A 65,394-nucleotide genomic window follows, 5' to 3' on the forward strand; every position below is an offset into this window, starting at 1 on the left:
TCTTCACAGGTAGAGCCATTCTACTAGTGCTTGTGTTTCTGCTAAACTGTGATCTTTTGCTATTCAAATCCTGAAGTTCCAAGTGTGGGTTGATCGTGAGTGTTTGCTGTGGTTCCAGTACCTCTGTATAAGCATTTGTGTGTGTGTACGTACATGCGTGTGTATATGTGTGTGCATGCGTGTGCTTCCAATGCCTGTGTATTATATTGTATGTGCGTGCATGTGTGTGCTATTCAGTCGGTACTCGGCTGAATCAGGAGTTCCAGAAGCTCCCGTTAGGTCAGAGGCACAAGAGAGGGGCAGGGGTGGGTGACGGCCTGCCTTTGTGCTCTAAATCCAGGGGGAATCCACCACCCATTGTGGCTCCCCGATCGTGTGCCAGGCAGAGAGCTGAGAGGGGATTTCTAATAGAAGCACTGCACAGTAGACGAGATGACTCGCATGTTGTTTTTTTATACTCTGTTTCTGTTATTGTTTCCCTAGATGGACCCGTTGCACAGTCAGTCAGTCCCAGAGCCGAGAGCCCCAGAGCCCAGACCATGACAGGGAGGTGGGCCTGGAGAGGTGGGTCTGTAGGGCCTGGAGAACCAGGGGCTCAGGTGTGTGACTGGGGGAGCAGGTGGAAGCATCCAGTACAGGATCAATGGGCTATTAGCCTCTTCAGAAAAGACCATCACATCCTCTCTCACTTCTCTCTCTAACAAACAATTCTGTAAACTACACTGAACAAAAATATAAAAGCAATATCCACAATTTCAAAGATTTTACTGAGTTACAGTTCATATAAGGAAATCAGTCTATTGAAAAAAATGAATTCGGCCCTAATCTATGGATTTCACATGACTGGGAATCAGTGGCAGTCGGTTCCGTTTAAGACGAGGACTTATTTCTATTACAGCATATTGGATGAGTGTCATTCATATTCCATTCACCCATTTCAATGTAACATCGATAGCTTGAGGCTACTACATGATACTCAAATTTTCCCTGTACCCATCATAAGGTTGCTACAACCTAGCCTATGAAGTTTACAACGTAGGCGCACAGGTCTAAGAATTTTGAGTAATCAAGGTGACAGACAGCGAAACATGCAATATCGCCTTGCACACACTTGCCTGCATCTAGCTGATCTAGGGTGTAGTCATTAGTCCAACAGTTGCAAACAAGAATTTGTATTGGACAAATTCTGGTATGTTTATCCCCATTTCTTTCAGTTTCCTTCCATTTAAGACACGTTTTTCAACAGAATCGGTGGAATGAATACACTCCTGATCACACGCAAACAGTTCACTTTCATAGCAGCCACATAAAAACAGCATGATCATTTTGCTCGTTGTGTACTGTATATCAGTGAAGGCTCCTCAGAGGAGGAAGGGGAGGACCATCCTCCTCAGTGAATTTCATAAAAATAAAAATAGTGAAACATTTAAATAGTTATCTTTTTTAGATAAAAATATACTAAATATATTCACATTACCAAATAATTGATTAAAACACACTGTTAGGGCCAAAACATTTTTGCAATGAAGGTCAAGAGTAGCCTCAACAGCACTCTGTAGGGTAGCACCATGGTTTAGCCGGAGGACAGCTAGCTTCCAACCTCCTCTGGGTACATTGACTTCAATACAAACCTAGGAGGCTCATGGTTCTCACCCCCTTCCATAGACTTACACAGTAATTATGACAACTTCCGGAGGACGTCCTCCAACCTTTCAGAGCTCTTGCAGCATGAACTGACAAGTTGTCAACCCAATCAAAGGATCAGAGAATGAATCTGGTCCTGAAAGCATAAGCTACAGCTAGCTAGCACTTCAGTACATAAAACGTGGTGAGTAATTGACTCAAAGAGAGAGAAAGACAATAGTTGAACAGTTTTGAACAAATTAATTTCTTCAAACATGAAGGAGAAGCTGTGTAAGTCTATGGAAGGGGGTGATTATTATATTATTATAATAATAAATTATTTGGTGACGTGAATATACTGTATTTAGTGTAGTTTTATCTAAAAAGGATAACTTCTTTTATGTTTCACTATTTTTATTTTTATGAAATTCACTGAATCATGAGGTGACAACAGCGGATTAATGGCACGACAATGGGCCTCAGGATCTCGTCATTGTGTTCGCTGTCCATAGCTTATACCTGCCCATACCATAGCCCCACCGCCATCATGGGGCACTCTGTTTTCATTTATTTAACCTTTATTTAACTAGGCAAGTCAGTTAAGAACAAATTCTTATTTACAATGACTGCCTACCAAAAGGCAAAAGGCCTCCTGCGAGGACGGGGGCTGGGATTAAAAATATAAATTAATAAAATAAAAATATAGTACAAAACACACATCATGACAAGAGAGACAACACAACACTACATAAAGAGAGACATAAGACAACACCATAGCATTGCAGCAACACATGACAACACAGCATGGTAGCAGCACAACATGGTAGCAGCATAAAACAGGGTACAAACATTATTGGGCACAGACAACAGCACAAAGGTCAGGAAGGTAGAGACAACAATACATCACGCAAAGCAGCCACAACTGTCAGTAAGAGTGTCCATGATTTAGTCTTTGAATAAAGAGCTTGAGATAAAACTGTCCAGTTTGAGTGTTTGTTGCAGTTCGTTCCAGTCGCTAGCTGCAGCGAACTGAAAAGAGGAGCGACCCAGGGATGTGTGTGCTTTGGGGACCTTTAACAGAATGTGACTGGCAGAATGGGTGTTGTATGTGGAGGATGAGAGATGCAGTAGATATCTCAGATAGGGGGGAGTGAAGCCTAAGAGGGTTTTATAAATAAGCATCAACCAGTGGGTCTTGCGACAGGTATACAGAGATGACCAGTTTACAGAAGAGTATAGAGTGCAGTGATGTGTCCTATAAGGAGCATTGGTGGCAAATCTGATGGCCGAATGGTAAAGGACATCTAGCTGCTCGAGAGCACCCTTACCTGCTGATCTATAAATTATGTCTCCGTAATCTAGCATGGGTAGGATGGTCATCTGAATCAGGGTTAGTTTGGCAGCTGGGGTGAAAGAGGAGCGATTACGATAGAGGAAACCAAGTCTAGATGTAGCTTTAGTCTGCAGCCTTGATATGTGCTGAGAAAAGGACAGTGTACCGTCAAGCCATACTCCAAAGTACCTGTATGAGGTGACTACCTCAAGCTCTAAACCCTCAGAGGTAGAAATCACACCTGTGGGGAGAGGGGCATTCTTCTTACCAAACCACATGACCACATGGCACTAAGAAAGCTTTGTTGTAGAGTGTTTAACACAAAATCCGGGGAGGGGCCAGCTGAGCATAAGACTGTATCATCTGCATATAAATGGATGAGAGAGCTTCCTACTGCCTGAGCTATGTTGTTGATGTAAATTAAGAAGAGTGTGGGGCCTAGGATCAAGCCTTGGGGTACTCCCTTGGTGACAGGCAGTGGCTGAGACAGCAGATGTTCTGATTTTGTACACTACACTCTTTGAGAGAGGTAGTTAGCAAACCAGCCCAAAGACCCCTCAGAGACATCAATACTCCTTAGCCGGCCCACAAGAATGGAATGGTCTATCGTATCAAAAGCTTTGGTCAAGTCAATAAAAATAGCAGTACAACATTGCTTCGAATCAAGGGCAATGGTGACATCATTAAGGACCTTTAAGGTTGCAGTGACACATCCATAACCTGAGCGGAAACCAGATTGCATACCAGAGAGAAAACTATTGACTTCAAGAAAGCCAGTCAGTTGATTATTGACAAGTTTTTCCAACACTTTAGATAAACAGGGCAAAATAGAAATAGGCCTATAATAGTTAGGATCAGCTTGATCTCCCCCTTTAAATAAAGTACAAACCGTGGCTGCCTTCCAAGCAATGGGAACCTCCTCAGAGGGGAGAGACTGGTTAAAAAGGTCAGAGATAGGCTTGGCAATTATAGGGGCAGCAACCTTAAAGAAGAAATGGTCTAAACCATCCGACCCAGATAGTTTTTTGGGGTTCAAGTTTAAGGAGCTCCTTTAGCACCTCGGACTCAGTGACCGCCTGCAGGGAGAAACTTTGTAGCGGGGCAGGGGAAAAAGAGGGAGGAGCATAGGGGCTAGTCGCATTAGATTGGTTGGGAGATAAGGAAATGTTGGATGGGCAAGGAGACATGGCTGAGTCAAATAGGAATCCTGACTTAATGAAGTGGTGATTAAAAGGCTCAGCCATGTGCTTCTTGTCAGTAACAACCACATCATCAACTTTAAGTGACATGGGCAGCTGTGAGGAGGAGGGTTTATTCTCCAGGTCTTTAACTGTTTTCCAGAACTTCTTGGGGTTAGACCCACAGAGAGAGAACTGCTCCTTAAAGTAACTAACTTTGGCCTTCCAGATTGCCTGAGTGCACTTATTTCTCATTTGCCTGAACGAGAGCCTGAGAGCATGCGTGTGCCGAGCCTTTGGCCAAATGCAATTCTTGAGGTGGAGTAACTATGCAAGATCACGGTCAAACCAGGGGCTGAACCTGTTTTTAATTCTTATTTTCACTATGGGGGCATGTTTGTTAACAATATCACTGAAAAAATATAAAAAGAAGGTCCAAGCATCTTCGAAAGAAGGGATCAAGCTGATTCTATACCAATTTACACTGTTCACAACGTTGACATCAGCAAACCGCTCGCCCACACAACGCCATACACACTGTCTGCCGTCTGCCCAGTACAGTTGAAACTGGCATTCATCCTTGACGAGCACACTTCTCCACCATGCCAGTGGTGAACATTTGCTCACTGAAGTTGTTTTTGACGCGGAACTGCAGTCAGGTCAAGACCCTGGTGAGGACGACGAGAACGCAGATGAGCTTCCCTGAGACGGTTTCTGACAATTTGTGCAGAAATTCTTCGGTTGTGCAAACCCACAGCTTCATTAGCTGTCCGGGTGGCTGTTCTCAGATCATCACGTAGGTGAAGAAGCTGGAAGATGGTGTGGTTACACGTAGTCTGCGGTTGTGAGGCCATTGGACGTACTGCCAAATTCTCTAAAACGATGTTGGAGGCGGCTTATGGTAGAGATATTAACATTACATTTTCTGGCAACAGCTCTGGTGGACATTCCTGCTGTCAGCATGCCAATTGCACGCTCCCTCAAAACTTGATACTTTTGTGGCATTGTGTTGTGTGATCAAAATGCACATTTTAGAGTGGCCTTTTATTGTCCCCAGTACAAGGTGCACCTGTGTAATGATCATGCTGTTTTATGAGCTTCTTGATATGCCACACCTGTCAGGTGGATATATTATCTTGGCAAAGGAGAAATGCTCACTAACAGGGATGGAAACAGATTTGTGTAGAAAATTTGAGAGAAGTAAGCTTTTGTGTGTATGGAAAATGTCTGGGATATTTTATTTCAGTTCCTGAAACATGGGACCAACACTTCACATGTTGCATTTATATTTTAGTTCGGTATAGATGGTCATCCTACCAGAGCCTTTGATTCTCATTCCATGTCTATGAGGGCAGAATTATAATACAGTCTTTTGATATGAGTGAGTCTGATCAGCTTCCATGAATAACAATTACTGGCTGTTTAGAATGCCAACTGAACTGAATGTCCATGTTGGTCTTGTTTTATCAATCATTGCATATGGAATGCCTGTCTCCTAGACCCCTGTATCGATTTAGGAGACATGTATTTTTACATAATCTGTATGTCCATGATGTGCACTTATATCAGATCTCAACTATGCAGAGGCACAACATGATGGCAGTAAGTGACATCATTTGACATTTGCCTAAAATGGCCATAGTGAGCAAATGCATGAAGAAGCCTGTGTCTGGCTGCTGTCTTCCGCTTGCTTCCGGAGAAGAAGCAAGCCCCCCCCCCCCCCCTCTTGAGCACAGATCAAGGAGCAGTGTTGCTTGGAGGAACAGGGGAGCAGGGAGACATAGGAATGCAGGAGCCTCAAGGAAAGGAGGGGGCAATTAATTCTACAACATCCCTCTAAGTGTTTTTTCTCCATGTAGACATTTTGGGTTTCTTTTGTTTCCACTTTCTCCTTCAGTCTCGAGCTACAGTTCTGTTGTTAAGACAACCAGAATGAATGGCTGGCGACTTGTTGGTTTGTAATTCTTGTCTGTCCTCATGGAAGGGCTAGTGTAACAGGGCACCACCACACATCCAAACACACAAACAAACGGGGTATTACAGACACACACACACACCTCATCATGGACACACAGACACTCGCACACACATATGCTCTGCAGCCTCTGACGTTCAATACCTGACTGTCTCCGTCTGTCTCACTCTACTTTATTATATGTAGAATGAAAGTGCTTTTTGGCGGTATTTGAATGAGAGTGAAAATACCCTATTCAGCTTCTACGACCCTTTATTAACACGCGTCTCTAGAGCTGCACAAAGCCCCTCGAATGGAGGAGGTCTCGTGCTCAGGTATGATGTCCCCTTTCATTCCCCGTGCTCGCCACTCATTGGCTCCCTGGCGCTGGGGGGCTTTTGTTCTTCCCCTCCCCACTCCCTCTCTGTCTGAGCGAGTGAATGGAAATACGCACAGATGTGTTCAAACTTCTCCTGCGCTTTCGCGCAACGGCCAGGCTAGACTGTGTGTGGTATCCTCTAACTGGTGGTTAAAAAGATGCGATAGCCTATCCACCTGCGGATGCCACTCTAGCCGGCGGTCTATTGCCGTGGTTCACCGGTGACCAGTCCAAGGGTAGTAGCTGTTCTCGGGGTGCAGACGGCAGCCGGGAAAGCAGCTGTTCTTTTCAGGAGGAATGGAATGGATGATGCAGCTCAGTGAACCCACATCCCCTTCACTATCGTATCTCAACTCGTCTGCAGTCTAAAAATTACAGAGGCTGAAGGAGTTTATATTTTTAAATTAAGGTTAGGGTAGGTTAGCCTGTGCCGTTTATCACTAGGTTATATTGCACCTGCTTTCAACTGCTCGCTATGGTTATGGAAATCTCTACTGGTAGGATATTATTAATTTGTTCAGGATGAATTTTCTATTTTCATTTAGCCTACCACTTAGGCCTATGTAGCTTTTACAAATCACATGTTGATCTATAAAAGGTGAACTGATGTGTGATTTTTTTATCTAGAATAAAACATATATTTTGTCATTTGTTTCATAACAAGCATATGGCTGGAATCCAAGGACCACTGTCGATGTTTCTTGTTTTATTTAAAGACAAATATAATGATGATGCTTGGCATTATTTGATTTCATAGTCCTTGAGAGAGCTTAATTCTTGATCTGATTCAATGGTGAATATATGCCATTGCATTTTCTCTCGAGAAAGGAGGCTGAGAGCAACGGGGCCACCAGAGGCAGTCACAGACAGCGGGAGTTAAAACAATTACTACTTTCACCTGCAAACGGCCAGACATCTCGGAGAACGCGTCAACTTACGACAGGACAACAGGTGCCTCTTTGCGCACCACGACGGACACAGAACTGGCATTGTGCAGCGGGGTAGCAGTGAGACCTGGTGTGAAAACGGAAAATGTTATACATGCTTGGGCTTTTGATTTAAAAATATTAAAAGGTGTTGAATGAAGGTGTGGGGGAAACTCACAGCCCGCTCCGAAGTGGATTCATCTACACCTGTACCTTTCCTTACCACTAGGTGCAGCGCGGCACCATACCTGCTATAATAGTGTAGTTACTACACTACTCCTGTATGTGTGTGTGTGTGTGTGTGTGTGTGTGCACTGTTTGTGTAGCTGTAGCCTGTGTGTAAGTTATGAGTATGGGTAGTTTATAGTCTGCTCAGAGTGCCCACTGCACTGTATGGCTTTTTATTCCTATCTGACTGTGTTGAGGGTTCATATAGGGACGGAAGCCATGCAGTGCGCTGGGCTCATATCACGCTGGACCACAGAAGAGGACCACGGATACAATCGCCCCAGTGCTCACCCCCCTCTCCCCTCAACTTCCTCTCCCCTCCCCATGATGATCTGTCTCCTACTGCATCAAGACTGTCTGGAAATGTGTCTCTCTTATCAGTTCACAGACAGCTCCCTGAAGTGACATAATACCTCCAGGCTCCATCACCCAGATGTACATCCACAACAAGAAAACATTGTGTGTGTTTGTCCATGAGGAGGTGTGTGTATGTGTGTGTCTGTAATGTGCCACCGTATCAAATACAGAGCTATATGTTTATATATCCCCCTCTGCAGCTTGTTATGGTCTAATCTCACATGTTGATTTTGAAAGATGATTGTGGTTTGGCCAATGTACAATCACAACAATATCAGTCACTGACAAGTAAAGTGAATAGATGACATGTCTTGTGACTAGACTCAAACATGTCATAGTGAGATATATAGTGATATCGAATGGGTGAGCGGGTGGTGCATCTAGCTGTTTTATAGAACAAGTGTTAAGAGTGATGACATTTACCCCTTCCTGTGCCCTCACACACACATATCGTTGGAGTCAACCAGTTTATCCCGCCTTTGGATTTTCCTGGTGCAGACCATAAATGCAAAAACCTTTCTGCCTGTTAGCACAATACTGCCACCCCCAGTAATGCACAGTGCACTGCATTTTACACTTGTTCTTATCACATAGTTCGTCAAATCACCACTACATATTACAATCATGTGCACTGAGTGAATTTAACAAATATTATATATACCTACACAAGTCTGGAACCCAGTCTCCCCCCACCCAGTCTCTCCCCAAAATAAACTCAGATCAAAACACAACCAAAAGTAATATATGGACTATTTTACAACAATTTTACCACTAATCTGAGTTTTGATGTGAAGGGCACTGCTGCCTGCCTGTAGGCCATCTCTGTTTCTCTCTCTAGGGAGTACTGATGGCACAGCGGAAGTGGATGCGGATATGACGTTTTCTGAAACCCACCCACAACAATCGCCGCACGTTGAGGGGATTTGATTAATCTGGACCGGGAGCTCGTATAGGCATGTTTTGCACCGGGTATTTGGTATTTAATTAGGATCCCCATTAGCTCTTGCAAAAGCAGCAGCTACTCTTCCTGGGGTCCACACAAAACATGAAATATAATACAGAATGACATAATACAGGACATAATTTAGACAGGGTAAAAGTTGATTGCATTCGTTTTGGAACCTGGCTGCCTCCCAGGCGTGAGCCAGGTGCAGGTTAACGTTTATTTCCATGAGTCTTGTCCTGGAGGCAGCACTGAGCGATTTCCCATTCGATAGGCCAGCTGAAGAGTCAAAATGGCTATATTGTTAGAATTAATGCATTTAAAAATATATATATTTTTGGTCGCAATTTAAGATTAGGGTTAGGCATTAGGGTTATCAGTGTGATTAAGGTTACACGTAACGGGACATAGACTGGTGTGCTGCGGCTCGGTATAATCGAATCTGCCCACTGTATTATGAAATGCTCGGAAAAGTTGTGAAAATAATCACGGTTTCTCGCACGAATTACACCTGTGCATGGGAAACGCAGTCATTCACGAGTCTGTAATACTGTAAAAATAACACAATTAATTTTGGAACAGTGAGCCTCAGAGGAGGTTGGTGACACCTCAATTGGGGATGACGGACTCGTGGTAATGGCTGGAGCGGAATCGTGGAATGTTATCAAGTACGCCGAACACATGGTGTCCATGCCTTTTCCATGTGTTTGATGCCATTCCATTTGTTCTATCCATTATTATGAGCCGTCCTCCCCTCGGCAGCCTCCGTTACCATTGCCAAGCGTAAAGAATCTACAGACACACAATTGAAGACCGATACAAAGAAGCTGAAGCAGGTTGCAAAATACATAGGTGGCGGACTAAGAGCCAAAAAAGACCAAGGTATTGGTACATTTAGCCAACTAGTTACAACACTCGGCTAGCTAGCTAACACTGAGGAAATACTGATAGGAAACATCCATGGAAAAATATCTTGCCATTTAGCTAAGTTAGGCTACATTGTGACACTGACAACATAACATATCAAATGTTTGGCTGCCAGTTACATGTAAAATACAGACTTATAATGTTGCAATTGCATCTCTCTGAGTCTGACTGCATGACTTCAATAACTCCTGCTTCAAATGTGTCACTGATGCGTTTTAATGGGCCAGCATCTGTCAGATACATGTTTTCACAGATTGTATGCTTTATTAACTGTGTGGAAACCTATTTCTCTGCTTATTCCTGAACTATGTTTACCCTTAAAACCTGACTCATTTAATCATACCTAGCTATGTTGTTAAGTCTATGTGTTGTCTTTGTACTTTATCCTGTTTGATGTCATCCTTCTCTCCAGGTTTGGGGAAATGTTCATGCTGAACCCAGATCTTCCCTGTGAGGAGAGGCTTGGACCACAGGCCATGCTGGAGAGGAGGCTGGGCAGCCTCACTGCTAAAGACCACCAGGAAGTGACATGTATCCTGCACACTGAAGGCACTTTGCAGAAACTTTTGTGCATGTTCGTCTGTTGCATTTCTTTTTCTCACTGCGAATGGAGTATGTTTGTGAGGGAGGACCATATTATTTTGAACAACTTGGGCTCTTATGGTATGACTTGTTCTCTCTAGACATAAATCAGGCCCAAATTAGTTTGGCTTGATGGTACTCAACTGAAGCCTGTTTCCTTTGTCTTACCTGCATGATGTAACTTTGACCTCTGACCCCTGCGCTTGTGTCTGTTTCCTCCAGCTGTTTCTGTTGGTGCTTAGGTTGTTGCAGCTCTTGTCGACTGCTGCTCTCTCTGCAGCCCCTGTCACTGAAGCCTCCCCATCAGCCAAGGGTACAGCCTGACTGAAGGCTTTTGGGTTGTTCTACGAAATGAGTGCATTTTGCATCCCTTTTGATATTTTTAAGTAGAAATTGTGCACCAATATTGGATTTTAAAAGCATTTTATATTACATGAAGTGCCCTTTAATATAGACCACATGGAGTATTCAATAAATCAGATTTTTTACATGAATAAAGACTTGCTAAAGTGCCAAAATCCCGCATTTTGATGTGTCTCCATGCACCCTCTGTGAATCTAGGAAGATTTTAACCCACTTAATCCCAACATTTCTCCAAGTTGTTGCCATTATTGTAAAGCCATTGTTATTTTGTTGCTTTGACAGTCATTTCTCAAGATCAATATTTATTTAATGTGATTAGTGATTAATTTACATCTGTCCCTCATTTTAAGGTCAACCCTGTTACGTGAACTGAACTCTCATTTTAATGTGGTGAAGCTATTCCTTTTAAAATATTTTTTAAACATCTAATAGTCAAATCATAGTGTAAAAGCAGGTGAGCTGGTTCTACTCTTTTTTTTTTGACCATGTTCTGATGTTTTGTGGGAAAATGAGCAGGTCGAACATAATAACCCTGTGTTACCCATAGATAGACAGGCTAGAAATGTTTTAACGATTCAATTTTTGGGGTGAAACTTACTTTCAATTTCCCCTCCCTGTTGCACACAACAATCTTCCATTCCCCCTGTCCCAATGGGATTTATGTCTGTTTTATCGTTAAATAGTCAACTCGTTAATTTATTTGGTACTTAATAGGCACATACTATAGATTTTTTAAATTTAACCTCTTGAGATGGGAAAACATTTATTTATGAAGTTGAATATGTGCTCTTAATGATAAAATTAGGTGTAATCAAAAGTTACTACTCAAAAGGCACCCAATTTGTGGAACAAACCTTTTATTTATTAGTGTGCATGTGTTCATTGCGGTTGTATGTTACCCTTGTTATAGTTCACAGGCTCTGTGTGTATCCTTATCTGATCCAAATATCTTCCTCATAGCAAGGCAGCCTCAGGTAGCCTGCCTGGAAAGAGTCCCTTACAGAATAAACCTCCCAAAGAGATCCCCTCAGAGCCCGAGGTCTCCCCAGGGACCAAGAGACCTTAGGGGGGAAGGGCAAGAGAGGAGGGAAGAAGGCAAAAAAGAAAGTCAGGGGAGACTGAGACAGGTTTGTCAGTGGGACAGAAACCCAGTAACTCCCAAGTGCCGCAGCATAGCCTTGAAGGTGAGTTAGAAAGAGAGCAGTGAAAAGGAGGGACCCAGTGACCGGGAGGAGTTACAGCTGACCAATGAGGAGGACAGCGAGGCATCTGAGGAACCAAAGCCAACAGGGCCAAGAAAGGGAAAGGAGGCAAGAGTTCAGCTCCACAGAGAAGTAGTGGAAGCAAGAAGAAAGAGAAGAGGAAGATGAGGATTGGGAGGGAGATGGGGATGAAGCCGGCCAGGCGGAAGGTGGGGAAGGGTGAAGACGAGTGGTTAAAGGTCTACCTGGAGAAGACTGGGTGCTGGTTGTGTGTGGGTGGGGCAGCCGCCACTGTTCTCCAAGCAGGCCACCTAGCCCATGACCAACATCGTAGCCGTGGACGGAGACAGTCACATGAAGGATCTGGGCAGCAAGTACGACCCCACCTGAATGACCTCCACCAGAAAGTGCTAGGTGGACAAGGAGTGGTGGGAAGTGACGAATCTGAGAGAGACATCCAGGAGGAAACAGGTGAGAATGAGACGCACATCCACACACTTTAATTTATACAGCTTGTCATATACACTCCTCTCTCTGCTCTAGCTCCAGGGGAAGTTGCTGGACAAGCCGTTACCCACATCAATAGCAGAGTTCAAAAACCACCCCCTGTACGCCCTGAAGAGACTACTGAGATATGAAGCTCTTTAACACCCCCAGCAGCAATCCTGGGGTACTCCAGGGGAGACCCCGTCTACTCCAGGTAAGCAGCACACATAACAGGGATTTTTTCATAACTGATTTTGAATGCAAAGAATTAGATAGAGGGCTGTTTAAAATGATAAAGTTGTTTCAAAGCAGAGTTAATGGAAATTATGTTCTTTTTTTGGAGGTAATGTAAATATATTATTGTGGTGTTTATAGAGATTGCATTTGGTATCCAAAACAAATGTATATTTTTTGATTGTGAAAAGTAATTAGAAATACAGTAGTACTTATTTGCATCTGGGTTATCCACCGGGACTGTATTCACGCACTACACTCCAAAGACACATTGCTGAAGGAGGCACGCACCCTCCGTCTAGGAGAGAAGCCCTACAAGGTGAGCAGGGTCGTATTCATTAGGGCACACCGTAGCAACCCCCCCCCCCCCCCACACACACACACACACACATAGAGAGACAGAGATGGTGATAGGTTGTTCGAATCGCTCTCGGAAGGCCAGGATGACATCAGAGCAGAAGGACAAAGATGACATGCCCCTGCTTGGTAAATGGCAGACAGAGGAGTACCAGCCACCAGTAGCTGTAGATGGCAGGGTATGATTACTCTCTAATAAAATGTTGTGTATATTACAGTGTATTAACCATTGAGTTAGGTGTATGTTTGTTTTCTCCAGGTGCCTCGTAATGACTTTGGCAACATGTTCCTGTTCAAGCCCTGCATGTTGCCAGTAGGCTGTGTCCATCTTCAACTGCCAAACCTCAAGAGTAGCTAAGAAGCTGGACATGGACTGTGCCTCTGCTGTCGCTGGCTTTGACTTCCACCATGGTGGCTACTTTCATGCTGAGTATGTTTCTCCTTGTCTGTGTGACTGTATGTGCATATGTATGGTTGTGGAATTGTTTGTTTCTGACATGTATGCTGATTTTACATAGTATGTTTCTGTGTGTTTATTTTCTAGAACGGATGGCTACATTGTGTGTGTGTGTGTGTGTGTGAGGAGCATGAGGAGATCCTGAGAGCAGCTTGGGTGGAAGACCAAGAGACCCAGAGATATAGTAGAAAAAGGTATATAGTGTGTCTGAATGTGTTTGTGAAAACACAATTAGCTCAAAGCTCACCTTTTGTAACCGCCACTCGTATTGTACAGTTGTATTTAATTAAATGCATATTTTATGCAATTAATCCTCTTTATGGAGGTGTCTTTTTTAAACATATACTACAGTGTAGTACAGACAATGTTTGTTATGTTAGTGCTGCTCATATTTTATTCACATGTATCTTGTGTGTGTTTTCCAGAAGCAGGAAAAGAGAGCCGTGTCTAACTGGACTCTGCTGGTGAAGGCCCTGCTGATCAGGGAGACACTCCAGCGGTGCTATGGGAAGAAAGGCCCAACAGCCGGGGGAGGACTGGACCAACTGAAGAGCCAGAACGGGGACAGGGTCTGTCGTCTGAAGAGGTGGGGGACGAGGAGGGTGGGCAAACACAGCTGCTGCCACACTGGCACAGACCTGGCCCCAGGACAGTGGCACAGGGGGACCAAACGGGAGAAAAGGGTCCCGTTTGAGAAAGTATGTGTTCTTCATGTTTCCAGAACGGATCAGAGCCAATATTCACTATTTGTTTCAGTGCTGATCTAGAATCTGTTTTGCCTTTTAGATCATAATGAATAAGATTACATGGACATGGAGGACCAGATCCTAAATCAGCACTCCTACTTTAAGACACTATGAATACGGGACCAGAAGTAGGTCAGACAGACAGGTGTCATAATGACATTAGTGTTCCGTGATACTCGGTTCTCGGTTCCTGATGTCTTACAGGAGATATAGGTCATTGTAATCCCTGTGGACCAAGACCTACAAAGCAGCCTGGCACAAACTCAAACCTGTACTGCTGCAGATGGTGGACCCCCCCCCCCCATTACACTCCTAAGCTGCTGATGTGTGTATGTTTGTACGGGCACGTAAATGGGGGAGCTCAGTTTTTTGTCTCTACTCTATATTGGTAGAAATAATGTTTTGGTAAAAATGTATTGGTATTAAAAGACGGGGAAATTATTTAAATGTAGATTAATTTGTAAATTCACCAGAAACTAATGTCAGACAGTCTATTTATATTTGGGTCCCGTCTTGAAGAACGGAACTGTCCAATGGTTGTCATATCTGGCGACACGGAAGTGGCGTAAACTGAATATTCGTGTACTTCCTGTCTTCTGCTTAACCTGGGGTGCTGATCAAGAATTGGTTCTCTTTTGTAAAGCCAGGTTTGGCTTCAATTGCAAGGCGACCCAACGCAGTCCGCAAGGTAAGTATAGACAGCAGTACTTGGTGGGAAGGTATATGATAACGATAAAGCGGAGTAGTTTGTTAACGAGCCCCAGATGGCCTTGTTTATATGCCAATCTCCGGCCTAGAGTGTGAGGCGGTTGCGAAGGGGTTCCAGCGACTCGTTAGCTAGCTAACTAGCTAGCTATCAGGTGTGGATAATTCCAGGCTGGAACAATGGCACAGCTGTTTTTTTTTTTTTACCATGTCTAGGTCTCGCATATCGTATTTGATGGATTATTAAACTATTGAGTTGGAAAGCTGATTTTGTGTTAACCTCCAGTGTATTACTATATTGCTATCTAACGTTAACATGTAACGTTAGCACCCCAAGTGAGGGAGGGTTTAAAAAACCTCTAATATAATCTTTAAAATCAAATGGATACGAAACTATTTAAGAAATAAGGATTGCATTTAGAATATAATCCCTAATTAAATATTCCAACAGATTGGTGGTCTAGATATTTTACTCAAATGCAACGGTGATGTGGGTAAGATCCCTATTAAGCTTTCTAACTACTTCTAACTTGGAATCAACTTTCCCCCACATAGATATACAGTACCAGTCAAAAGTTTGGACACATTTTACTCATTCCAGAGTTTCTTTATTTTTACTATTTTCTACATTGTAGAATAATAGTGAAGACAAACTAGGAAATTACACATGTGGAATCATGTAGTAACCAAAAAAGTGTTAAACAAATCATTATATTTTAGGTTCTTCAAAGTAGCCACCCTTTGCCTTGACAGCTTTGCACACTCTTGGCATTCTCTCAACCAGCTTCACCTGGAATGCTTTTCCAATGGTCTTGAAGGAGTTCCCCAATATGCTGAGTACTTGTTGGCTGCTTTTCCTTCACTCTGCAGTCCAAACCATCTCAATTTGGTAGAGGTCGGTTGATCTCATGTAGCTGGGTGAGAGAATGCCAAGAGTGTGCAAAGCTGTCAAGGCAAAGGGTGGCTACTTTGAAGAATCTCAATTATAAAATATATTTAGATTTGTCTAACACTTTTTTTGGTTACTACATGATTTCATATGTGTTATTTTATAGTTTGGATGTCTTCACTATTATTTTACAATGTAGTAAATAGTAACAATAAAGAAACCCTTGACTGAGTAGGTGTGCCCAAACTTTTGACTGGTACTGTACTTTCTGGAATAATAAAGAAATAAAATACAAAAATAAGTGTGTTTCCAGAACTGGTTTGACAACAGTGTTGGGTTAAACAATTGTTGAATAATGATGGAGAACTATATGATTATCCAGAATTCATAAATACATAATGTTACATTCACTCTTGAGGAGTATCAAATAGTTGTAAGAGCTGTCCCTAATGGTGCTTTTCTTCTTTTAGGGAAATATAACAGTACTCCAAGTGCAACTGTTGAGGATTTTGAAGCCTCAATTCAGATAGATAGAATTGACATTATAAATGTAATAATATACATACATGTATGTATGTATGAAAACTCTAAGATGTTACTATTGTATGGCAGCCCCCCGCACCTCTGATTCAGAGGGGTTGGGTTAAATGCAGAAGACACATTTCAGTTGTATGCATTCCGTTAGTACAACTGACTAGGTATCCCCCTTTCCCTTATTCCCTCTGCTAGAATATACTGGAATGCAGCCCTAGGACAAGTGAACTGGGACAGTCTCGTTGTTGTCTGGCAAATATTGTATTTCTAATAAGGTGAAAGAAGTATCATACAAACTCATTCATAGAATCTACCCTGTAAAGACCTTTTATTATACACAGATTCACGATAGCTATTGATAACAAATGTGTATTTTGTGGTTGTGACCCAGAGACTCTTGACCATTTATTTTGGGACTGTTCTTATGTCAGAAGATATTGGAGTGAGTTTGAAGATTTTAAAAGAAACCACTATTAATGTTAATTTGAAAGACTCTGGTATTATGTTTTATTTTGATCCAAATGATATGGACCCTGATTGAAACTTTCATTTGTAATTTATTTTCATATTGTTTAACATAATTTTAAAATAATGTTTCAATTATATCAGTAATTTATATAATCTACACTCCTCTAGTTACATTTAGTTGGAAGTTTAGTATTTGGACCCATATTCCTAGAACGCAATGACTACATCAAGCTTGTGACTAGAAACTTGTTGGATGTGTTTAGTTTTGGTTGTTTAACATTATGTTGTGCCCAATAGAAATTAATGGTAGACCATGGAGGCATCCACATTAATGTAGAAATGTTCAGAAACAAGTAATATTTTTGTTTACGATAAAAGTGACACTACATTATTTGCCATTCATTTCTATTGGGCACAACATAATCCAAAACGCAACTAAACAAACTGCAAATCCATTCAACAAGTTGGTAGAAGAGTCACAAGCTTGATTTTTAGTCATTGCTTGTTAGGGATATGGGACCGAATACTAAACTTTTGACTAAATGTAGTAAATTTGTTCAAATACCTATGACACCTTAAAATCTGGGGGGGACTATTTACATGAAAGGGCATTCATTTCTAAACAGGAAAACCTCTGTTTGAAAATACCCTCAAATAAAAGGTGACATTCTGTACTGTCGCCTCATTTAAAACATTTGATCTTAAATCCAAAATCTGTAGTATAGAGCCAAATTAAGTTTAGGGAGTGTATGTAAAGTTACGAATGTCACCCTGCATAAGTGCCTATTTATAGCGTGGAGGGAATGCAAACAAGCGTCTGGCACTGACCTGGGGCCAGGTCGATTTTGCAAGTCACATATTACAACTTCTGGCTGCCCACTGTGGTGATCTTATGGCTTCATGTTAATGCTGCATACGTGCATCACAACCTGTAGGACAGGATCAGATATCTGAGAGAAACCTACAATCACAACACCGCCAACTACATCAAGGTGCTTTTGAGATTGCAAGTCATTAATTAGTTGGCTAAATAATCCTGTTTTTGATTATTATGGCTAGCTGGACTCTGTGTCACGCAGCTGCTCATGTTTACTGTCCTACCAACTTGTCTGTACTGTAAAACATTGTCATGTAGCTAATCCTTTAAACTGCTGCATTAACCTGTTACTCATGCTTTGTATCCCACACGTGTTTACTTACTGTTTGTCTAGTGTACAGTACAACTAAAAGAAAGTGCTAGGGGTAATGGAAGATCTGAAGAGTATATCTGAAGCTTTGGTTGGAGAGAAGTTTTACCAGATCTCTACTCAGTGGCTGGGTATTAGTGCAGACTGCTCTGTCTTGTGCAGAGAGAGAACTTGACTGGAGTACAAGTTACATTAATCTAAGTACAGAAGATTTAGATGAATGAACACCATGCCTGGCAAGCCATCTCTCCTCCCTGACCCAGTTCTTCTAGATCATGGAACTTGATTTCCTTATAAATCTCTTTTTAAAGTAACACTCAACCATTATCTGTTTTTTTTTGCAACAGCTAACCCATTATATTTTTCCCCTTTCATCCCTCCCTCCTTTTCTACAGTTCTTTGTGTCCTCTCAGACCATCCACCTCGTCGGTTCCTCATGAAAGACGGGGAGTGTAACTTCTTCTGCTTCTTCCGTTGCTGCTGAGTGGTGTCGGGCTAGTCTGTGGAACCTTGTTCTCTGGGAGCTGTAGTTCCCCCGGTGGAGCTGACGGCCGGAGAGTTGTCAGTCAGTCCCAGAGAGAGAGAGGCTCTGCCGGGGAATGTCTGTGGACATGAACAGCCAGGCCTCTGACAGCAATGAGGATGACTTCGGGGTCAACTCGGAGGAGGAGGACGAGGATGACGACGGGGGTGACGATGAGGACCAGGGGGACATAGTGGACTACTACGACGGCGTGGCCGGAGACATGGAGCAGCAGGGGGCTGACTCGTTTGACCCAGAGGAGTACCAGTTCACCTGCCTCACCTACAGTGAGATCCAGAAGGTGCTCTGCAAGGAGGTCAACAGTATCGCCGCCATCCTGAAGGTTGGTGTTGAGCTTGTCTGTGGGGTAGTTGTTACCATTAACCACAGATCTAGGATCAGATTACCATTCCCTCAATTGTAACCATAACAATTAGAGGTGTGAAAATATCTGACCCTAGGTTAGTGGGCATGCATGATTCATTCGCATCAGAACGGGTGTGCATTACCCCAAATTAAATGGGGAACTGAGAAATCTGCCCATATCAGTGGCAAGATATGATAGAGATGATATCTAGGTATAGGAGTTCCTTGTCGTCTCGGTATTTATCAGTTTGAAGAAGTATGTAAATGAAAATGGTTGAAGATGATGGTGTGCAGCCTGCTGGGAACAGCTGTATTGATACGTTGCCTTCTCCTGATGCTCATGCTGCTCTCTCCCTCCTCTCTGGACAGGTTTTACCTGCTGTAGCCAAACTGGTCCTTGTGCATTTTCACTGGCAAGTGTCACAAATACTGGACAGGTAAACGCACACATGCATTGTCATACTCACTCACTTATATATTCATACACATGCATAGCAAATATTGTGATATACTGGTACTAATTCTATTTCTGATGCCCTCATTTTTATTTTGCCTTTCAGATACAAGTCCAACTCATCTCAGTTGCTGTCTGAGGCCCAGGTCCAGCCCAGCAGCACCTGCAGATCAGTTCCTGTAAGAACTAAAAGTGCTCTTTTGTCTTAGTGAGTGTGTCTGTAATGTATTTGGGTAAAGTTAAAGGTGGTATCTGGAAAGGCAAGGCGACTCAATGTTCCAGTTGTGTAGGTGTTCTGAACTAAACACCAACTAAAAGGTCACTGACCAGATATGGCACTTGGGCCACTATTTGAGAATCACTGGTATGTAATATTGGTATGTTTTAATGTTTTGTGGGTCTCCAGACCCCTCAGTCCCTCCAGTGTGGGGTGTGTCTGCAGCTGGTTCGGAGGGATGCCCTGCTCGCGCTGCCCTGCCAGCACTCCTTCTGCAAAACATGCTGGGAGCAGCATTGCACTGTACTCGTCAAAGATGGGATGGGAGTGGGTAAGCAGCACTGCTAGGGATGATACGACCTGTCAAAGTGTTAAGTCAGGAGCTGGCTCTTCCTTTGAAGGGAGTGATGTGATAGGCTTTGAAGAGGACCCCTGGTGGGATATTTATTTACCAGTATTTGATAGCTTTTATGTGCAATCAGATTCAGATGTATTTTTACCTTTAGATGTTTTGGTAATAAATTAAAAAATGTTATGCATGTGTTTCTCCCAGATCATATTTTTTTAATGCTCTGTGTGTATGCATCATCTTCAAACGTTCAAATGATGTGTGTGTTTGTCTGTGTGTGCAGGTATCTCCTGTATGGCTCAGGATTGTTCCCTCCAAATGCCAGAGGACTTTGTGCTCCCGCTGCTGCCTGGTGAGGAGCTGAAGGACAAATATAGACGCTACCTCTTCAGGGACTATGTGGAGGTACAAGTCTTTGCGTGTCCCTCTGGTGGTCTGGCTGGCTGCTTGTTGGTGCTTCCCACTCAGTCTGCCCTTTTTCTATTAGTCTCTCCCAGTTTGCCTTTGTCTCTCACTGCACCTTTTGTTCTTGGACAGGAAACAGTGAACAACCACACTGTCCGCATACACTGCTTTAATCATTATTTTTTACAATCAACGTCTTCATTTCTGTCATTTAGCTAGTGTGTGCATGTTTATCAAGTGCTCTCTACCTATTGAACATGTCTGTAACAGTGAGTAAGGCCCAGTCAGTTTCTAGGCACTGCCGGTAAGGCCCAGTCTCTCCCTCCTTCAGAGCCACTTCCAGCTGCAGCTGTGTCCAGGGGCAGACTGCCCCATCGTCATCCAAGTGCAGGAGCCACGGGCCCGCAGAGTACAGTGCATCCGCTGCAATGAGGTCTTCTGGTGAGACACGCACAGATGCTCGCGCATACAACTCTTACGCACAGATGCCCGCGCATACAGCTCTTACGCAGAGATTAATGCACAAGGTGTCAAATAATATGCATCATGTCAGATGAACATATGCACTGATCATATCATTGACTCCCTGCAGATGCCCTTTTTAATGTTTCTCTCTACACCCGCCCTCAGTTTCAAATGCCGGATCATGTACCACGCCCCAACAGACTGCCCAACCATCCGAAGGTGGCTAACCAAATGTGCAGATGATTCAGAGACCGCCAACTACATCAGTGCACACACTAAAGATGTAAGACTGCACACACACACACACAATTAAAGCAATTGTGTGATTTTCCAATATTTTCCTTTGCTTTTGTACATAATGTTTAATAGTGTGTATTTTTCAGTGTCCTAAGTGCAATATCTGCATTGAGAAGAATGGAGGCTGCAATCACATGGTGAGTGAGGATGGAATCCAGCATTATCTTAAGGTTATGCCAACTATGGGCATATTGACATTTGTATTAGTGTTCTCTAAATCTCTGGCACTTTTAAAGTCATTTCAAACTATACATGTTCTTTATATTGTCTCTCTTTAATCAGGCTTTAAATGAATCAGACAACTAGCTAGACAACTGCAGGACAACCTCCATCTTATGACATCAGAATTATTCAAATACAATTTGCCCAATTAGAATTCCCCTTGAGAGAGACTGCCTACTGCTTTCTTGCCGGGCTATAAGCTGAAGATTTCAGTAATGCTTTAGCTCCTTTCTTTATTCAGACCAGACACTTTGAAATACTAATTGATTCTAAAGTCATTGAATGATATTCTATGTAATGTTAGAGCTGCTAGATGACTGATGTTGCATTTCCTCTGTCTGTTTCAGCAATGCTCCAAGTGCAAACACGGTATGTATCCAATTATACAGCTACTTACAGCTTTACACCTAATTAGCTTTTCTACCGATCATCATTTGTCAGTTCAACTGACTCCAGCCATATGTAACCCATTTTGACATTCATATCATATTGTTTTTTTCACTAATGTCAGCATCACTGTGTGTGTAGACTTCTGCTGGATGTGTCTGGGGGACTGGAAGACCCATGGCAGTGAGTACTATGAGTGCAGTCGCTACAAGGAGAACCCAGACATCGTCAACCAGAGCCAGCAGGCACAGGCCAGAGAGGCCCTCAAGAAATACCTCTTCTACTTTGAAAGGGTGAGATGCATACACACAAACATGCTACTATCACTGACAGTCAAACTTCTGCTCACACTGAGTATTATGTGGAATTAAGTTAACCTTTCTGAAGTATCAAGCTGTTTAATGTAAATAGATGACATTAACGACATCAAATAACTGCGTGGCCAGAGTAACTGTGTCAATCAGGTGGCCTGTGGTTTGTTTAGTACTTGGCGCCACCACCATCAGCACCTGTAATGTCAACCAGAGCCATATAATTTAGAATAAAATATTATATTAATACATACTGTGCACTTTCAAGGATAGTATATACATGCATGTTCCTCAGTCACACATACTTACACAGAAGTAGTCTTCACATTCTCTTGTACTTCTAGGTACTTTTAGATCATGGGAACTCAATCTCCCATACATGTGAAATACCTCATGTTAAAAACAAATCTGTGAATGTTACAAGCAATGACATCATGTCAAATTAACACTGAGATACCTCTCAGAATCACCCAGAACATGCTATAAGTATTAGAGGTCGACCGATTAATCGGGGCCGATTTCAAGTTTTCATAACAATCGGAAATCGGTATTTTTGGGCGCCGAATTATTATTATTATTATTATTATTATATATATTTTTTTTACACCTTTATTTAACTAGGCAAGTCAGTTAAGAACACATTCTTATTTTCAATGACGGCCTAGGAACGTTCTGCATCGTTCAGGGGCAGAAAGACAGATTTTTAACCTTGTCAGCTCAGGGGATTCAATCTTGCAACCTTACAGTTAACTAGTCCAATGCTCTAACACTGATTACATTGCACTCCACGAGGAGCCTGCCTGTGCCGCGAATGCAGTAAGCTAAGGTAAATTGCTAGCTAGCATTAAACTTATCTTTATAAAAAACAATCAATCAATGACTGTCATTGCTCCAATGTGTACTTAACCATAAACATCAATGCCTTTCTTAAAATCAATACACAAGTATATATTTTTAAACCTGCATATTTAGCTAAAAGAAATCCAGGTTAGCAGGCAATATTAACCAGGTGAAATTGTGTCATTTCTCTTGCGTTCATTGCACGCAGAGTCAGGGTATATGCAACAGTTTGGGCCGCCTGGCTCTTTGCGAACTAATTTGCCAGAATTTTACGTAATTATGACATTGAAGGTTGTGCAATGTAACAGGAATATTTAGACTCATGGATGCCACCCGTTAGATAAAATACGGAACGGAATAAACGTTTTGTTTTCGAGGTGATAGTTTCCGGATTAGTCAAAGGTATATGGTTTAGAGAGAAATAGTCGACGCGTTATAATTCCTGTAATAACTTGCGGCTAAACTTGACAGGGATTCCTTCGTTATTTTACCGTTCATGTCTTCCATAGAGAATGTCTTGATCTACTTCAAATAAGGTCTGTGTTTCGTGCAGGCTTAAACCGCTTCGACGTTTTGATACCCGTGTAAATCTCACTAGGATAAGGTAACGTTTGTCAACATATTTTCATAAATCCACTCTACAAAAAAAATGATCTTTGCTTATATTTAGCCGATATTGATCAGTTACCTTGTCCTATGGATATCTACACAGTTATAAAATTGGCAAGGTGGTGTAAGCCTACACGAAACACAGACCTTATTTTAAGTGAATCTAAAAATATCCTATGGAATAAATGAAGGAACCGCTTTTCAGATTTTGCTAGAAGGTGTCATGGGAATTATGACTCGCACTTTGGTCGTCAATTCTTACCATGCCCATTATTAAAATAGGATTTCCTGCATATAGAAATGACAGTTTTTGTTTTCTACATTCATCACAGGTAACTTAAACTCTATTTTTATTCAAACAGTTGAGAGTATTTGTCTCCTAAGCAGACTCTTCAGTATCATTGTCACTTCAGAGCTGTGTGTGTATTTATGTATTATATTAAGTTAAAATAAGTGTTCATTGTTCATTCAGTATTGTTGCAGTTGTCATTATTACAAAAATGTGTGTGTGTGTATGATACACTGCTCAAAAAAATAAAGGGAACACTAAAATAACACATCCTAGATCTGAATGAATGAAATATTCTTATTAAATACTTTTTTATTTACATATTTGAATGTGCTGACAACAAAATCACACAAAAATGATCAATGGAAATCAAATTTATCAACCCATGGAGGTCTGGATTTGGAGTCACACTCAAAATTAAAGTGGAAAACCACACTACAGGCTGATCCAACTTTGATGTAATGTCCTTAAAACAAGTCAAAATGAGGCTCAGTAGTGTGTGTGGCCTCCACGTGCCTGTATGACCTCCCTACAACGCCTGGGCATGCTCCTGATGAGGTGGCGGATGGTCTCCTGAGGGATCTCCTCCCAGGCCAACTCCTGGACAGTCTGTGGTGCAACGTGGCGTTGGTGGATGGAGCGAGACATGATGTCCCAGATGTGCTCAATTGGATTCAGGTCTGGGGAACGGGCGGGCCAGTCCATAGCATCAATGCCTTCCTCTTGCAGGAACTGCTGACACACTCCAGCCACATGAGGTCTAGCATTGTCTAGCATTAGGAGGAACCCAGGGCCAACCGCACCAGCATATGGTCTCACAAGGGGTCTGAGGATCTCATCTCGGTACCTAATGGCAGTCAGGCTACCTCTGGCGAGCACATGGAGGGCTGTGCGGCCCCCCAAAGAAATGCCACCCCACACCATGACTGACCCACCGCCAAACCGGTCATGCTGGAGGATGTTGCAGGCAGCAGAACGTTCTCCACGGCGTCTCCAGACTCTGTCACGTGCTCAGTGTGAACCTGCTTTCATCTGTGAAGAGCACAGGGCGCCAGTGGCGTATTTGCCAATCTTGGTGTTCTCTGGAAAATGCCAAACATCCTGCACGGTGTTGGGCTGTAAGCACAACCCCCACCTGTGGATGTCAGGCCATCATACCACCCTCATGGAGTCTGTTTCTGACCGTTTGAGCAGACACATGCACATTTGTGGCCTGCTGGAGGTAATTTTGCAGGGCTCTGGCAGTGCTCCTCCTTGCACAAAGGCGGAGGTAGCGGTCCTGCTGCTGGGTTGTTGCCCTCCTACGGCCTCCTCCACGTCTCCTGATGTACTGGCCTGTCTCCTGGTAGCGCCTCCATGCTCTGGACACTACGCTGACAGACACAGCAAACCTTCTTGCCACAGCTTGCATTGATGTGCCATCCTGGATGAGCTGCACTACCTGAGCCACTTGTGTGGGTTGTAGACTCCGTCTCATGTCGCATTCAAAAGTGACCAAAACATCAGCCAGGAAGCATAAGAACTGAGAAGTGGTCTGTGGTCACCACCTGCAGAACCACTCCTTTATTGGGGGTGTCTTGCTAATTGCCTATAATTTCCACCTGTTGTCTATTTCATTTGCACAACAGCATGTGAAATGTTTTGTCAATCAGTGTTGCTTCCTAAGTGGACAGTTTGATTTCACAGAAGTGTGATTGACTTGGAGTTACATTGTGTTGTTTAAGTGTTCCCTTTATTTTTTTGAGCAGTGTATATAACATTTTTATTTATTTTTATAAATCGGCCGATTAATCGGTATCGGCTTTTTTTGTCCTCCAATAATCGGTATCGGCGTTGAAAGAGACCCAGAGACCCAGAGACTCTGCGCCACCAGAGTCTCTGGGTTCGCGCCCAGGCTGGGCTGGGTTCGCGCCCAGGCTCTGTCGCAGCCGGCCGCAACCGGGAGGTCCGTGGGGCGACGCACAATTGGCATAGCGTCGTCCGGGTTAGGGAGGGTTTGGCCGGTAGGGATATCCTTGTCTCAGTATGTAAAATGTAATAAAATGTATGCACTCTACTGTAAGTCGCTCTGGATAAGAGCGTCTGCTAAAATGACTAAAATGTAAAAATGTATGTCGTGTTTTATTTTATTACATTTTGTCATGTTTTCTTACTGTTTCTCCAGTCCAGACTGTGACTGTGTGTTTGTGTCTCTTTAGTGGGAGAACCACAATAAGAGTCTCCAGCTGGAGGCTCAGACATACCAGCGGATCCAGGAGAAGATCCAAGAGCGGGTGATGAACAACCTGGGCACCTGGATAGACTGGCAGTACCTGCAGAACGCTGCCAAGCTGCTGGCCAAGGTATTACTGCCCCTGCCTGCCTCAGTCACACACAAAGGAAAAAACACACACATTAACACGTGAATGTATAGGGATTTTCACACTACAAATTAGTATGTAACTGAGGCAGCACAGTTTGGTTCAGATTGGCATTATGGTGTGAAAGGAGTATCTGGGTACTTATTTGACCTACTACACTGTGCTTAAACCAATAGCAAGTCTTGCTTATCTCTTATCTGTTTGTCCCACAGTGTCGCTACACACTGCAGTATACTTACCCCTACGCCTACTACATGGAGTCTGGTCCTCGCAAAAAACTGGTGAGAATCCTGTCTTGTTCTGTGTGTGTGTCAGTAGTATAAGCTAACAAAGGCTTACTAAACTATATTAAATATATCTAGTCAAATGCTAATTATCTATATTATAATACCTTATGCCACTTAACTGCGGGGGGGGATCTCCCCTTACAATTTAGCACTGATTTATAAGGGGGGGGGAAAGCACGTCGTCCTGTTACATGCTACTGGCCATTTTATATTCCGCTGTGTTTTGTATTTTTGTTTATTTTCCTGGTTTTTGTGTTTTCAGAATGTTCGTTGCTGTGGGAGATCGTGCTGTCACAATGCATATGATGTAGGCAATTGTAGGCCAATTTGGAAACTGTAGAATGACTACATTACCCATAATACTCATTGACTGAACATTCCAAATTACCATTGCAATTATGCTGCGTTCAGTTGCTAGTCGGAACTAAGAAACTCAGAAATTTGACTTGGAAGCTCGTTGTGGAAACAAACTGTTTCCCACTTATGTACCAGAACCAACCAATAGGACGCTCTATGCAAATAATTTACATTCATTTGAACTCGGAGGTTCCGAGTTTCCGATAGCACTTGAATGCAGCATTATGCATCACAATAGTGAACCAAGGCATTTATTCATCACAATAGTATTTATATTGTGTAGGGCAGGCCAGTAACCTTTGCAACCAAATGATTTTACTGCGCCTGGCCGCATAGACTTATGGTCACACAAGGTGCCACCTGGGGATTCAAAAGTATTAAGTATTCTAATTATTTACATGGACATAATTGCTTTGAGGGGAATTCAGGCCTCCCGGGTGGCGCAGTGGTCTAGGGCACTGCATCGCTGCGCCACCAGAGACTCTGGGTTCGCCGGTAGGGTTATCCTTGTCTCATCGCGCACCAGCGACTCCTGTGGCGGGCCGGGAGCAGTGCGCGCTAACCAAGGGAGCCAGGTGCACGGTGTTTCCTCCGACACATTGGTGCGGCTGGCTTCCGGGTTGGAGGAGCGCTGTGTTAAGAAGCAGTGCGGCTTGGTTGGGTTGTGTTTCGGAGGACGCATGGCTTTCGACCTTCATCTCTCCCGAGCCCGTACGGGAGTTGTAGCGATGAGACAAGATAGTAATTACTAGCGATTGGATACCACAAATTGGGGAGAAAAGGGGGTTAAATTTTTAAAAAGAAAAGAGAAAAAAAAGAGGGGAATTCCACTCACATTTTTAAAGCTTTTATTTAGAAAGTTTATAAATTACAAGGGGATACAGAGGTAAAGAGGGGAGAAAACGAGGGTCAACTTGTCTCTGGCGAGGAGTCACATATGTGCTGGGAGAGTTACCACTCCGCCACGGCTCTGTACACCTACTTAAATTTGTAACCACATTTTCAGTATTTTGCACACAGGATGACATTTAGCAGTGAGCAAAATAATAGCTTATTAGCAGTATGAATTTGTGCTTTGCAGGGGAGTTATTGAGTGAACGATTCTGTGATGGTTGCAGTCCACAAAGATGAAATTGAATTGATCAGATCCATAAATGAACGGGCAGGGTGCCGCTAGTTGCTGATGTTACTTATGACATATCAAACATGCTGTCTGAAATGAATGTGTTTTTCTATCCTATTCAGTTTGAGTACCAGCAGGCCCAGCTTGAGGCAGAGATTGAGAACCTGTCTTGGAAGGTGGAGCGAGCAGACACCTACGAGAGAGGGAGTGAGGGGGAGTTGAGCGCCAATGACCGAGGGGTAAGAAAGAGGGGGGTTTGGGAGGTTTGTGGGGATATAGAGGTTTCCAGATTGGGACTTGCATTGGCTGGGAGCACAGGGGAGTTGAGGGGTATTGGCATGTCTTGGGAAATCAGAAGGACCAAAAATTTTTTTGCAGTGTATTAGTTTATTCCTTGTTTATTCCTTGTGTGAAGAATTTAACTCCTTCATGACCCTGTTTCTCTCAGGATCTGGAGAATCAGATGCACATTGCTGAGCAGAGGAGACGCACGCTGCTGAAGGATTTTCACGACACCTGAAGTTACCATCCTACTGCAAAGCACCAGCAGCTCCCTCCTTCATCCCTCCCTCATTAAGTGCTCTATTTGTCTGCTACAGGGTCTCAGAATGGCACGGTCCCCCCCATTTAGATCTGTCAACAACGCCACATTCATACACACTACACCATGAAATGAGAAAGCATGCGCATGCTCGCGCACACACACGTACACAAACACTCTTCAGAAAATAAAACATTCTTAATTTGCCTCCCACGCGGTCCCACCATCCTTCTACTTTTTTCTTCTCACATTGTTCACCTTTTTCTGGAAATGGCTGTTGATAGTTAGATCGTTTAAGAAATGGAAAATTTAAAAAATGCTGTAATTTTCAACGGTTGTACATTAATACAGAAATAGTTACTGAGTTTTTAAAACAATTTTGTTTCTTGTGTATTAATTATCACACACCAATGCCTGCAAGAGAGCAGAAACACACTGGTACCCAGGCTAGGTTCACCAGCAGTGGTGTGGTTGTCTATGGGTTGACTGCAAACTTTTGCTGAAAACCCTTACTCTCAGAGAATCTTAACTTTAGGACAAATTTTGCTCAGATTACAGATCATATACTCAACACTTCAGACGTGTTAAAAAGTTCCGACACCCTCTGACCTTCCAACACAAACAGTAGGCCTCCACTTCGACACAGCCTCTTAACAAGAGCTTCAGCATAGTCACTGCTTATTCTGATCAGTCTGCTGTGTCCAAATATAGGCAGCATCATATGCCAGATATAACTGGTCTAATGCCCTCTGTCATTTTACGTGTGCATGCCACTTTATAGTGGGAGGTCCATAAAACTTCAATAGGGACATTCACCACGCCCTCTCGAGTACACTTGATGAACTGCAAGATTTTAGGGGGGAGTTAGGCCCGGTGCCGGAAATGACGCATGACTCAGGTTGGGGGGGATATATTTGTCGTGACGGAAAATAGGTGGTCTGACGAGCTAGGGATGGGAAGTTCGGATCTTTTTACTGACTTGGATCTTTTCGAGTCGTTCAGTCAAAATGATTAATATTTCGACTCATTTCGTTCATTTGAGTCGGAGCACGCAGGACAACGATGAACTGAAAACTCGAAAGAGTCATGATTCTACTACGCGCTCGTTCACATGTCCTTCACCATAAGGGGCTTATTGGCTATAGAGGTGCGTGGGTAAAATCACTGGGGAAGACGAGACTAAACGCAGATAGACGAAATAAAGGATTGGATGTTTTTTTTTTTTTCTTGGTCATTTTTGGGGGGAAGCCTGGCTTCCCTTGGCATCCATGAATACACGCCACTGTTTATTGGAGCTGTCATTTGTGTCACTTGTTTAAAAGTGTGCTTTAAACAATGTACAATTGTTGATTGCTAAGCATACAAATAAGGTTATTTCTTGATACATTTGAAACGAGGTATAGTTGTGGCCACAACCAGATTAGATTGTAAGACCCTTGGCGGAACGCATTGCTTGACTGCTGTGAGAGTAATATGCTGTGTCCATCATACCGTTTAATAATCAATTACTTGCATATATTCTTGCACCATGAGATCAATTATCAGTTCTAAACATGTATGTTTAGATCTACTTTCACTTGCGCACATGATACACAGTTGCTGGTCGGAGCACGTCTCTGGAGCCACTAAACCGGAGGAGCGCGTATTAATCTTGCTGTAGAATCATTAATCATTGCCGCCTGCAGGTCAAACGAACGAATAAAATGAACTAGTCGCTCTGAAAAAAACGAATCATGACTCGAGTCAGTAAAAAGAGTCTTTCAAAAAGAACGAATCGTTCGCAAACTGCACATCACGAACACGTGTGCGACCAGAGCTACGGCCAGACAGGGCAGGAGCCTGATAACATTAAAGGCCGAGGAATAAAAAGGGCATTCACGGTTTATTTTCTACTGTTGTGAATGCATTACATGTCATTTTTATAGACTTGACTTTAACAAGGCACGCGGGGGACAGCGCGCATGGTCGCACCACGCCACAGCTGACTGACAGATGGCCAATCGGAACTAGGAGTGAAGCGAAGAAACGAAGAAAGTTCTCGGTCTCGTGGGTCGTTGTATGTTTAGCACCAAAGTGACTGATCAAACACTAAATAGATTGTGTATCATGGCTGACTACTTGATCAGTGGACAGACTGGTTACGTGCCCGATGATGGACTGAGCGGGCAGCAACTCTTCAACTGCGGGGACGGCCTTACGTACAAGTAATTATTGGGATTTGGCAGTCGCAAAAAAAAAAAAAACTTTTTACAGTCTGGTCGCATGGCTCCTTGAGGAAATCCAGTTTCTCTGACAGCTATTTGTATTTGGCTAATAACCAGAGCAAGCACTATATTATGTCTTAAACACATTACATTATTATTTGCTCATGCAGGGGCTTTGAGTCATTGCAGTACACGCAGTAAATTACTTCTTTCTACATGGGTCTGCCGACTTAGGTTTCCCGGCTCAACTCGTGCTTTCAAGTGACATCGAGTTGCGTAACAATTTGACTTTGGGGACTGATGCAAATCTACCAACATAATGAAGTAGCTAGCTGGGTATAGCTGGGTATTTGATTAGGTTCTGGATAAGCCTGGCTGTTCAGTTATGCATGATTTGGACGTTCCTCTATTGTAGTACACTACATGACCAAAAGTATGTGGACACCTGCTTGTCGAACATCTCATTCCAAAATCATGGGCAATAATATGGAGTTGGTCCCATTTTGCTGATATAACAGCCTCCACTCATCTGGGAAGGCTTTCCACTAGATGTTGGAACATTGCTGCGGGGACTTGCTTCCATTCAGCCACAAGAGCATTAGTGAGGTCGGGCACTGATGTTGGGTGATTAGGCCTGGCTCGCAGTCGGCGTTCCAATTCATCCCAAAAGTGATCGATGGGGTTGAGGTCAGGGCTCTGCAGGCCAGTGAAGTTCTTCTACACCGATCTCGACAAACCATTTCTGTATGGACCTCGCTTTGTGCACGAGGGCATTGTCATGCTGAAACAGGAAAGGGCCTTCCCCAAACATTTGCCACAAAGTTGGAAGCACAGAATCGTCTAGAATGTCATTGTATGCTATAGCGTTAAGATTTCCCTTCACTGGAACTAAGGGGCCTAGTATGAACTATGGAAAAACAGCCCCAGACCATTATTCCTCATTATAGTTGGCAATATGCATTGGTACCATATAGCGTTCTCATGGCATCTGTCAAACCCACATTTGTCCATTGGACTGCCAGATGGTAAAGCATGATTCATCATTCCAGAGAAAGCATTTCCACTGCTCCAGAGTCCAATGGCGGCAAGCTTTACACCACTCCAGCCGACGCTTGTTATTGCACATGGCTACCCGTTTCATGAAGCTCCCGACAAACAGTTATTGTGCTGACGTTGCTTCCAGAGGCAGTTTGGAACTCGGTAGTGAGTGTTGCAACCAAGGACAGGCGATTTTTATATATATATATGTTTTTTTACGCGCTTCAGGACTGAGCGGTTCCGTTCTGTGAGCTTGTGTGGCCTACCACTTCGTGGCTGAGCCGTTGTTGCTCCTAGACGTTTCCACTTCACAATAACAGTTGACCGGGGTATCTCTAGCAGAGCAGAAATTTGACAAACTGACTTGTTGGAAAGGTGGCATCCTATGACAGTGACATGTTGAAAGTCACTAAGCTTTTCAGTAAGGCCATTAGACTGCCAATGTCTGTCTATGGCGATTGCATGTATGTGTGCTCGATTTTATACACATGTCAGCAACGGGTGTGGATGAAATAGCCAAATCCACTCATTTGAAGGGGTGTCCACATACGTTTGTATATATAGTGTATTTAGGTCCATGCATTCATGGCACTGCATCACCCTTATTGAGGGTGTCTGGGACATGTTTCCCCATTCTGTTTATTAATCAGCCTACTTTCAGTGTCTGACACTCAAGACAATAATTATTTTGTGGTGAGATAGGTTAGCTTAGTTTCCAGCAGTTGAATGAGGAAATACCATGAAGGCATGACATGCCTTGTGTGACGATGTTTGACAAGAATGTAATTATGACACCCTGGAGGCACCATCATGTCAAGATATTAGCAAAAGGGTCTGATTGAATTGGAATGCCACGAACAATAAGTAGTTGTTAGGTAGAAATTTCAGTCAGTCAGCTACTGTCCACTACAGTGCCTTATCTCTTGTCTGCTCTTTCAGTGAAGTTACCACATCTCATTCTGCTAATTCCTTGCTTAATATAGGCTTAATCTCCTAGAAGCATGGGCACACATTGACTATTTAGGTGTTTATAGTACCAGTATACACCAAAATGAAGATGCAAGTGGAATAGCATGCTTTAAATGTCAACTAGTTAGCACAAGACACACAGTACGCTTGGAAACCTCCCAGGACCTTTAGGAATGTGTTGACCATCAGCACTAATGTGTAATAACACAGGACTCTGTTGCCTGCTCATCACATGCATGCACACCACGTAACATACACCCAACTTCTCAGAAAAATTATCCACTTGAAGTTCCAGATATCTCAGATGATCAAATACTGAGCTTGCAGTATTTTATTTACAGCCACTGTGTCAATGAAAAAAATAGCATAGAATATGACTGAAGATGGGAATTAACCTTTGGCCTCCCCTTGAGTGAATTCGTAACACCTTGCAGTACATTATGTGTGAAATTGCACACGTGTGTGAATGTCATTGATAGATTGTATGCAGCATGTGAGGCCTGGCCCTGCTCTCCTCTCACCCCTTCTCTCTCACTCACTCACAGTGACTTCCTGATTCTTCCAGGGTATATTGACTTCACATCAGAACAGGTGGTGAGTAGAACCCTTGTTCTTCAAGACAATAGGGCTTCTGTCCCTCCATGACCAGGGTCGAATTCATTAGTGCACACTAGCAAAACAATTTGCAACAGAAACCGAAAACAAGCATTTCTTATTGGACAATTTCAGGTAGTCCCTGCCTGTTTCGATCTGTTTTCTTCTGTTTGGTGTCTGTAAATACAATCCAGGGTTCCATTTATGAAGGAAGAACTTTCCATTGTAACCTTGATTTGTAGCAGAGCCTTATTCATTAGGCATACCCCCTAAAAGTTGTTTGTTACTACAATAAGTGTTTGTTACAAGTATTCACTTGTAGAAACTGGTTTGTTTCCTCTGCAGGATTTGACTTCAGCCCTGACAAAACAGATCACCATGAAAACGCCTTTTGTATCCTCCCCTATGGACACAGTCACAGAGTCAGCGCTGGCCATTGCCATGGCAGTAAGTCTGGTTTAAACACACACACACACACTTTGGCATGGCGTCATAATTGAAGATTTTAGTTAAAAGTAGACTCTGCAATTCACAAAGTAAACAGCCGTATCGGATCAACTTATGTAAAAACTAAGAGCGTGAAACGTGACGCTAATCTTCTCCGCACTTGTTGGCACGCAGCTACCAAAGAGGCAAGAAGGAATTAAAGAAGGATCATCAAGAAGGATCATCACATATATTATTCTTACAGAATTTCCACGTGGTTGAGGATATTGGAGATTTAATAAAAGCCTACTAGATGGTAAAATGTTTATAACTAGGATAGAAGAATTTATAACTGACTTTTTCAGACATAACATAGGTACAGCAGATCCCCGTATTGTATGGGACACTTTTAACTGTGCCTTTAGAGGCAATGCAATTCAGTACTCATCTATAAAACAAAAGCAATTTAGATCAAAAGAGTCCATATTAACAAAGGAAATTGAAGGACTAACAGTACAGATAGCAATAAAAACTGTACCATACAGGCACAGAATAAGTTAGAGGTAAAACAGAAAGAAATGGACGAACTTATTCAAGAAAGATCCAGTGTAATATATTATAAAAATAAAGGGAACTGGATGGAATATGGGGGAAAATGCACCAAATTCTTTTTCAATCTTCAACATAGAAATGCTACCAAAAAAAATGTATTGAAACTTGTTACAAATGATGGGAGTCACGCATGATTCACCGAATATTAATAATGTCAAATTAACATCTGTACAGAAAGACTCATGTGAAGGCCAAATTACAGAGGAGGAACTTCTTGATGCAATTAAAGGGAAAACTCCAGGGCTGGATGGCATACCAGTGGAGGTATACCAAACTGTTTTTTGATATACTCAGAGGACCATTATTAGCATGTTTTAACCACTCCTATATAATATATAGATATAGATTATCGGACACGCAACAAGGTCTGATTTACTTATTACTGAAACAGGATCCAATTGGTATATATAACGATCCAGTCCATTTAAAAAATTGGAGGCCTCTTACACTTCAGTGTTGTGATGCAAAAATTCGAGCTAAATGCTTGGCGCATAGAATTAAAAAGTTATCGGATATTATTCATCCTAATCAGAAAGTTTTTTTTATATGGATGATACATTGGAGATAATATAAGACAAGTACTGGAAACAATAGAATACTATGAAATATCGGGGAAACCAGGCCTGGTTTTCATAGCTGACTTTGAAAAGGCTTTTGATAAAGTACAACTGGAGTTTATATATAAATGCCTGGAATATTACAATTTTGGAGAATCTCTTATGAAATGGGTTAAAGTTATGTATAGTAACCATAGGTGAAAAATAGTAAATAATGGCTACATCTCAGAAAGTTTTAAACTGTTAAAACCTGTTGGGGATGAGGGCGCTGTTTAGGCTATTTATGCTAATTGGGTACTTTTTTTAAACGGCTTCCCACAAAATCCTTGATCGTACAATATGCATATTATTATTATTATTGGATAGAAAACAGTCTATAGTTTCTATAGGAGTTGAAATTTTGTCTCTAAGTGGAACAGAGCCCATTCTACAGCAATTTCCCTGACATGGATTCAGATTTCAGAAATGTTGGCCACTGTTCTGAAGTCAGTTAAAAGGGCACTGATTTTGCTATGACTATACGGACACTTCTTACGTCTTCCCCTGGATGCCTTTACGTGATGACGATTCCAATGGGGTCGATTGCGCGTTCACAGGCCCTACAAATGAAAAAACCCTGAAGCTAGTCATTCTTTTGGAGCTGCGTCATGCGCCTAGAGGACACCGGCCCGCACCTTTTCCAAGCATTAGTGAAGGGGGTAATATTACTCGGGTCATGTTTCTACTCGTTATGGGAGTTAAAAACATCATAAGGTAGTTAATTTAAAGCGTTTTATAGCAATTTATATCCGTTTAGTGCGATTTTGGGACATTTATTTTTGCAACGATGTGAATAGTTGGGCACGCTTTTCAGTTCATCCCGAACGCCGTTGGCATTTCCACATGGCAAGAGGACAGCTTTCCACCAAAAGACGATTTCTCCCAAGAAAGGATCCTTTGCCCAAGATACTGATGGAAGAACAGCTCAAGGTAGGACATTTTTATTATGATAAATCGTGTTTCTGTCGAAACATTTTAGTGGCTTAGGACGCCATGTTTTTTGACGTAGCTTCGCTTGGCGCAAACTGTATTGAAAAGTAAGGATAAATTAAAAAATGTAATAACGCAATTGTATTAAGAATTAAATTGTCTATCAATCCCTGTCCACCCTATATTTTTTAGTCACGTTTATGAGTATTTATGTATAAGAGTAGATCACTGTCTAAGTGGCGCAAGGAAATTTTCTGACCAGCTGAGCTAAATTTCACATTGTATAACCATGATTTTGGTGGCTAAATATAAACATTTGCGATCAAACTGTATATGCATGTTGTAATGTGATGTTACAGGAGTGTCATCGGAAGAATTCTGAGAAGGTTAGTGAAAAAATTAATATCTTTTGGCGATGTTGACTTTTATCGCTCACTTTGGCTAGAATCAATGCTGGGCTGCTATGTGGTATGTGCTATGCTAATATAACGATTTATTGTGTTTTCGCTGTAAGACACTTAGAAAATCTGAAATATTGTCTGTATTCACAGGATCTGTGTCTTTCGATTCGTGTATGCTGTGTATTTTTACGAAATGTTTGATGATTAGTAAGTAGGTAAACACGTTGCTCTAAGTAGTTTTTCTATTCCATTTGTGACGGTGGGTGCAATTGTAACCTATGCCATCTACCTGAAATATGCACTTTTTTCTAACAAAACCTATCCCATACCATAAATATGTTATCAGACTGTCATCTAATGAGTTTTTTTGTTGGTTAGGGGCTATAAATATCTTAGTTTAGCCGAATTGGTGATGGCTACTGGTGTTGGTGGACAAATAAAAGATGGTGGATTATGCTAATGTGTTTTTAGGTAATAGATGTACATCTTTACATATTGTGTCTTCCCTGTAAAACATTTTAAAAATCGGACATGTTGACTGGATTCACAAGATCTGTGTCTTTCATTAGCTGTATTGGACTTTAATGTGTGAAAGTTAAATATTTAAAAAAAATATTTTTTTTGAATTTCGCGGCACTGGTTTTTCAGTGGGGGGGGGGGGGGAGTGCCGCTAGCGGCACACTCATCCTAGAAAGGTTAAGAGGAGTAAAACAAGGTTGTCCACTATCTGCATATCTATTTATTATTGCCATCGAAATTAGATCCAACAATGATTGATTTCAACATGATATCGATGAGTGATGACAAATAAGTGTTGCGTTCCTATGTTTAGTGTCTCCTACATTTCAATTAGAAATTAGAAAGGGATTAGAAATGTGGCTTAAAAACAAAGGTGCCATTGTACGCTGATGATTCATGTTTTCTTTTAAAATCCCAATTAGAATCCCTCCACAGCCTCATAGAGGATCTAGATACTTTTGCTAAACTCTCTGGACTAAAACCAAATTATGATAAGTGTACTATATTACGTATTGAATCACAAAAAAATGAAACTTTTACATTACAGTGTAGTTTACCAATAAAATGGTCTGACGGAGATGTGGACATACTCGGTATACAAATCACAAAATAAAGAAATGATCTCACTCCAATTTTTTTATAGAAAGTTAAGATCTTGCTACCACGGAAAGGAAAATACCTGTCTGTTTGTGGAAAAATCACCCCGATTAACTCTTTAGTCATATCACAGTTTACCTATTTGCTTATGGTTTTGCCTACACCTCGTGACCTGCATTTTAAATTATATGAACAAAATATATTCCATTTTATTTGGAATGGCAAGCCAGACAAAATGAAAAGGGCCTATTTATATAACGAATATGAATTCGGAGGGCAGAAATGATTAAATATTAAAGCATTAGATCTCTCACTAAAAGCATCAGTCATACAAAAGTTATACTTAAATCCAAACTGGTTCTCTAGCTGTGCCATATAAATTGCAAAGTAGTTGGGAAGAGATTTTCCATGTACCCATTCCATGGCACCTGGTTTATGAATTGACACGCAAAACAACGCCGGATTCAAAACTTTGAATTTTTCAATTTAAATTATTATATAAAATTCTTGCAACCAATATAATGTTATATATATGGGGGATACAATCTTCCCAGCTCTGCAGATTTTGCTGTGAGGAGGCAGTCATTAGATCATTTATTTTGGTACTGTCCATATGTAGCTCGTTTTTGGTCACAGGTCCAGGAATGGCTGAAGAATTGCAACATTTGCCTAGAACTAACATTTTCCTAGAACTAAGTCATAGTCAATCAATAATATAATTATTTTAGAAAAAATGTTAATCTTTATTTTACAGTCTGTAGAAGCTATGAGAATAGAAAGGTTCAGTACTTTTGTGAAGCATCACAGCACAGTTGAAAAATATATGGCAAATGGAAATCCAAAATGGATGGTGTTAAGAGATAGATTGGAGGGGTTGAATGGAGCTGAAGGGTGGGACTAATAACAAGACAACAAATGTAAAACATACGGGGTCTGTAAAATGTATATAGGTTCAGAAATTTTGTGAAATAGCACAGTTACAAATAGAAATCAAAGTGGATGGACATCAGACATAGAGGAAGGACTAAAAATGAACAAAATATGACTATTGAAAAATAGATTTGGTCTGTAAAATGTGTATAATATGTATAAACTGAAGGTAGAAGCCAAAGTGTTATTGTTTATTAGTTTACTCCAATTGAGGGAAGGGTGTTAGGGTTTGCGGGGAATAATAAAGGTATTTTCTAAAAAAAAGTATGTGTATATGTATGAATGTTTATGTATGCATATGTGTATATATATACAGTTGAAGTCAGAAGTTTACATACACTTAGGTTGGAGTCATTAAAACTCATTTTTCAACCACTCCACAAATTTCTTGTTAACAAACTATAGTTTTGGCAAGTCGGTTAGGACATCTACTTTGTGGATGACACAAGTAATTTTTCCAACAATTGTTTACAGACAGATTATTTCACTTATAATTCACTGCATCATAATTCCAGTGGGTCAGAAGTTTACATACACTAAGTTGACTGTGCCTTTAAACAGCTTGGAAAATTCCAGAAAATTATGTCATGGCTTTAGAAGCTTCTGGTAGGCTAATTGACATCATTTGAGTCAATTGGAGGTGTACCTGTGGATGTATTTCAAGGCCTATCTTCAAACTCTGTGCCTCTTTGCTTGACATCATGGGAAAATCAAAAGAAATCAGCCAAGACCTCAGAAAAAACATTGTAGACCTCCACAAGTCTGGTTCATCCTTGGGAGCAATTTCCAAATGCCCGAAGGTACCACATTCATCTGTATAAACACCATGGGACCATGCAGCCGTCATACCCCTCAGGAAGGAGACGCGTTCTGTCTCCTAGAGATGAATGTACTTTGGTGCGAAAAGTGCAAATCAATCCCAGAACAACAGTAAAGGACCTTGTGAAGATGCTGGAGGAAACCGGTACAAAAGTATCTATATCCACAGTAAAACGAGTCCTATATCGACATAACATGAAAGGCTGCTCAGCAAGGAAGATGCCACTGCTCCAAAACCACCATAAAAAGCCAGACTACGGTTTGCAACTACACATGGGGACAAAGATTGTACTTTTTGGAGAAATGTCCTCTGGTCTGATGAAACAAAAATAGAACTGTTTGGCCATAATGACCATTGTTATGTTTGGAGGAAAAAGGGGGAGGTTTTTAAGCCGAAGAACACCATCCCAACCGTGAAGCACGGGGGTGGCAGCATCATGTTTTGGCGGTGCTTTGCTGCAGGAGGGACTGGTGCACTTCACAAAATAGATGGCATCATGAGGAGGAAAATTATGTGGATATATTGAAGCAACATCTCAAGACATCAGTCAGGAACCTAAAGCTTGGTCCCAAATGGACAATGACCCAAAGCATACTTCCAAAGTTGTGGCAAAATGGCTTAAGGACAACAAAGTCAAGGTATTGGAGTGGCCATCACAAAGCCCTGACTTCAATCCTATAAAAAATGTGTGGGCAGAATTGAAAAAGCATGTGCGAGCAAGGAGGCCTACAAACCTGACTCAGTTACAACAGCTCCGTCATGGAGGAATGGGCCAAAATTCACCCAACTTATTGTGGGAAGCTTGTGGAGGGCTACCCGAAACGTTTGACCGAAGTTAAACAATTTAAAGGCAATGCTACCAAATACTAAGAGTGTATGTAAACTTCTAACCCACTGGGAATGCAATGAAAGAAAAAATAGCTGAAATAAATCACTTGACTATTATTATGACATTTCACATTCTTAAAATAAAGTGGTGATCCTAACTGACCTAAAACAGGGATTTTTTACTAGGATTAAATGTCAGGAATTGTGGAAAAACTGAGTTTAAATGTATTTGTCTAAGGTGTATGTAAACTTCCGACTTCTGTATGGATGTATATGGATATATATACACTGCTCAAAAAAATAAAGGGAACACTTAAACAACACAATGTAACTCCAAGTCAATCACACTTCTGTGAAATCAAACTGTCCACTTAGGAAGCAACACTGATTGACAATAAATTTCACATGCTGTTGTGCAAATGGAATAGACAAAAGGTGGAAATTATAGGCAATTAGCAAGACACCCCCAATAAAGGAGTGGTTCTGCAGGTGGTGACCACAGACCACTTCTCAGTTCCTATGCTTCCTGGCTGATGTTTTGGTCACTTTTGAATGCTGGCGGTGCTTTCACTCTAGTGGTAGCATGAGACGGAGTCTACAACCCACACAAGTGGCTCAGGTAGTGCAGCTCATCCAGGATGGCACATCAATGCGAGCTGTGGCAAGAAGGTTTGCTGTGTCTGTCAGCGTAGTGTCCAGAGCATGGAGGCGCTACAAGGAGACAGGCCAGTACATCAGGAGACGTGGAGGAGGCCGTAGGAGGGCAACAACCCAGCAGCAGGACCGCTACCTCCGCCTTTGTGCAAGGAGGAGCAGGAGGAGCACTGCCAGAGCCCTGCAAAATGACCTCCAGCAGGCCACAAATGTGCATGTGTCTGCTCAAACGGTCAGAAACAGACTCCATGAGGGTGGTATGAGGACCCGACGTCCACAGGTGGGGGTTGTGCTTACAGCCCAACACCGTGCAGGACGTTTGGCATTTGCCAGAGAACACCAAGATTGGCAAATTCGCCACTGGCGCCCTGTGCTCTTCACAGATGAAAGCAGGTTCACACTGAGCACATGAGCACATGTGACAGACGTGACAGAGTCTGGAGACACCGTGGAGAACGTTCTGCTGCCTGCAACATCCTCCAGCATGACCGGTTTGGCGGTGGGTCAGTCATGGTGTGGGGTGGCATTTCTTTGGGGGGCCGCACAGCCCTCCATATGCTCGCCAGATATAGCCTGACTGCCATTAGGTACCGAGATGAGATCCTCAGACCCCTTGTGAGACCATATGCTGGTGCGGTTGGCCCTGGGTTCCTCCTAATGCTAGACAATGCTAGACCTCATGTGGCTGGAGTGTGTCAGCATTTCCTGCAAGAGGAAGGCATTGATGCTATGGACTGGCCCGCCCGTTCCCCAGACCTGAATCCAATTGAGCACATCTGGGACATCATGTCTCGCTCCATCCACCAACGCCACGTTGCACCACAGACTGTCCAGGAGTTGGCCTGGGAGGAGATCCCTCAGGAGACCATCCGCCACCTCATCAGGAGCATGCCCAGGCGTTGTAGGGAGGTCATACAGGCACGTGGAGGCCACACACACTACTGAGCCTCATTTTGACTTGTTTTAAGGACATTACATCAAAGTTGGATCAGCCTGTAGTGTGGTTTTCCACTTTAATTTTGAGTGTGACTCCAAATCCAGACCTCCATGGGTTGATAAATTTGATTTCCATTGATCATTTTTGTGTGATTTTGTTGTCAGCACATTCAACTATGTAAAGAAAAAAGTATTTAATAAGAATATTTCATTCATTCAGATCTAGGATGTGTTATTTTAGTGTTCCCTTTATTTTTTTGAGCAGTGTATATATATATTTACCTCAAAAATATATGGGGGATTGGAAATGATGCAGACTATTACATTGATGGAAGCAACAATCTTTCCGCAATATTAAGGCCAACATTTTTTTTAAATAAAAGGAATTAAAAACGGCTTTGTTTTTGAATGACCAATCACATGTTCACATGAGACCACAAGCCACAACCCTATAAAACCCCTGATGGTGTAAATATCATCAGCTATTGGATAACAACCTATACTTTCTCCCAGGCCAGGGTGACTTGAAGTGACTACAACAGCTGCACATATCTGTTTCACTTAAAATAGTAACCAAAGATAGTTGTGAACCCCCCCAGAGGCAAACGTCAGAGAAAACATCACAATCTTCATCGGAAAACAAAGGCCAGAATTTCCTCGAGGCTTGGAACAGTTTGTTCTGGATAAATCCTTACAGGCAACTTCAGTTAGGGTTAATGTCTGAGGACACACATTCTCTCTCACACACACAGTTTTACACGTGTGCACACACAATTAAAAATATGATGTCCCTTCTTTCAGCTCACAGGAGGAATAGGCTTTATCCACCACAACTGCACTCCAGAGTTCCAGGCCAACGAGGTCCGCAAGGTCAAGGTAATGACCCCTATGCCATGCTCTCTCTTTTTCACTCCCATCTCCTTTCATCTTTCTTTTCTGTTTCATGTGTGTGTCTGTATGTTTGTCTCTGTTACTCATCCTATCGTCTGCTCTCTCGGTTTGATCTTCCTGCCAACCTAGTTGCTGCTGTTTCACTGTAGTGTTCCCGTCAGGCAATCTTTTTCTTTATATTCTCATGCTCTGTCTGGCTTGCTTTTTAAATACCCTGTAGGTTTGCAGAGTGCAATAGATATCCTTACCCTCTCGCTCCTCTCCCTGTTCACTTTTCTCCTCTTCCCCCTCCCCCAATTTATATTATCCTTCCTGCTACCTCATTCCTCTCTCTCCACCCTCTCCACCATGCCCTCCCTCCACCCTCTCCACCATGCCCTCCCTCCCTGCTCCCTCTTTTCCCCCTCATCTCCCTCTCTCTCCCAGCGGTACGAACAGGGTTTCATCACAGACCCGGTAGTGATGAGTCCTACAGACCGTGTGGCAGATGTGTTCCAGGCCAAGGCACGCCACGGCTTCTGCGGCATCCCCATCACAGACAACGGCCACATGGGGGGCCACCTCGTTGGCATCATCTCCTCGCGTGACATTGACTTCCTGAAGGAGGAGGAGCACATCCTGCCACTCAGTGAGGTGGGTGTGGCTTAACACATCATGGTTGAATGTTATTCGGTCTTTGAGTTAGTATTTTTAAATCAGTGTATATGCATTTAGTTTACTTCCCTACCACTCTAACTGCCGTCCAAAGGTAAATGCTCATCTTCCTTTGTTTTCTCCTTTCCTTCCCCGCTACAGGTGATGACAAAGCTGGAGGACCTTGTCGTTGCTCCAGCTGGAGTGACACTAAAAGAGGCCAATGAGATCCTGCAGAGGAGTAAGAAAGGTGAGGAGGTGGGACCTGGGAAAAGGGAAGGACAGTCCTATACATGTCAAATTCATGTGCCTCGTGATTAGATTCCCTCATTCTAAATGGTGTCCATCTCTGTGTAGGTAAGCTGCCCATAGTGAACGAGGAGGGCTGCCTGGTGTCCATCATCGCCAGGACAGATCTGAAGAAGAACAGGGACTTTCCCCTGGCCGCTAAAGACTCCCGCAAACAGTTGCTGTGTGGGGCAGCCATCGGCACGCACAACGATGACAAGTACAGACTGGACCTGCTGGTGCAGAGCGGAGTAGACGTGGTCGTACTGGTGGGTCACTGGTTCTCCTACCCCGTCTCTTTGTTCTTCTCATATAGATACTTTCTCTTCTTCAATCTGTTCTTTAATGTTGCTCTCGTTCTTTAAGGACTCCTCTCAAGGGAACTCGATCTTCCAAATCGACATGATTAAGTACATCAAAGAGAAATACCCACCGCTTCAGGTCATTGGAGGCAATGGTGAGTGTTGGGACACACACACATAGAAATGCTGCATTCTCAGAATTGCCCTCATTTAATGGTTACACCATGTACCACCCTTGACATTGTTGGTCTGTCTCCCCCTGCTTGTCTCAGTGGTAACTGCAGCCCAGGCCAAGAACCTGATTGATGCCGGGGTGGACGGCCTGCGCGTGGGCATGGGCAGTGGCTCCATCTGTATCACACAGGAAGGTAAGTCCCACCAATGGCAGGCTTCCTAGCTCCCCTCCCTTCCACCCACCCACAGCTCTAACCCATCTTTCATGATCTGTTTTGGGTTTCTTATTTTCTATCTAACTATCGCTTCCCTTTCTCTCTGTAACAGTCTCTTTCTCTCTGTAACAGTCTCTTTCTCTCTGTAACAGTCTTTCTTTCTCTCTGTAACAGTCTTTCTTTCTCTCTCTGTAACAGTCTTTCTTTCTCTCTCTGTAACAGTCTTTCTTTCTCTCTCTGTAACAGTCTTTCTTTCTCTCTCTGTAACAGTCTTTCTTTCTCTCTCTAACAGTCTTTCTTTCTCTCTCTGTAACAGTCTTTCTTTCTCTCTCTGTAACAGTCTTTCTTTCTCTCTCTGTAACAGTCTTTCTTTCTCTCTCTAACAGTCTTTCTTTCTCTCTCTGTAACAGTCTTTCTTTCTCTCTCTGTAACAGTCTTTCTTTCTCTCTCTAACAGTCTTTCTTTCTCTCTCTGTAACTGTCTTTCTTTCTCTCTGTAACAGTCTCTTTCTCATCACCTTCATTTCATTGTGTGGACCTCTCCTCTCCTCCTCTCTTGGTTTCACACTGCCTGTAATGTATGTCTCTCTAGCGCCTCTCAGTGTTCCTCCTGGTATAAAGCTCCACAGCCCCAAAACCCCAACTACTGTTACGGGATACTGCAGTAAGTCCCCCACCCCCCTATGCAGGGCTCTCTCTCATTGGCTCTACTACCACACTGTGCCCGCCCACCCGCCTTCACAGCCTCTCTGCATTGGTTGCTAACGGCTCTGCATCAGTACAAGTAGTATTCAAGCTGGCCTTGGGTTTTTGGGGTTTTGGATGGTTGTCCTTTTGTCCTTGACTAATCTGTCAGTCACAGTGTGTGACATCACACCTATCTTGTCTCGACATGTCCTCATTACGACACATGCGCTACGTTTGGATGCATATGATGAAGTATGTTTTAGTAGTGGACTTGAGATGCATCCTTAAATGCAGTGCACAGGCATGCGATGGACAGTCTCAGTCATGATGGTGTCTGTCAGTTTAGCCATTCACCTTCCCTCATCTGAAACAAGTTGTAACTTCTTTAGCAATATCAATAGGCCTACTACAGATGAAAGATATTTTCATCATTCTGCATCTGCCAATTTACTGTAAAAGGTCGTTGTCCCTGTTAAGAAAAAATAAACCTAGTCTTTTTCCCCCATGAGTTGTATTTAACTGCATTTACCCTGTCGGTTGTACACCAACCTATGCCCAGGTTTTCATATAGGAGTGGGGAGGGAGCCCTTAGCGCCAAATTAAACTGGCTTTTGTAACGCATTTAATTCATTTACCTATGTCATTGTTTCTAACACCTCATTTACATACGTCATTGACTTAACATATGATTTACAATGTGTTCGATCATAATTATAATATCATTATTTCAAGAGTGGAAAAATATGCATGACTGCAAAAACTTTCTGGTGGTGCTGTTCTGGATATTGAGTATTTTTTTAGGTAATTATTAAGTGTTAAATACCTGTAACAGTTAGACTGTTCCAAAGCTCATGCGTAATAATCACAGAAAAAGAAGGAGACATGAATCTAAAATAATATTTTCCACTTTATCGACTTCTTTGATGTTGGCTTCTGACATTCTAATGAACTCATTTTAGAGTAAGAGTTCATAAATTCTCTGAAACTGATTGCTCACAACAGGATTCATTGAAACTGTTACACAACACGTTTAGGAGGAAATTATAGCAATCGTCTACTTCTCAAATTTAGTGTTGGACAAAGCCTGCATACGAAACAAACTCCATTCAAAACACCTAAGACTTACTTGATTTTTCTCTTCATTTTATGAATGTTATTTTCCCAAATAAACATCAACTTTGTATAATAAAATATAGTGTGCGGTTGGTCTATGTTTGCAAATTGGAAATCCTATCATGCCCCATCATCTTGCTATGTAATCAGTTTGATAATGATTCGATTTATCAGGTAAACACATGATAAAATAACATTCATTAAAATATAGTCCACTTAAGCAAGTCAAAACCATGTTTAATCTATAGCAAATCAACAACAATATGAATTAATGCTGACTTATTAACTTCATAAACCAGGAAATTACATCAAATACATTCAAGGACAGACTGTCTGCTGTGTGTGAGAATGACTAGTCTGTCTCTGATAGGTGGCCTGCAGCAGGGTTTCCCAAACTTGGCCCTGGCCCCCCCTGGGTGCATGTTTTGGTTTTATGCCCTAGCACTACACAGCTGATTCAAATAACCATCTCATTAAGCTTTGATGATTTTAATCAGCTGTGTAGTGCTAGGGCACAAACCGACTGAGTTTGGGAAATCCTGGTCTACATGTGCAGTCTTGGCTGGATATTCTCCACCATGACCTGTCAGCCTCAACTGAAGTGACAATAAGTCTGCGTTTACACAGGCAGCCCAATTCTGATATTTTGTCCACTAATTGGTCTACATGTGCAGGCTTGGCTGGATATTCAACTTGTGTGTGCGTGTTCTTTGTTCACACCTGTGCTCCTTCCCCTGTTGTCTCAGTGTTGGCATGCGGGCGTCCCCAGGCCACCGCCGTGTACAAGGTGTCGGAGTACGCCCGTCGATTCGGGGTGCCAGTCGTTGCCGACGGGGGCATCCAGACCGTGGGGCACATTGCCAAAGCCCTGGCACTGGGGGCATCTACAGGTGAGTCAGGCTTAAATTAAATACCCATACACAAACTCTCCTTATAGTCCTTTCAAACTCAACTCTGGACCTCAAAGCCAATTCCACTGCTTGTTTTCATTGTTCCCCTTTAATCAGGGACTGATTTAGACCTGGTATTCAACTCTTACCCTACGAGGTCCGGAGCTTGCTGGTTTTCTGTTCTACCTGATAATTAATTGCACCCACCTGGTGTCCCACGTCTAAATCAGTTCCTGATTAAAGGGGAACAATAAAAACAAGAAGTGGAAAGGTCCAGAGTTCAGTGGTCTAAAGTACACTCAGAGAAAGGCTTTTACAAAAGACACACCACAAGCATATACACATTCCATTAGCAGTCGATAAAGTGCTAACACTCACATTATCTAACGGTTACCTCCTCCCCTCTGTCTCTCCAGTGATGATGGGCTCTCTCCTGGCTGCCACCAGTGAGGCTCCAGGTGAATACTTCTTCTCTGATGGCATCAGGCTGAAGAAGTACAGAGGCATGGGCTCACTGGATGCCATGGACAAGAACCTGGGCTCCCAGACCAGATACTTCAGGTACTGAGGCGCAGTAATACTAATATAATCATTTGCCAATCGTTTCATTCTGAACAGAACCATAATTTGTTCATTCCGACCAGCAAAATATAGTTCTGAACCGGTTCGAACCAAACGAAAGTAATTGTTTATGAAGCGCTGGGTTGTTATGACATGCTTTATCTGAATTAGGCCCACAGAATTAGGCCCACCTATGGGGGAGCGGAAACTATGATGGAACTTTCAATGTCTTTGAACTTCAGAGAGTTGGCTTAACTAACGTTGGACCAGAGCTAGCTCTTGACCATGACTCTCAGTCCCATTACATTACGCATAATGCCGCCTAGAGTTTGCGAACTAGACCAAAACTAGCTTGTGACGTCAATATCTACGGTAGACTATGCTTCTGAGTGAGGAGGAGGGGCAGGTAGCCTGCACACACATACTGGCAGAGATGTTCAGCTGGCAGGCAGGCGGACACTGGAATTAGTTTGAGTGACAAAGTGAGGGTTTTGTATAGGCGCTTTGTTGCGGAGTTTTTGTGGGAATGGGAAAAAATGCCCGGAGCATAAAATAACAGTTCCCATGCTTTTAAAATAACGGTTCAGTTCCAGAACAGTATAGATCACTTTCGTTCTTGCTTCTGTTCCTCATTTTTTTTTGTTATTTTACATTTTTCAGTTCTGTTCCCTGAACCGGTTCCAACACCTGATACTAATACACTAGTAATACACATTTATTGTCTCCAGGGTTGTATTCATTAGGCACAAAGTGAAATAACAGAGACACTACCTGAACGCTTGTTTTTGTTTCCCGTTGCAAAACGTTTTGCTACAGTGTGCAATAATCAATGAATACGACCCAGGGGTAACTGGCTTTGAAGCAGGCAGTCAATCAAAAGACAAAACACATATACAGTGCCTTTCAGAAAGTATTCACACCCCGGCCTCCCGGGTGGCGCAGTGGTCTAGGGCACTGCATCGCAGTGCTAGCTGTGCCACCAGAGACTCTGGGTTCGCGCCCAGGCTCACAGCCGGCCGCGACCGGGAGGTCCGTGGGGCAACGCACAATTGGCCTAGCGTTGTCCGGGTTAGGGAGGGTTTGGCCGGTAGGGATATCCTTGTCTCATCGCGCACCAGCGACTCCTGTGGCGGGCCGGGCGCAGTGCGCGCTAACCAAGGTAGCCAGGTGCACGGTGTTTCCTCCGACACATTGGTGCGGCTGGCTTCCGGGTTGGAGTCGCGCTGTGTTAAGAAGCGGTGTGGCTTGGTTGGGTTTCGGGGGACGCATGGATTTCGACCTTCGTCTCTCCCGAGCCCGTACGGGAGTTGTAGCGATGAGACAAGATAGTAATTACTAACAATTGGATACCACGAAATTGGGGAGAAAAGGGGGTTAAATTGATTTTAAAAAATCAAAGAAAAAAAAAGAAACCCCTTGACTTTTCCCACATTTTGTTGTGTTACAGCCTGAATTTAAAATGGATTCAATTGAGATTTTTTGGTCACTGGCCTACACACAATGCCCCATAATGTCATTAATATTTTTTTAAAGCTGAAATGTCTTGAGTCAATATATATTCAACCTCTTATGGCAAACCTAAGTAAGTTCAGGAGTAAAAATGTGCTTAACAAGTCACAATCATTTGCATGGACTCACTACGCAATGATACTGTTTAACATGATTTTTGAATGACTACCTCATCTCTGTACCCCACACATACAATTTTCTGTAAGGTCCCTCAGTCGAGCAGTGAATTTGAAACACAGATTCAACCACAAAGACCAGGGAAGTTTTCCAATGCCTCGCAAAGAAGGGCACCTTTTGGTAGATAAAAATAAAAGCAGACATTGAATATCCCTTTGAGCATGGTGAAGTTATTAATTACACTTTGGATGGTGTATCAATACACCCAGTCACTACAACGATCATTACTAATTCAGTTACCGGAGAGGAACCTCTCCAGGGATTTCACCATGAGGCCAATAGTGACTTTTAACAGTTAGAGTTTAATGGCTGTGATGGGAGAAAACTGAGGACGGATCAACAACATTGTAGTTACTCCACAATACTAACCCAATTGACAGAGTGAAAAGAAGCCTGTACATATTACAAATATTCCAAAACATGCATCCTGTTTGCAACAAGGCACTAAAGTAATACTGCAAAAAAATGTGGCAAATCAATTACCTTTTTGTCCTGAATACAAAGTGTTATGTTTGGGTCAAATCCAATACGTCACTGAGTACCACACTCCATATTTTCAAGCATAGTGGTGGCTGCATCATGTTATGGGCATGCTTGTAATCGTTAAGGACTGGGGAATTGTTTGGGTTAAAAAAGAAACAGAATGGAGCTAAGCACTGGCAAAATCCTAGAGAAAAACCTGGTTCAATCTGCTTTCCAACAGACACTGGGAGATTAATTCACATTTCAGCAGGACAAAGGAGATGATTGTGGACTACATAGCACGCCCCCATTCTCATCGACGGGGCTATAGTGGAGCAGGTTGAGAGCTTCAAGTTTCTTGGTGTCCACATCACCAACAAACTAGAATGGTCCAAACACACCAACAAACTAGAATGGTCCAAACACACCAAGACAGTCGTGAAGAGGGCACGATAAACCTATTCCACCTCAGAAGACTGAAAAGATTTGGCATGGGTCCTGAAATCCTCAAAAGGTTCTACAGCTGCAATATCGAGAGCATCCTGACGGATTGCATCACTGCCTGGTATGGCAACTGCTCGACCTCCGACCGCAAGGCACTACAGAGGGTAGTGCGTACGGCCCAGTACATCACTGGGGCAAAGCTTTCTGCCATCCAGGACCTCTACATCAGGCAGTCAAAGACCCCAGCCACCCCAGTCATAGACTGTTCTCTCTGCTACCGCATGGCAAGCGGTACCGGAGCGCCAAGTCTAGGACCAAAAGGCTTCAACAGCTCCTACCCCCAAGCCATAAGAGTCCTGAACAGGTAATCAAATGGCTACCCGGACTATTTGCAGTGTGTGTCGTCGTCCGTCTGTTCACCCCCCCCGCCACTCCTCTTTTATGCTGCTTCTCTCTGTTTATTATCTTATCTATGCATAGTCACTTTAACTATACCTACATGTACATATTACCTCTGTACCGGTACCACCTGTATATAGCTTCACTATTGTTATTTTCACTGTCATTTTACTGTTTTTATTTTGTATTTCTTTACTTATCTATTGCTTACCTAATACCAATTTTTTACTTAAATTGCACTGTTGGTTAGGGATTTTAAGTAATATTTCACTGTAAGGTCTACAGTCGTGGCCAAAAGTTGAGAATGACACAAATATTAATTTTCAAAGTTTGCTGCTTCAGTGTCTTTAGATATTTTTGTCAGATGTTACTATGGACTACTGAAGTATAATTCCAAGCATTTCATAAGTGTCAAAGGCTTTTATTGACAATTACATGAAGTTGATGCAAAGAGTCAATATTTGCAGTGTTGACCCTTCTTTTTCAAGACCTCTGCAATCCTCCCTGGAATGCTGTCAATTAACTTCTGGGCCACATCCTGACTGATGGTAGCCCATTCTTGCATAATCAATGCTTGGAGTTTGTCAGAATTTGTGGGTTTATGTTTGTCCACCCGCCTCTTGAGGATTGACCACAAGTTCTCAATGGGATTAAGGTCTGGGGAGTTTCCTGCCCATGGACTCAAAATATTGATGTTTTGTTCCCCGAGCCACTTAGTCATCACTTTTGCCTTATGGCAAGGTGCTCCATCATGCTGGAAAAGGCATTGTTCGTCACCAAACTGTTCCTGGATGTTTGGGAGAAGTTGCTCTCAGAGGATGTGTTGCTACCATTCTTTATTCATGGCTGTGTTCTTAGGAAAAATTGTGAGTGAGCCCACTCCCTTGTCTGAGAAGCAACGCCACACATGAATGGTCTCAGGATGCTTTACTGTTGGCATGACACAGGACTGATGGTAGCGCTCACCTTGTCTTCTCCGGACAAGCTTTTTTCCGGATGCCCCAAACAAAGGGGATTCATCAGAGAAAATGACTTTACCCCAGTCCTCAGCAGTCCAATCCCTGTACCTTTTGCAGAATATCAGTCTGTCCCTGATGTTTTTCCTGGAGAGAATTGGCTTCTTTACTGCCCTTCTTGACACCAGGCCATCCTCCAAAAGTCTTTGCCTCACTGTGCGTGCAGATGCACTCACACCTGCCTGCTGCCATTCCTGAGCAAGCTCTGTACTGGTGGTGCCCCGATCCCGTAGCTGAATCAACTTTAGGAGACGGTCCTGGAGCTTGCTGGACTTTCTTGGGCGATCTGAAGCCTTCTTCACAACAATTGAACCGCTCTCGAAGTTCTTGATGACCCGATAAATGGTTGATTTAGGTGCAATATTACTGGCAGCAATATCCTTGCCTGTGAAGCCCTTTTTGTGCAAAGCAATAATGACTGCACGTGTTTCCTTGCAGGTAACCATGATTGACAGAGGAAGAACAATGATTACAAGCACCACCCTCCTTTTGAAGCTTCCAGTCTGTTATTCGAACTCAATCAGCATGACAGAGTGATCTCCAGCCTTGTCCTCGTCAACACTCACACCTGTGTTAACGAGAGAATCACTGACATGATGTCAGCTGGTCCTTTTGTGGCAGGGCTGAAATGCAGTGGAAATGTTTTTTGGGGATTCAGTTCATTTGCATGGCAAAAAGGGACTTTGCAATTAATTGCAATTCATCTGATCACTCTTCATAACATTCTGGAGTATATGCAAATTGCCATCATACAAACTGAGGCAGCAGACTTTGTGAAAATTAATATTTGTGTCATTTCCAAAACTTTTGGCCACGACTGTGCACTTGTTGTATTCGGCGCACGTGACAAATAAACTTTGATTTAACAATAACCTAAAATGCAAGGCCAAATCTACACGAGTCGTTACCAAAAAGACAATGTTCTAGAGTGGCCTAGATAGTTTTTACATAAATCTACTTAAATCTTTGGCAAGACCTGAAAATGGTTGTCTAGCAATGATTAACAACCAATTTGACAGAGCTTGAAAAAGTTTGAAAAGAAAAATGGGAAAATGTTGCACAATCCAGGTGTGGAAAGCTCTTAGAGACTTACCCAGAAAGACTGATGGTTGTAATCGTTGCCAAAGGTGCTTCTTCAAAGTAATGACTCAGGGCTGTGAATACTTATGTAAATGAGATATCTGTATTTTATTTTCAATACATTTTCAAAATAATTTTTTTCACTTACATTTTTGGGTATATTTTGAATTCAGGCTGTAACACAACAAAATGTGGAATAAGTCAAGGGGTATGAATACTTTCTGAAGGTACCGTAGCTTACCCGTCTCCTCCTCCCTCTCTCCAGTGAGTGTGACAAGATTAAGGTGGCCCAGGGTGTGTCGGGGGCGGTCCAGGACAAGGGCTCCATACATAAGTTTATTCCCTACCTGCTGGCTGGGATCCAGCACTCCTGTCAAGACATCGGATCCAAGAGCCTCACCCAGCTCAGGTACACATTTGAATGTAAATCAAAGTGAGCCTACTTTGATAACACCATCTGTTCGAAGGCTGTGTGTGTGCGTTCGGGGCTCTGTGTAACACTATTTGTCTTCCCCCTGCAGAGCCATGATGTATTCTGGGGATCTGAAGTTTGAGAAGAGGACGACATCGGCCCAGATGGAGGGAGGAGTCCACAGCATGCACAGGTACTTACTGATGTGCTCTAGCTTGGCAGTGTTGGCTTGCCCATAGTGCAGCGCTGTCACAGAAGCTAACATTACAATATATTATCTGAGGATCTTCTGAACATCTCAGTTCCACGTACCACATACAAGCCCCTAGATTTAGAATGGTTCCCCTTTCAAAACTAATCTCACTTCAACCTGCCTATATGTGTCTACAGTATCTGATCTCGGCCTGATGCAACATGTTGGTCATTTGTTATGTGATCCATTAATCTGTTAAACCTCTCTCTCTCTCACACAGTTATGAGAAGCGCTTGTTCTAAGGAAGAGAACACAGTAGTGTGCTGCAGACTTGTGTTCCTCAAGCATACACACATGCAAGCACAAACAACTACTTGCCAACCCAAATCTGTCTGTGCCCTTGAGCAAGGCACTTAACACTAATTGCTCCAGGGTCGCCGTTGATAATTGCAGACCCTGGCCGTGACCCCACTCTCCTAGTGTGTCTCAGGGAGAGTTGGGATATGCAAAAATAAGTTTCTAATTCACACATGAGTATTAATACACACATGTACATGTGTGAAATAGGAAAAATATTAGCACCCACAATTATTACACACTCACACAAGTGCTGGGCGATTAGTTCTTTTTGAAGGTAGTTCCGGTTCGATTATGAAAAAATAAAATCGGTTTCGATTAATTTTTTTAAACATTAAATGCATTATGAAATAATGACATTAAAATGATTTTATAGCTTTTTAATGGAAATTCCAAAGCCAAACTAAAAATATTCCATGGTCTCTTTCAGGTCCACATTCGGTAGACATCCAAAGAAAAACATGAAATAATATTTCAGTTGTGTATATTACTTACTTTTTATTTGATAACTTTATTTTTCATTCCTTAAAGTCATCATGTATTACTTAGTCATCCTATTTAGCTAACCGGACTAAGCATGCTGCAGAGCTGTCTGATGTAATCATTTTACTAGTTATTCAAAGTAGATGAGGCATACTTTCCCAAACTGTCTCTCTCTCATTGTTGTGTTGTGCAGTAGCGGTATATGGGTAAAATCACTGGGGAAGCCAAGCCAGCCAGGGAAAGAAAATCCCAAATAACCTATATGCTGTGATAATTGCGTTGTTTGCTCTATAACCTGTTAGTTCACATCCCTTGCCACCGTGATATATAGGCCTAAAGGCCAAAACAATAAGACAGTGGCATAATAAATTAAACCACACCTATTTCATCACAAAACCAGAGAGCAACATCTGTCCGGTGAAGTCCACAAAGCATATTGCATGTAACAAACAATTACATGACCTACAGCATAATCAAGCACGTTAATGTTAGTTTTTTTCTGCCAATGACGTTTGGCTTAATGTGGTGTGAAGCCAAATCCACACTGGCTTCCCTTGACCCTTTTTTTTGGTGCGCCAGGACCATTCACAGTTTAGATCAATGCTGATTGGCTAATATTTTATATTAGGGAGGGCAAATGCTCGCTGGCTTCCCTTGCATTCAATGCTACTGGTGGCAACAATATCATATTCTTTTTGACCAGACAGCATCCGATAGATGGGCTATAGAGACAGGAAAATTAAACCGATCTTTATTTTTTTCAATATTTGGGGGAAGCCTAGCTTCCCTTGGCATCCATGAATAGACACCACTCATGTTGTGTATATTCCTTTTTCATCCAGTCTGTGTGTATCTAACCTAACGTAGCAGGCGTAAGTGTATCCATCTCTGTCCAAGCCGGAAAGAACAGGCGCAATGGATTATGATCCTTGTTGTTAATTACCAATTTTCTGCACTAAACTATGTTGAATATTTGCTTAATGAAAACTACAACACCCTTTCAGCACAGCATTCCACATAGTTCTTTACTTGATTTCTCTCGTGAATTATTTTATTTATTTCCAGAGAAACGGCGTGTTGGGCTCTCACACAAAAAAAAGTTGGTTAATCGCTCAGCACTAACACACACAAACATAAATGACCTTTAACCATCCCTGACAAACAGACAGACATGCTCTCCCAGACAGAGCATGTCTGTTTGTCTATCCGTCAGTACTGTGATGGAGTGTTTTTGTGTAATCAGATGCCTCCCATGTCCTTATGAAATGAACTGACTTTGAAAAAGTAAAATAAAAAAAAGTTAACATTTTCAACAAGCTTTTTTTGTGTTTGTGGTAATTTATCAAGTGTAGAGATATTGTAAACACATTTGGGTTCAAATATATGCGTATTTATAATTTTAATATTTATTTTCTGTGTATAAAGTATTCTCAAATAATGTGGCCGAAAAATATTAACTATTGGAACCAAGACTTACATAAGTGTCACGTAGATGCAGGAAGCAGGTGAGTTTATTAACAATAATGAAAGGCAAATTAACATAACAGGGGATCTATATTGAACATGAAAACAAACCATTACTGCCTGATGACTGAGGCTACTGAGGGCTAAGTAAAGGGAGGTAATCAATGTGATGAAGTCCAGGTGTGTAATGATGGGGAGCAGGTGTGCTTAATGATGGTTAATTGTTACATGCTGACCAGACCGGACGCGTTGCGTGCGCTGCAAAATAAATGTACACGTTATTCAATCATTGCACCCACACTGCTCGCGAGTGTCTGCGTAGTCAGGCGCTAAAATAGAACTTGGTTCTATTTGTGATGCTCGATGCGCTGCAAGTCCTGCCTCTCCCATCTCCTCATTGGTTTTTATGAGCATATACCCACGTAGGTGATTGAAAGATGAACTGAGGTCTACACTCCAGTCGTTTGTGGTAATGCACTTTAAAGTTGGTTGCCAACCGCCATAAAGTCCGAAGAAGAAGCCTGAAGGAGAGAGTACTAGAAACGAACTCGGTTGACTGTTTTATTTGTGGATTAATTGTTGGAGTAGAGGACCTTGTGCATTTCAGGTAAAATAACAACCCAATGTTTATATCCCAGAACAAGCTAGCAACAGCAAATTAGCTATTTAAATTGCCATAAATGTTTAATGCTTTTCGACCTGTCCCCAAAATAATATAATTGGTTCAGAGTTTGTTTTGATATTTCAACCTACATGTCCTGACAATTGTTAGATATTACTGCACAGTTGGAGCTAGAAACACAAGCTTTTTGCTACACCTGCAATAATATCTGCTAAACATGTGTATGTGACCAATAAAATTAGATTTAATGCCAGGGCCAGTGGTTAGTAGACCGGCGACATCAATCGCTGGAGAGAGGGAGCGGGAGTAGGCATGACAAAAATAACTGATATTTGGCACAAAATGGAGTGTTGGAAGATAACAAATGAAATTACAGTTAACAAATGTATGCTTAATCCAGTATAAACTACTGTATAGAATGTATTATACAAGAGACAAAATGCACAAATTCTACGGCACAATGGCAGAGTCATGTCTTAAGTGTAAAACTAACACTGACTCAATAATTCATGCCTTCTCGGAGTCCTAAAGTTATGTGCAGAGTTAGAAAGCTGGCTGTCAGAAGTTTTACAATGCAAGTGTCACGTTCCTGACCTGTTTTCTGTTGTTTTTGTATGTGTTTAGTTGGTCAGGGCGTGAGTTGGGGTGGGCATTCTATGTTATGTGTTTCTATGTTGGGTTAAATGTGTTGCCTGATATGGTTCTCAATTAGAGGCAGGTGTTTGACGTTTCCTCTGATTGAGAACCATATTAAGGTAGGCTGTTCTCACTGTTTGTTTGTGGGTGATTGTTGCTGTGTCTGTGTTTTGTTGCACCACACGGTACTGTCTCTTTCATTCGTTTTTCCTGTTCGTGCGTTCTTCGTGATATTGTAGTTCTCATGTTCAGGTCTGTTTAACGTCGTTTGTTGTTTTGAAAATTGTTCAAGTGTCTTTCGTGTCAGTGTTCGTCTTGTCTAATTAAATCATCATGTATTTATCACCCGCTGCGTCTTGGTCCACTCTCTCCCCGAAAGACGAACGTTACAGCAAGCTTAGTTTTAATCTGTCTCTGCAAATTTCAAGACATGGCATCTGGGGGTGCGGTGAGATACCCAATGGGTTGTTCAATATTATTTTTGTCACTTACACTGAGTGAACAAAACATTAGGAACACCTTTAAAAAATTGAGTTGCACCCCTTTTTGCCTTCAGAACAGCCTCAATTCGTCAGTGCATGGACTCTACAAGGTATCAAGCGTTCCGCTGGGATGCTGGCCCATGTTGACTCCAATGCTTCCTAGAGTTGTGTCAAGTTGGCTTGATGGCCTTTGGGTGGTGGACCATTCTTGATACACACGGGAAACTGTTGAACGTGGAAAAACCCAGCGGCATTGCAGTTCCTGACACACTCAAACCGGTACCCTGTTCAAAGGCACTTAAATATTTTGTCTGGGCCATTCACCCTCTGAATGGCACACATACACGATCCATGTCTCAAGGCTTAAAAATCCTTTAACATGTCTCCTCCCCTTCGTCTACACTGATTTGAAGTCGATTTTACAATTGACATTAAATTGCGACTGCACTTGAAGAAACTTTCAAAGTTCTTGACATTTTCCAGATTGACCGACCTTAATGTCTTAAAGTAATGATGGACTGTCATTTGTCTTTGCTTATTTGAGCTGTTCTTGCCATAATATGGACTTGGTATTTTACCAAATAGGGCTATCTTCTGTATACCACCCCTACCTTGTCAGAACACAACTGATTGGCTTAAATGTATTAAGAAGGAAAGAAACTCCACAAATTAACTTTTAACAAGGCACACCTGTTAATTGAAATGCATTCCAGGTGACTACCTCATGAAGCGGAGTGTGCAAAGCTTTCATCGAGGCAAAGGGTGGCTACTTTGAAGAATCTCAAATTACATATTTTGATTTAACACTTTCTTGGTTTCTACATGATTCCATGTGTTATTTCATAGTTTTGATGTCTTCACTATTATTCTACAATGTAGAAATAAAGAAAAACCCATTGAGTAGGTGTACAAACTTTGACTGGTACTGTATATACAGTGTGTATGTGTGTATATAAACTCAGCAAAAAAAGAAACGGCCCTTTTTCAGGACCCTGTCTTTCAAAGATATTAAGTAAAAATCCAAATAACTTCACAGATCTTCATTGTAAAGGGTTTCCTTGTACACTGTTTCCCATGCTTGTTCAATGAACCATAAACAATTAATAAACAATGAACACCTGTGGTACGGTCGTTAAGACGCTTACAGAAGGTCACAGTTATGAAAACTTAGGACACTAAAGAGGCCTTTCTACTGACTCTGAAAAACACCAAAAGAAAGATGCCAATCTCTGCAGTAGATTGCAACTCCACCCCCTTTGGCAGTTCTATCTTGGTGGAAAATGTTGTAGTTAGGGGATGGAAATTTCAGAATTTTTGGTGGCCTTCTAAGCCAGGATTCAGACATGGCTAGGACATCAGGGTTGGCAGAGTGTGCTAAAGCAGTGAATAAAAAACTTAGGGAGGAGGCTTCTGATGTTAGCATGCATGAAACCAAGGCTTTTACGGTTACAGAAATCAACAAATGATAGCGCCTGGGGAATAGGAGTGGAACTGGGGGCTACAGGGCCTGGGTTAACCTCTACATCACCAGAGGAACAGAGAAGGAGTAGGATAAGGGTACGGCTAAAGGCTATAAGAACTGGTCGTCTAGTGCGTTGGGGACATATAATAAAAGGAGCAGATTTCTGGGCGTGGTAGAATAGATTCAAGGCATAATGTACAGACAATGGTATGGTAGGATGTGAGTACAGTGGAGGTAACCCTAGGCGTTGAGTGACGATGAGAGCGGTTTAGTCTCTGGAGGAACCAGTTAAGCCAGGTGAGGTATCCGCATGTGTGTGGGGTGGGACAAAAGAGCTATCTAAGGCATTTTGAGCAGGACTGAGGGCTCTAGGCATATTGACATTAGAGAGAGGCATAAAGCAATCACAGGTGTTGATCAGGTGAGCTAAGACAACAACAGGTAAATGGCGATGAATGGGCAGAGCGGGTTAGTTAGTTACATAGAGGACCTGAGTTCGAGGCTGGGGCGACAGGTAAACCAAATGAGGTACCGTGTTATTGAAGCAGTCTTAGACTTAGATTGATAAGAAAAAAACGATTTAATCAATTTTAGAACAAGGCTGCAATGTAATAAAATGTTAAAAGTCAAGGGGTCTGATTACTTTCCGAATGCACTGTATATGCACTCCCGTTCAAAAGTTTGGGGTCACTTAGAAATTGCCTTGTTTTTGAAAGAAAAGCTATTTTTTTTGTCCATTAAAATAACATCAAATTGATCAGAAATACAGTGTAGACATTGTTAATGTTGTAAATAACGATTGCAGCTGGAAACGGCTGATAAATTATTCTTTTTTTTTTCTTCTTTTTTTTTACAATTATGGAATATCTACATTGGCGTACAGAGGCCCATTATCAGCAACCATCACTCCTTTGTTCCAATGGCTTGTTGTGTTAGCTAATCCAAGTTTATCATTTAAAAAAAATTGCTCATTAGAAAACCCTTTTCCAATTATGTTAGCACAGCTGAAAACTGTTGTTCTGATTAAAGATGCAATAAAACTGTCCTTCTTTAGACTAGTTGAGTATCTGGAGCATCAGCATTTGTGGGTTCGATTACAGGCTCAAAATGGCCAGAAACAAATAACTTATTTCTGAAACTCGCTAGTCTATACTTGTTCTGAGAAATGAAGGCTATTCCATGCAAGAAATTGCCAAGAAACTTAAGATCTCGTACCATGCTGTGTACTACTCCCTTCGCAGAACAGCGCAAACTGGCTCTAACCAGAATAGAAAGAGGAGTGGGAGGCCCCGGTGCACAACTGAGCAAGAGGACAAGTACATTAGTGTCTAGTTTGAGAAACAGACGCCTCACAAGTCCTCAACTTGCAGCTTCATTAAATAGTACCCGCAAAACACCAGTCTCAACGTCAACAGTGAAGAGGCGACTCTGGGATGCTGGCCTTCTAGGGAGAGTTCCTCTGTCCAGTGTCTGTGTTCTTTTGCCCATCTTAATCTTTATTGGCCGGTCTGAGATATGGCTTTTTCTTTGCAACTCTGCCTAGAAGGCCAGCATCCTGGAGTCGCCTCTTCACTGTTGACGTTGAGACTGGTGTTTTGCTTGGATTAGCTAACACAACGTGCCATTGGAACACAGGAGTGATGGTTGCTGATAATGGGCCTCTGTACGGCTATGTAGATATTCCATTAAAAATCTGCAGTTTCCAGCTACAATAGTCATTTACAACATTAACAATGTCTACACTGTATTTCTGATCAATTTGATGTTATTTTAATGGATAAAAAATGAGCTTTTCTTTCAAAAACAAGGCCATTTCTAAGTGACCCCAAACTTTTGAACGGTAGTGTACATATAACAAGAATAAATGTATTTCCATATACATTCCAATATCAAAAACTTGTATTTTCAAATAAAAAAGATTCAAATAATTACTCAAATGTATTTGAAAGTAATTGAAATACCCTAAATAGTATTTGAACACAGGTCTGATAGGAAATGCCATCCGTGTTGTATTGCCTTGTGTTCAGGTAAGAGTTGGGGATGGAAAACCTCTAAATTGAATGAAATAAATATTGCCATGTGACTGTTTTTAGGGCAGACAGATTCAATATATTACATAGTGTTGTATTTAATTCTGTGATTTAGCGTTTATAACCAACCTGTCTAGTACACATCTTGATTGTACCATAAAGAAGAGGACTGTGAAGTCTCTTGGGGGAGTCAGCTACACCTCCAAATCCTCCGGACTTTCCAGACACCTCACAGCACGACGCACCAGTGGAAACACACACACACACCTGTCCCACTAATCCGACAGACAGGTGGCTACAATTAGCAACTCCATAAGGCTAAAGCCTTGAGCTATTTGCATTGTATCTTTTGTAACATCTATATATAGTGCATATCAACTGTATAAATCACTTAAATGGCAGGTGGTAGTGGTACAGTAGTAAAGTGTTGTGACATGGAAAGGGATGGAGCAAAGGAGGAGTTGTGGTCAATTGCTCTGCAGAAGTGAAAGTGAAATACATTTTTTGTGTATTTAGGAGGAAGTGAAGACTCATAAATAGAGCAACACATACACATATGTGCAGATGCAGGAGGGTGACAGGAAAGTGGGATCAAGATTATGGTGACCTGAGCTGAGCCTATACGGTAACTGTCTTTTCAGAAATGGGACTTGTCTTTTGTCTGTACTTTCACTTTGGATGGCTGTCCTCATTCAACCCTTTCTCGCTATTTATTTATCTTCCTTAAACAAATACTCCTCTCTGGTTCTCTCTTGTTTTGATTTACACAAAGTATTCATTTTCCTGTTACTTTCTGTTTGCGTTCGCTTCTTCTATTGATCAGAGACACTTGCTTCCCTTCACACCTTAAGAGGAGATGACTTCAATCAATAAGTGAGTGTGTCTGTCTCTGAGAATTAATCGTTAGGCTTTTTGTCCTCTCTGGCTGTCCCTTTTAACTATTCTCTGGGTTTCTTTCAGTAGTTTTGTAGATAGCAGAGCCTATGTGAGATTTAAAGTAAAATGACTTAAGAAACTAAGTTGCACAGCCATCCTATCATCTCTCCCAGAACCCTTTGCTTTTATCATTCTCTTTATCTGCTCTACCTTCAATGCACTGACCTGCTTTCTCTTTCTCCCTCTCTCTACAGACATGAAACAGGTTTTTCAAGACATGAATGGAACAGGATAGACCGTCTTTTTTCCACCCCAAGAAGGCAGCTAAATTCAGTATAGAAAGTGAACCGGAGTTTAAATTACATTAGTTTAAATTGTGAATGGGACACGCAGTACTGGTGTTAGCGGGTAGGGTGGTAACGGAACCCATAAAGCAGCTGTGTCTTTCAAAAGCAGCTGGATGTGAGCTCCGTTTCCATCCCGTTTCGCAACATCCAACAGTCTGACCGTTTGTAGAGAGAAACATACTTCCTGGTGTACTTGAGTCAGTGAGTGTCTTTTAGTGTGATGTGGCTGCCGTTGACTCTTCAAGAACTAATAGGTGATGTTCTTCTATGACACGTTTTCTCCCGGATTGACAAACTCTATAAGCCACCGGGAATTTCGTGTCAGCAAAGAATGACACCAGCTTCTATATAGGACATGAGCAGCTTAAGCTATTTATTTCAGCTGATTAATGCAGTGTGTAAATTGATTTATCGTCAGGCTATTGTTTCTGAATTGTTGCCCTGTTATTCTGAATTAAAATATAACTGGATTTTATTCACAGTATCCATTTGTTATATTGTCTGGGAACACTTGCATTAATTTAATTTACTATACCATGTCATACAGTGGGGCAAAAAAGTATTTAGTCAGCCACCAATTGTGCAAGTTCTCCCACTTAAAAAGATGAGGCCTGTAATTTATCATAGTTCAACTATGACAGACAAAATGAGAAAACAAAATCCAGAAAATCACATTGTAGGATTTTTAATTAATTTATTTGCAAATTATGGTGGAAAATAAGTATTTGGTCACCTACAAACAAGCAAGATTTCTGGCTCTCACAGACCTGTAACTTCTTCTTTAAGAAGCTCCTCTGTCCTCCACTCGTTACCTGTATTAATGGCACCTGTTTGAACTTGTTATCAGTATAAAAGACACCTGTCCACAACCTCAAACAGTCACACTCCAAACTCCACTATGGCCAAGACCAAAGAGCTGTCAAAGGACACCAGAAACAAAATTGTAGACCTGCACCAGGCTGGGAAGACTGAATCTGCAATAGGTAAGCAGCTTGGTTTGAAGAAATCAACTGTGGGAGCAATTATTAGGAAATGGAAGACATACAAGACCACTGATAATCTCCCTCGATCTGGGGCTCCATGCAAGATCTCACCCCGTGGGGTCAAAATGATCACAAGAACGGTGAGCAAAAATCCCAGAACCACACGGGGGGACCTAGTGAATGACCTGCAGAGAGCTGGGACCAAAGTAACAAAGCCTACCATCAGTAACACACTACGCCGCCAGGGACTCAAATCCTGCAGTGCCAGACGTGTCCCCCTGCTTAAGCCAGTACATGTCCAGGCCCGTCTGAAGTTAGCTAGAGAGCATTTGGATGATCCAGAAGAAGATTGGGAGAATGTCATATGGTCAGATGAAACCAAAATATAACTTTTTGGTAAAAACTCAACTCGTCGTGTTTGGAGGACAAAGAATGCTGAGTTGCATCCAAAGAACACCATACCTACTGTGAAGCATGGGGGTGGAAACATCATGCTTTGGGGCTGTTTTTCTGCAAAGGGACCAGGACGACTGATCCGTGTAAAGGACAGAATGAATGGGGCCATGTATCGTGAGATTTTGAGTGAAAACCTCCTTCCATCAGCATGGGCATTGAAGATGAAATGTGGCTGGGTCTTTCAGCATGACAATGATCCCAAACACACCGCCCGGGCAACGAAGGAGTGGCTTCGTAAGAAGCATTTCAAGGTCCTGGAGTGGCCTAGCCAGTCTCCAGATCTCAACCCCATAGAAAATCTTTGGAGGGAGTTGAAAGTCCGTGTTGCCCAGCAACAGCCCCAAAACATCACTGCTCTAGAGGAGATCTGCATGGAGGAATGGGCCAAAATACCAGCAACAGTGTGTGAAAACCTTGTGAAGACTTACAGAAAACGTTTGACCTCTGTCATTGCCAACAAAGGGTATATAACAAAGTATTGAGATAAACTTTTGTTATTGACCAAATACTTATTTTCCACCATAATTTGCAAATAAAGTCATTAAAAATCCTACAATGTGATTTTCTGGATTTTTTTTTCTCATTTTGTCTGTCATAGTTGAAGTGTACCTATGATGAAAATTACAGGCCTCTATCATCTTTTTAAGTGGGAGAACTTGCACAATTGGTGGCTGACTAAATACTTTTTTGCCCCACTGTATGTCCATGGATATGTGTGTGCTGTCCAATTGTCTAATTCAGTTTACATTACAGAGCCAGTTTACATTAAAGAGCCAGTTTACATTAAAGAGCCAGTTTACATTAAAGAGCCAGTTTACATTAAAGAGCCAGTTTACATTACAGTTCGTTCTTACATACATACCAGGCATAGTTTAAAATGTTCAACTCCTTATTCCACTTAGTAAGACTATACTGAGACTTCATTAACATCTGTAGGCTACCGTCCAAATGAGCCTGACTGTAGGCCTGCAGTCCATTGAGCCTGAGCCAGCCCTGTGTTCCTGGCAACCACGATAAGAACATAATGATTTATCATGACTTGTCATTGGAACAAATTGAACACATGAGTTTCTTTATAAAACATTTTTTGTATGAAGAATGAAAACGAATTCAGATAGATATCTGAATCAGTGGCGAATTTAGCATGTACATCTTGGTGGGGCAAACTCCCCCCCCAAATTTTTTGGAGCATGCCAGCAAAGTCACTACACAACACTGAACAATACATTAATTGCACTATAACGATGACAAACGGTGCCCACAAACTGTTAGAGCCTACCTAAAGATGGCCCAACAGCAGAGCTTTCTTTTCAGCACCATGGAGTGAATCCTTACCACCGCTACGCCTGGCTATCAGAGGAGCCTTGTCTGGCAGCAAAACAATTCATTCAGCCTCATTTACTGTCTTTAAAAAACATAGCTGACATGTCTGACTTGCTTAAACAAATGTGGTTTCTACTGACAATTTAGATGTCAAACTATGGCATAAGGGAACGATGAGCGTATAAGAGGCAATCTGTAATTTTGATTACGACATTAATGAGCGAGCTAAAACGGACGTAGTCACTATAACTATTTGTTCAGCACTTTTGAAATGTACAGCGACAGAATTCAGAACACGGGTCATTCGTTCAGTATTCTCTATAAGCAGACAATGAAAGCTCTTACAATATTCGATGATGACATTTCTATAAAACAGGCTATAAGCTACAAGTCAGAAAAGTAGGCGAAATTAAGAGGGTAAATAGACCAAATTATTAGGGTGAGGCACATGGGCTTCTAACAGCTTACAACATACACTTAGTATTATTTTCTTAGCTACACTATACACATCTCCCTTGCATATTACATAATTTATGCAGAAGCATACAATACATTTTTGGACTCACTGTTGTGCTGTGCTCACTTGACCAGGAAGGTGGAGCGGCAGTCCTTGTTGTGGGCAATTTTTTTGTCATCAAAGTCTGGCATTCTCTGGACTTATGGTGCTTTCAAGACAACTGGGAACTTGAGAAAAAAAACTAGGTTGAATCATGACGTCAGTGATTTTCAGGTCGAATTCCAAGTTGGATGACCGTTCAAAATGTATTTTCCCAGTCTGAGCAAATCTTTTTCCTGAGTTGCCAGATCTCATGAACTCACTGAAGTCTGAGATTTCCCAGTTGTTTTGAACGTGGCAGAAGTCCTGCTGGATTGACAGCATGGCCAATGTAATCAACCTGTTCTGGCCCATGGTG

The 65,394-nt window shown here is 42.2% G+C and overlaps 2 protein-coding genes and 1 long non-coding RNA gene across 4 annotated transcripts; all 3 read left to right on the top strand.

Moving 5' to 3' along the window:
* Window positions 1-9,405: 9,405 nt before the first annotated feature.
* On the top strand, window positions 9,406-10,939 carry LOC120060740. Its single transcript, XR_005478264.1, has 3 exons — window positions 9,406-9,803; window positions 10,261-10,511; window positions 10,653-10,939. It is a non-coding gene; the product is annotated as an uncharacterized LOC120060740 (long non-coding RNA).
* Window positions 10,940-14,835: 3,896 nt separating this feature from the next.
* LOC120061271 (E3 ubiquitin-protein ligase ARIH2-like) lies at window positions 14,836-28,837 on the top strand. The gene is made up of 15 exons (XM_039010966.1): window positions 14,836-14,963; window positions 18,454-18,924; window positions 19,317-19,384; window positions 19,508-19,580; window positions 19,808-19,949; window positions 20,251-20,372; window positions 20,704-20,813; window positions 21,003-21,120; window positions 21,221-21,271; window positions 21,704-21,725; window positions 21,885-22,036; window positions 25,991-26,134; window positions 26,365-26,433; window positions 28,042-28,158; window positions 28,368-28,837. Exons 2-15 carry the CDS (start codon window positions 18,658-18,660, stop codon window positions 28,437-28,439), a joined length of 1,527 nt encoding a protein of 508 aa, XP_038866894.1. The 5' UTR covers window positions 14,836-14,963; window positions 18,454-18,657; the 3' UTR covers window positions 28,440-28,837.
* Window positions 28,838-29,403: 566 nt separating this feature from the next.
* On the top strand, window positions 29,404-55,119 carry LOC120061272 (inosine-5'-monophosphate dehydrogenase 2). Of its 2 annotated transcripts, none has more exons than XM_039010968.1 (14): window positions 29,404-29,607; window positions 33,217-33,265; window positions 33,611-33,712; window positions 42,316-42,390; window positions 42,832-43,038; window positions 43,201-43,288; window positions 43,396-43,595; window positions 43,693-43,783; window positions 43,901-43,996; window positions 46,563-46,706; window positions 47,123-47,267; window positions 52,620-52,763; window positions 52,876-52,959; window positions 53,240-55,119. In XM_039010968.1, the coding sequence occupies exons 3-14, from the start codon at window positions 33,644-33,646 to the stop codon at window positions 53,259-53,261; spliced, it is 1,365 nt and encodes a 454-aa protein (XP_038866896.1). In that variant the 5' UTR covers window positions 29,404-29,607; window positions 33,217-33,265; window positions 33,611-33,643; the 3' UTR covers window positions 53,262-55,119. The 2 variants fall into 2 exon arrangements, with proteins under 2 accessions (XP_038866896.1, XP_038866895.1); XM_039010967.1 differs by lacking the exon at window positions 29,404-29,607 and adding an exon at window positions 30,225-30,664.
* Window positions 55,120-65,394: the final 10,275 nt, after the last annotated feature.

The sequence above is a fragment of the Salvelinus namaycush genome, chromosome 16, assembly GCF_016432855.1.
Source record: "Salvelinus namaycush isolate Seneca chromosome 16, SaNama_1.0, whole genome shotgun sequence".
Classification (NCBI taxonomy): Eukaryota; Metazoa; Chordata; class Actinopteri; order Salmoniformes; family Salmonidae; genus Salvelinus; species Salvelinus namaycush.

Coding starts and splice junctions, on each gene's coding strand:
- LOC120061271 (XM_039010966.1), top strand. CDS start 18,658: ATGTCTGTGGACATGAACAGCCAGGCCTCTGACAGCAATGAGGATGAC. Junction 21,726..21,884: donor ATGCTCCAAGTGCAAACACG/GTATGTATCCAA, acceptor CTGTGTGTGTAG/ACTTCTGCTGGATGTGTCTG. Junction 22,037..25,990: donor ACCTCTTCTACTTTGAAAGG/GTGAGATGCATA, acceptor GTGTCTCTTTAG/TGGGAGAACCACAATAAGAG.
- LOC120061272 (XM_039010967.1), top strand. CDS start 30,519: ATGTTTAGCACCAAAGTGACTGATCAAACACTAAATAGATTGTGTATC. Junction 43,784..43,900: donor TCAGGTCATTGGAGGCAATG/GTGAGTGTTGGG, acceptor TGCTTGTCTCAG/TGGTAACTGCAGCCCAGGCC. Junction 47,268..52,619: donor TCCCAGACCAGATACTTCAG/GTACTGAGGCGC, acceptor CCCTCTCTCCAG/TGAGTGTGACAAGATTAAGG.